The sequence below is a fragment of the Cygnus atratus genome, chromosome 1, assembly GCF_013377495.2.
Source record: "Cygnus atratus isolate AKBS03 ecotype Queensland, Australia chromosome 1, CAtr_DNAZoo_HiC_assembly, whole genome shotgun sequence".
Lineage (NCBI taxonomy): Eukaryota > Metazoa > Chordata > Aves > Anseriformes > Anatidae > Cygnus > Cygnus atratus.
This window is the reverse complement of record NC_066362.1, coordinates 207,869,605-207,920,598: the sequence shown is the minus strand read 5'-3', so window position 1 is coordinate 207,920,598 and position 50,994 is coordinate 207,869,605. Positions and strand designations below refer to the sequence as shown.

At 63.5% G+C, this 50,994-nt stretch overlaps 1 protein-coding gene across 1 annotated transcript; it reads right to left on the bottom strand.

Moving 5' to 3' along the window:
- Window positions 1–15,211: 15,211 nt before the first annotated feature.
- On the bottom strand, window positions 15,212–16,555 carry LOC126913510 (uncharacterized). The gene has a single exon (XM_050714118.1). The coding sequence runs from the start codon at window positions 16,553–16,555 to the stop codon at window positions 15,212–15,214; it is 1,344 nt and encodes a 447-aa protein (XP_050570075.1).
- Window positions 16,556–50,994: the final 34,439 nt, after the last annotated feature.

Sequence of the window (50,994 nt, the reverse complement as noted above, 5' to 3'; positions counted from 1 at the left end):
TCCTCTCCATCCTCTTCCCCACTGCTGCTCACCCAGCCCCGGGCTGGAGCTGGACGCTCCTGACGGCTCCTGCCTTCCCTGCGCAGCCATCCAGGGCGACAACGAGGTGCTGGTGCTGGTGGAGAGGCGGAGGTAAACGCGGAGCTGGTGGCGCAGCCCGGCTGGAGGGTGGGTGGGGATCCAGCCCCCTCCAGCAAAATATCCCCCCCTGCCCAAGCCCACCATGGTCCTGGGACTGCCTTCACCCTCGGGGTAGCCCGGTTTTGGGGGCTGTGGCCTGTGGGGTTTGGGAAGGGGGCGGCTGAGCCCCCGCTGAGGCCCGCGGCCGCCGGCAGGACGCTGTACATCCAGGGCGAGAGGAGGCTGGATTTCCTGGGCTGGTGCAACGCCATCCAGAAGGCTGCGGGCAAGCTCGGGGGACACCCTGTCAGAGCAGCAGCTGACCGAGGGGGACGTCCCCATGCTGGTGGACCGGGTGCATCGACTACATCACGCAGTGCGGTACGCGCCCTCGCTATACGGGGACGGGTGTGGGTCACCCCATCAGCGTGGCATGGCAAGGGGCAGCCTGAGACCCGTTTTCCTCCCTCCCTGAGCATCTGCTGCAGCTCCGTGGGAGGCTGGAGTGGGGCTTGGCTCCTGCCCACAGCTCCTCGGTGGCCGGGGAACACCTGCAGGGCGGGGAGCACCGCATCCCCTCGCGGGGGACCCTTTGATGGGCAGCCAGCGGGGTGGGCGGGTGGCCAAAAACGTGGTGGTCCCAAGGGCTCACCAGCCGGCTGCTCTAACCCAGGGCTGACGTCCGAGGGCATTTACCGCAAGAGCGGGCAGAACTCGAAGACCACCAACCTGCTGGAGATGCTGCGCCGCGACGCCCGCAGCGTGCGCCTGAAGGAGGGTGAGCACCACGTGGACGACGTCGCCAACACCCTCAAGCGCTTCTTCCGCGACCCTGGGCGATGGGCTCTTCACCCGGCGCTGGAGCCAGGACTGGCTGCGGGCCACGGGTGAGGGCGAGGGCAGCGGCGGTGCCGGGGTAGGGGCTTCAAGCCGTGGGGGAGCCTTCCCCGGGGGGTCCTGGTGCCGAAAAGCTGAGCCTGGCCCCCCCCCTGCTTGTTCCTCTCTTTGCACATCTGGGGTCCAGATGTTTCCCTTGGCCGGCACGGCGGGTGGCCGTGAGTCAGAGCCGCCGGGCGCCGAGCCCGGGGTGGGGAGAGGAATGCGCCCGCCGGCCCCGCACCCAGGTCTGGCCGGGGGACTCGCCCTTCGCTCCTGGATCCGGCCCCCAAGCACCGGGGCTGGAGGCACCCGGGTGCAAAACAGCCAAAAAAGCTGGGATGTGCCAGCCCCACCAGCTGTGTGGTGGATGGGAGGCCCCAAAGTGGGGTCTGGATAGGGGATGGGGAAGGTGGGGGTCTGCCTCCCAGCTTCACCGCCCCTTCATTGCTTGTACTTTTCCCCTTGCAGCGCTGGAGGATGAGGAGGGCGAAGATCGGGGAGTACCGGCGGCTCCTGGACACCCTCCCCACGGTGAACAGGGCCACACTGAAGGCGCTCATCAACCACCTCTTTCGGTACGGCGTGGGTCCCCAAAGCCCTGTGGGGCATCACCCCATCTGCTGTGGGGTTTTGGGGGGTTGTGGGGTGCAGGAGAATCCCCATCCCTCCGGTTCATCCCAAACAAGAGAAAGGACGGGGATTTGGGGACAAGCTGTGCCCGAAGCTGAGCACCACGTCCCGGTGCAGCTGAAGGGGGTCCCGGGGGGTGGGCACGGGGCAGGAATCATAATGGGGTGCCCCGCAGGGTCCAGCGCGCTTCTCGGGGGACAACCAGATGAACACGCACAACCTGGCCATCGTCTTCGGGCCCACGCTCTTCCAGACGGACGGGAAGGACTACAAGGCGGGCCGGGTGGGTGGAGGACCTCATCAGCCACTATGTGAAGATTTTCAATGTAGGTTTGAATGCACAAAAATTCAAGCCTACAAAGTTCTGCCCTGGGCGGGGGGGAGCTGCTGCAGGGCCCCCTGGCACCTGCCTGTGCCGACACACATGGATGCACCGAGGGTGGCTCCCCAGGGGATGGGGGCGGTGGGAGGAAGGTGGTCCTGCTCTTCCCACAAAGTCTCCTTGGTTTTGGTGGCACGTGGAGGGTGGGCTGTGAACCCCTGGGCTCCCCTCCTTGGCAGGTCAACGACCAAGAGTATGAAGAAGCAGCAGGACGAGGATCATGGCCATCATGAAGATGCGGGAGGCAGCATCCCAGCGGCACGCAGGTGGGGACCTTCCCGGGGCACCCTCTCTGTGCGGGGGCATTGCCCCCCTGACTGCTCAGCACCTTCTGCAGGCTCCCCCGGCCGGGGTATCCATGGCCAGGGTGCGGGGACACTGGGACACGTGCTGAAGGTCCTCGTGTCCCCTCTCATGTCCCTAGTGGTGGCTGTGCTGCTGGTGCCACCCTCCTTGGGGGGCTTATTTGGTGCCCCCAGATTAGGGGAGGATTTGAGGGCAGGCAGCCCCCTGCCTGCAGCAGCACATGGGGGGGCACATGGTGGGGGATAAAACCCATGCGTGGGGAGCCGTGGGTGAGAGCAATTTCCCACTGCCCTGCAGCAAGCCGGGGACTTCATCTGCACGGTGTACCTGGAGGAGAAGGAAGACGGAGGACAGAGCAGCAACGTCAAGGTGAGGGGGGCGGAGGAGGGCACAGTGGGGATGGGGACCCCCGTTGTGTGCCCAAAACCTCGGCTCTCAGCCGGCATCTCTGCAAGGAGGGTGGCACGGCACGGGGACAGGCGCAGGGCTGGCAACCGGCTGAGCGAGAGCTGTCCCCCTGTCCCGTGCAGATCCCGGCCACAATGACGGCCGAGGAGCTCACCTTCGAGATCCTGGACCGGAGGAAAATTGTCACGAAGGAGAAGGACTACTGGAGCTGCTTCGAAGTGAACGAGAGGGAGGAGGCAGGTCAGTGAGGCGCGGGATGGGGATGGGGATGGGGATGGGGGTGGGATGGGATGGGATGGGGATGGGATGGGAATGGGGATGGGGATGGGATGGGGATGGGGATGGGATGGGATGGGATGGGATGGGATGGGATGGGGATGGGATGGGGATGGGATGGGATGGGATGGGATGGGGATGGGATGGGGATGGGATGGGATGGGATGGGGATGGGATGGGGATGGGATGGGATGGGGATGTGGGGATGGGGATGGGGATTAGGATGGGGATGGGGATGGGGATTGGGATGGGGATGGGGATGGGGATGGATGGGATGGGGATGGATGAGGATGGGGGATGGGGATGGGGGATGGGATGGGATGGGATGGGATGGGATGGGATGGGAATGGGATGGGGATGGGATGGGGATTGGATGGGATAGGATGGGATGGGATGGGATGGGATGGGATGGGGATGGGATGGGGATGGGATCGGGATGGGGATGGGGATGGGGATGGAATGGGATGGGGATGGGATGGGATGGGATGGGAATGGGAATGGGGATGGGGAGGGGGAGGGGGATGGGGATGGGGATGGGGATGGGGATGGGATGGGGATGAGGATGGGGGATGGGGATGGGATGGGGATGAGGATGGGGATGGGGATGGGGATGGGATGGGATGGGATGGGATGGGATGGGGATGGGGATGGGGATGGGGATGGGGATGGGGATGGGGATGGGATGGGGATGGGATGGGGATGGGATGGGGATGGATGGGATGGGGATGGGATGGGGATGGGGATGGGGATGGGGATGGGGGATTGGGGATGGGATGGGATGGGGATGGGATGGGATGGGGGATGGGGATGGGGATGGGGATGGGGATGGGGATGGGATGGGATGGGATGGGGATGGGGATGGGGATGGGGATGGGGACTGGGGATGGGGATGGGGATGGGGATGGGATGGGGAGAGGGATGGGGATGGGATCGGAATGGGGATGGGATGGGGGTGCGATGGAGACAGGGACAGGGATGGGGATGGGGGTGGGATGGGATGGGATGGGGATGGGATGGGATGGGGATGGGGATGGGGGATGGGATGGGGATGGGATGGGAAGGGATGGATGGGATGGGGATGGGATGGATGGGATGGGGGGAGGGGGATGGGATCGGAATGGGGATGGGATGGGATGGGGGATGGGATGGAGACAGGGACGGGGATGGGGATGGGATGGGATGGGATGGGATGGGAATGGGGATGGGATGGGGATGGGATGGGGATGGGGATGGGGATGGGGATGGGATGGAATGGGATGGGATGGGATGGGGATGGATGGGGATGGGATGGGGATGGGATGATGGGGATGGGGATGGGGATGGGGATGGGGATGGGGATGGGGATGGGGATGGGATGGGATGGGATGGGATGGGATGGATGGGGATGGGGATGGGGTGGGGGATGGGGATGAGATGGGATGAGATGGGAATGGGATGGGATGGGGATGGGGATGGGGATGGGATGGGATGGGATGGGATGGGATGGATGGGATGGGATGGGGATGGGATGGGATGGGGATGGGGATGGGGATGGGATGGGATGGGGATGGGATGGGGATGGGGTGGGGATGGGGTGGGGATGGGGTGGGGAGATGGGGATGAGATGGGATGGGATGGGATGGGATGGGGATGGGATGGGGATGGGATGGGATGGGATGGGGAGGGGGATGGGGATGGGATGGGATGGGGATGGGATGGGGATGGGATGGGATGGGGAATGAGGATGGGGATGGGATGGGGATGGGAAGGGAATGGGGACGGGGATGGGGATGGAGATGGAGATGGAGATGGAGATGGAGATGGAGATGGGGATGGGATGGGGATGGGGAATGGGGATGGGGATGGTGATGGAGATGGAGATGGGGATGGGGATGGGGATGGGGATGGGATGGAGATGGGGATGGGATGGGGATGGAGATGGGGACGGTCCATGGGGACCATGGTGTGAGCAGGATGAGGCCCCAGCCCTGCCCACGGGGACCCAGCTGGAGCCCCTGCTGGTGGCTCAACATGCTGGTGGGGAAGCAGGTGATACCAAGGACCAGCCAGCCCTGAAACACAAGTGATCCTCGGGCTGTCGGGGGCTGGGGTTAGCCCCACATTGACCATTCATGCACTAACTTTTGTGAAATACTCTGTGTGCATGGAAGTGTGTGCATGAACAACCTCTGTGCATGTTTTGCCAGCACGTGTGCAGATTTCCCATCGCCTACAGCATCGTGTTTAGAAATCACATGCATTTTGCAATTGCAATACGTTGTTGTTTTTTTTTTTGCAATTTTGGGAAATTGCAAATTGCTCAGCGGCCACCTGCCCACCTGGCGCTCCCCGGGGACCCGTGTGCATGTCCCTGAGCCCTGCGTGTCCCCAACAGAGCGGCCCTTGCACTACTCCGAGAAAGTGCTGCCCATCCTGCACTGCCTGGGCACCGACAGCTACCTGGTGGTGAAGAAGCAGCTCTCCATGGAGAACATGCTCATCTACCTCGGTGAGGGCGGCAGGCAGTGGGACATGGGGGTGGGGAAGGGGGTCTGGGTCTGCCCGCACCCACCCTGGGGGCCTGACCCCCCTGGGGGGTGCTGGAGCTGCTCAGATGTGTGTGTCCCCCCCCAGCCAGCAGAGTGGGCGACTGCAAGCATGGCATGATGAAGTTTCGGGAGGAGAGGAACCTGCTGGGGCTCGGCCTCAGCACCGGCTTCCACGACCGCTACTTCATCCTCAACCACACCTGCCTGCGGCTCTACAAGGAAGTGCGGGTGAGCTTCCCTTCCCTTCCCTTCCCTTCCCTTCCCTTCCCTTCCCTTCCCTTCCCTTCCCTTCCCTTCCCTTCCCTTCCCTTCCCTTCCCTTCCCTTCCCCTTCCCTTCCCTTCCCTTCCCTTCCTTCCCTTCCCTTCCTTCCTTCCCTTCCCTTCCCTTCCCTTCCCTTCCCTTCCCCTTCCCTTCCCCTTCCCTTCCCTTCCTTCCCTTCCCTTCCCTCCCTTCCCTTCCCTTCCCTTCCTCGCCTTCCCTTCCCTTCCCTTCCCTTCCCTTCCCTTCCCTTCCCCTTCCCTTCCCTTCCCTTCCCTTCCCTTCCCTTCCCTTCCCTTCCCTTCCCCTTCCCTTCCCTTCCCTTCCCTTTCCCTTCCCTTCCCTTCCCTTCCCTTCCCTTCCCTTCCCTTCCCTTCCCTTCCTTCCCTTCCTTCCCTTTCCCTTCCCTTCCCCTCCCTCCCTCCCCTCCCCCTCCCCCTCCCCTCCCCTCCCCTCCCCCCTCCCCTCCCCTCCCCTCCCCTCCCCTCCATCCCCTCCCCTCCCCTCCCCTCCCCTCCCCTCCCCTCCCCAGCTGTGCCTGCTGCTGGGAGTCCCCTGGGGACGTGGGGCATCGTGCTGGCACCGTGCAGGGCTGGCGTCGTGCAGGCTGGTGCCAGCAGCGATCAAGCTGACCCCAGACCAGGAGCTTGGTGGGCATGAGCCAGTAGCCAGCCCCGTTAGTGCAAGGAGTCGGGGGGAGCCCCATTGCTCCCTTGTCCTTTGGGGATGCTCTCCAGTCCCCGCTGCCCTCTGCTCAGGGCCCCCCCAGCCCAGCACCACCCCAACGTGCCGCTGCCTTCGCCCCATCCCTGCCGAGGCCCGGCGTGCCTGGTGGGCAGCAGGGGGTCTCCATCCCGTCCCCCGTATGGGGTTTAACCCCGCTCCTCTGTTAAACAGAGCCTGAAGCAGCGGACCCCCGTGCTGGAGAACGTGAGTAGAGGGCCGAGCCGGGGCGTGCAGAGGAGCCCTGGCCCTCTGCCCTTACAAGGGTGCCGGGGCCCGGCCCCGATCCAATCCTGCAGCTCTCGGCATGTGCTGGGCGATGTGCACCCCTCCGTGCCCGGGCCCCGGCAATGCTGGGGGGTGGTTAACAAAACGGTGCGATGCCGTCCCTCCCCATTAGCCCTGGGTGGCCCCCAGCCTTGGGGACACACCGTCTGGCACCCCGTTATCCTCCGGTTCTGCTCCAGGAGCTGGGCACGGGGCTGGGGGGGGCAGCACGGAGGGGAAGGGATGGGCTCAAGCCACCATCCCACGGGCATTGGATCAGGCCCTTGTAAGTCACCCGCCTGTATGCTAAGGGGGGGACCCGAGGTTCCCCCCCTGTGCCACCCGCTGCCGGAGCATGGCTAGTGCCACCACGTGGGGCATGGCGAGAGAGAGCAGTGGCACCAGGAGGTCCGGGGGCAGCAGGGCACCGGGGGGGGGGGGCCTTACCCACGTCCCCCCCACCTTTGGGGGCTGCCCAGTGCAGGTGCAGCTCCATCAGCACCCAGAGGATGTGACGATGGGCAGGGTTTCCCTGGATGGTGTGCAGTGGGGACGGAGCTGGGGCTCCCTTCTGCACCCCAGGGGTGTGAGAGTGGTCTTGGGGAGGCACCTGCCTGCTGTGCCGTGCCGTGCCATGCTGTGCCATGCCATGCCGTGATGTGATGTGCTGCACTGCACCGTGCCACGCCGTATCATGCCATGCCGTGCTGTGCCATGCCGTGCCATGCCGTGCTGCACCACACTGTGCCACGCTGTGCCATGCCGTGCTGTGCTGCACCTTGCTTTTCCCTGCCGTGCCGTGCCGTGCCACGCTGTGCCATGCCAGTGCTGTGCTGCACCTTGCTTTTCCCTGCCGTGCCCACAGCGGGACATTTGCAGAGGTGGCAGCGCAGGGCCAGCACGCGGCCGTGCCTCATCGCAGGCTGCCATCTGCTGGGAAACGTCCCCATGGTGGCTCCCAGCTCCGAAGACAGCTAGTACCATGCCTGGGGACCTGCCTTCCCATGTCCCCTCTGCCTGGGGGCTCTGCCCTGGGAAATGCTGGGGCTGTGGCCTCTGCTCCACCCCGGGCTTTGCCCTCACCCTTGGCAAGCCCAGACCAGGACCGGAGCCTGACGCAGCGCTCTCTCCGCAGAGCCACAAGCCGGAGAAGGAGTGGCCCGTCAGGAACCTGAGGGTCTACCTGGGCATCAAGAAGAAGCTCCGGCCCCCCGACGTGGTGAGCGAGCACCGCCTGGCGCCCAGCTGCCAGGGACAGCCCCCTGGGGACGGGGACAGGGGCACTGTGGCTGCGGGGACGCGGCTCCTGGTGGCCCTGCCTCTTGCCACCAGGATGTCAGAGCAGCCTCGCAGGATGCGGGCTGCAGCCTGGGGCCAGCATGGGGACGGGGACCTCTCACCGTCCTTCCCTACCCTTGGTGGCACGGCAGGGAGGAGGTGACGGGTGGAGGCCAGAGTGTGCGTGTGCAAGTGTGCGTGAGTGTGTGTGTGCATGTAAGTGTGCCTCCATGCCACATACGCATGTGCATCCATGTCAGAGTATGTGTGCATCTGTGCATGTGTGTGTGCATGCATGCAAGTGTGCCTGTGAGCGTGTGCATCCATGTCAGTATGTGCATGCATACACGTGAGTGCATGCACACGAGTGTGCATGTGTGCATTTAAGTACATGTGCAGATGTGTACATGCGTGTGTGCACATGTGCGCGTGTATGTATGCATGTGTGTATGCATATCTGTTTGTAAGTGCCTGTGCATGTGTATGTGCACGTGTGTGCAAATGTGTGCCATGCATCTATGCACATACGTGTGTGTAAGTGACTATATGCATGTGCATGCATGTGAGTGTGCACACATGCGTGTAGTCATGGGAATGGTTGTAGGGATGGGATGGTTGTAGGGATGGGGTGGTTGTAGGGATGGGGTGGCTGTAGGGATGGGGTGGCTGTAGGGATGGGGATGGTTGTAGGGATGGGGATGGTTGTAGGGATGGGGATGGTTGTAGGGATGGGAGTGGTTGTAGGGATGGGGTGGTTGTAGGGATGGGGATGGTTGTAGGGATGGGGATGGTTGTAGGGATGGGGTGGTTGTAGGGATGGGGTGGTTGTAGGGATGGGATGGTTGTAGGGATGGGGTGGTTGTAGGGATGGGATGGTGTAGGGATGGGTGGTGTAGGGATGGGTTGTAGGGATGGGGATGGCTTGTAGGGATGGGGTGGTTGTGGGATGGGGTGGTTGTAGGGATGGGATGGGTTGTAGGGATGGGGTGGTTGTAGGGATGGATGGTTGTAGGGATGGGGATGGTTGTAGGGATGGGGATGGTTGTAGGGATGGGGTGGTTGTAGGGATGGGATGGTTGTAGGGAGGGGGTGGTTGTAGGGATGGGATGGTTGTAGGGATGGGGATGGTTGTAGGGATGGGATGGTTGTAGGGATGGGTGGTTGTAGGGATGGGATGGTTGTAGGGATGGGGATGGCTTGTAGGGATGGGTGGTTGTAGGGATGGGGATGGTTGTAGGATGGATGGTGTAGGATGGGGTGGTTGTAGGGATGGGGTGTTTGTAGGAGGGTGGCTGTAGTGATGGGGTGGTGTAGGGATGGATGGCTGTAGGGATGGGGTGGTTGTAGGGATGGGGTGGTTGTAGGGATGGGATGGTTGTAGGATGGGGGTGGTTGTAGGGATGGGGTGGTTGTAGGATGGGGGTGGCTGTAGGGATACTTTAAAACCTGATGTGCCCGGAGCTGCGGCAGGGAATTCGGGAGGCTGTTCCTCATGCTTTCACTTCTCCCCTTCCAGCTGGGGCTTTACTGTCTTCTACGAGAACGAGAAGCACGAGAAGCAGCAATGGTGAGGACAGGGGCGGGCAGGGGGATGCTAAAACCCCCGTGTTAGGACAGACGGACACCCTGCACTGGCCGCGGGGGCTGCAGATGGGGATTTCCACAAGCAGCGCCGTGCCCTGGCGCAGGCTGCATGCCGATGGGGTCGGATCCTGCCCCTGCCTGTCCCTAGCTCCTTCAGTCCCCAGGGTCTATATGGCCCCATGCAGAGCAGCAGCTCTCGGCCCCCTGTGTCCATCTCTGCCCCCCAGGGTGGCTCCAGCCCCTCTGAGCACCCCTGGGCTGCCTGCGCCTCACTCCTCACCCTGTGGGGGGTTTCCCCAGCAGACTCTGGGTGTCACCTGCTTGCTAAAGCCTGTGCCAGTAATTTGTCACCCGCTGCATTGCTGCTAAGCCCCTGACACCCACTGACACCCCCAGCCCGGGGCCAGACAGCTTCCTAGCACCTGGCTAAAAACGGGCTCTGCAGCAGCGCTTGGTCCCCATCCTCACCCCGAACCGTGCCGGGTGCCCCCAACCCCATAGGAGCACATCCCTGACACGGGTGGGTGCTGTCCCCGCAGGTACCTGTGCTGTGACACCCAGGCCGACCTGCGGGAGTGGTTCGCCACCTTCCTCCACGTGCAGGTAACGCCGAGCCCTGGGGGGGCACCGTGGGCGTAGGGACCCCCCCCCCCCCCCGCCCCGTTGGGTTCCCGCAGCCCCGGCGCTCACCCGGTGCCGTGCCCCGTCCCCAGCACGGCGGCGCCCTGTGGCCCCTCGGAGACCTGCAAGGTGCGGGCGTCGCGGACGCAGCAGGACGCCAGGTTGGGTAACATCTCCCTCATCCCGCTGCGCGGCAATGAGAGCGAGATGAGGAACAGTGTGGCTGCTTTCGCTACTGACCCGCTGACCGTGAGTGAGGCCGGGGCGCGGGGCCGCGGCCCCGCTGCATCACACGGGGGGGGGGGGGGGTTGGGAGCCCTTATGGAACAGCGTCACCCTACTGGGAGACACTGGGATGACTGGGGGTGGCTGTCCCTTCCCCGTGCCCTGTCCAGCCCCCGGGTTGGGGGGGGGGGGTGTTGTCCTGGGAGCTGGGGTGCCCCGAACCGTGTGATGCAGGGCGAGGGGCTGCTGCGGGACCGGTGATTTTCCCGGTAACGGGGCCACGTCTCCGGAACGCCCTTTGGTCACCAAGCAGCTCCCCTCCTGCTCTCTCCTGCCCGGGGGCTGCTGTGTGCCAGGGTCCCCCCCACGCCTGGGGTGTCCAAGCTCAGCCACAGGGCCCGTGGGAGCAGCACGGAGCTGCCCAGCACCCCGCGGGTCCTCGTTGCTGTTATAACCTGAGCGCCTGGCTGCGCCCCTGTGGACAACTGGGCGTCCTCTGCTGTGCCACCGAGGGTGCCCCGAGGGCATGGTTTGGCTGCCAGGGGTGCACCCCACCTCAGCCTGGCTCGGGTTTATAACTGGGAAGTGGGGCTGCTCTGCTGGGGATGCTCCCCGCGGGGCTTCGCTCCGGTCTGCGCTTTGTGGTGTTCGCCCACCCGCGGTCCCTGCCCCTGCCTCTGCACCCAGGGGCCATGAAGCAGGGGTTGGTGTGGTGCGGGGCGAGGGGCCAGCACCCCGGGGTGCCTGGCAATGGTGGGCTGCACCTGCTGGTGCCAGAGCACGCGGCTGTGTCCTGCCAGCAGGTTCAGAAATGGTTCGGGTCGCCCCCTGCCACCAAAGGAGGGGACGGGGACTTCGTGGGGGTGACACTGCCCTGCTGGCAGGCACGACTGCCCTGGTTTCCCCACGATGGAGCAGGGACAAACCCAGTGTGTCCCTTCTCCTGCTCCTCCAGCACCCAGGGCAGAGGGCAGGGGAGACCCCTGTTGCCCTTGCTCCCTGGTTTTCTCCCCCGAACATCCCCAGCTGCTGGTGATGCCTGAACATGCAGGCGGTGGGGAATTAACCGGGGTCTTTCTGCTCTCTCCCTGTCCCCAGCTCCTCCGAAACGTCTGAGCTGGAGGCCTGACACTGCAGGTGGGTGTCTGCTGCTGGTGGGGGGGCAGCCGCTGGCTCGGGGTGACCGCGGCACACGGGTTTGGGGACGGGGTGCGCAGAGGTGCACGCAGGAACGCGTGCTCTGCCTTGCACAAAGTGACGGGGGGGGGGGGGCACAAGCAGTGCCCCCACCCTGCTTCCCTGACCCTCTGCTTGTCCCCCAGGTTCATCTGCGAGTGGGGAAGCCCTCGGGGAGCCGACACCATGGCGGTGACCCGCGGGCAGCCGGGAGGGGACACGGCAGCAGCGGGGCAGTGGCCACGGACCCTGGGGGGAACCAGGCTGGGCCAGCCCGGCCACCCCCACCCCGGCTGCTGCTGCTGCTGCTCCGAGCCCCGGGCAGGGAGGCAGCGCCCGGCCGGGCACCCCGCAGCGGGGGGCTCGTCCTTCCCCTCCTTCTCCTCCCTCTGTTTTTAAATCCCTCCTATAAAACGATGCGTGGAGCCCTGGCCCTGCAGCTCCCCATCGCTCCTGGAGAGCCGGTGGCACAGCCCTGGGGTCCCCGGCCCCCCCCCCCCCCCCGTGCCGGGCAGGGCAGCAGGGTGGGTTTGGGGAGGGCTGTGTTTGGACGGCCCCCCCCCCCGGCTCCAGCCTCTTCTGTTCGCTGGGGGGCGCGGGGCAGCGGGGTGACGGGAGCTGCCCCCGTCCTGGCACCACATCTTGTTGATATTAAATATTTCGGGGGAAGCAGTGCAGAGGTGTCTGGATCTGTTTAGTGGGTGGTGGGGAGCACCCCTCACCCTGCAAGGGGCCGGGAGGGCCGGTGCCTGCTCCAGAGACACGGGGATGGGGCGATGCTGGTGCTCGGGTGTCTGCCCAGCACCTCCCACCGCCAGAGCGCACCCACCTCCCCACGGCACGTCCATGGGGGGACAAAGCCAGCCACCAGGCGAGGGGAGAAGGCAAAATCCCTTGGGGAAGGGGCTGGGGGGACACTGTCAGCATCGCGCCTGCTGTGCCAGCAAGGAATGGAGTGGCCCTGGGGATGTGCCCAGGGGTGGTGGCTTGTTCCTGGAATCGCCCTGGGGCAAGCTCTGGAGGGCAGCGAGCTGGATCTGGGTGCGCTCTGCTTTTAGGGAAAACTGCCTGTGGCTGCCATTCTTGCAGCACTTTAGGGGTTTGTAGCTCTTGTTTTGCTGAAATGCCTTCCGAATCTGTGCTTGGACTTTCCTACAGCCTTGGTAAACACAAAGCCAAAGGGCACCCCATGTCACGGCCACCAGAAAATGCCCCCCTGGTCCCTCCTGGGCTCTCTGGCTGCTGCATGAAGATGTGGGAATCAGTGGCTCCTCGGAGCCAGCCCTGCTATTTCCTCCCTAACTCTTGCAGCAGCCCCAAAACATGAGTCTGAGAAAAGCTCGGCTCCCAGGGTTTGCTGTGGCCAGGAAGATGTGCAGGGATGGGGACGGGGACATGGACAGGGCACTTCTGTGGCACCGAGCCCCGGAGCACAGGGACATCAGGGGTGGGAAGGGGGCACAGGAGCCAGCCGAGGGCTGGGCATGTCCGGGGCTTGTCCAACCCGGGGATGTTCCCAGCCTGGGTCACCCCTCGGGGACCCCTTCCCTTCGGAGTTTCCCAGTGGGGACGTGGCTCTTGGGGCTTGTGCGGCCCCAAGTTGGCACCAAATGGCACCAAACAGGCCCCTGCCTGTGCCAGCTGTCTCCAGGACAGCTCCCCCTCCTGCCCTGCGCCAGGAGCTCTTTGCCCCCAGACCAGCTGGGCTTCCATCAGAGGCTGTTTCCGACAGCTGGGCTTGGATTTCCCTGCACTGACCCCACACGGGGACCTCCACGTCGGAACTCAGCACCCAGGAGATGCAGATGGGTGTGATGCCTCCAGCGCAGGTGCCCAGAGCAGGCCAGGCCAGGAATCCCTGAGGTCCCTGAGGTCCCAGAGGAGCAGCACGGTGGGATGCAGGCTGGCACAAGCTGATTCAGGGAGCGTGCAGAGCTGTGCACCCACGGCCAGGAGCAGAGCTGCGGGTGCTGCACACACGGGATGAGCACGTGCACTTGGAGCCCGCCTGTGTGCTCGGTGTCTGCACAGCACCCGCTGTTTGCACGTGCATTTTTTTGGCACCCACACGTGCTCGAGGTCTGCAGCACGTGCTCAGTGCCTGCGAGACACACTCAGCATCTGCAAAGCTCACACGGCTGCGCGTGCACGTGGGTCTGGCTTTGCATGTGCACTCGGGGTCTGCGTGTGAACTTAGGCTGCACGTCTGCAGTGTGCTTGGTGGCTGCACACGCCTGGTGTCTGCATGCACGTGCACTCAGTTGGCATGCACACTCGTCTGCACACACGTGGGACGTTTGTAAGTGCATATTTGCATCTTACCATGAGTGTGCTCTGCTCGTGTGCTCGCTGCCTGCCTGTACACTCGGTTCCTGCACCGTGCGCTTGGTGCACCGTGCCCCTAAGGTCTGCACATGCGCTCTGTGCTGGTGGGGAGGCGAGCAATGCAGCACCCAAAGAGGGGAGCAGAGCCTCCGGGTAGCTCTGAGCTGGGCTTTTCACTCTGAGGACTGATTCTGGCCTTTGGGTCTGTGCTGGAGGCTGGCTGGTGCTGCAAGCAGAGCCTGAGAGCCACCACGGTCGTGGTTTGGGCTGGGGGCTGAACCACGCCAATACCATGGTTCCCATCAGGTGTGGGACCCACGAGGGTGGGATCTGGTTTTCCCTTTCATCTCCGTCCTGGTTCCCTGCCTGCACGTGGGCTCCACCGGTGACCTGGTGGGGACCTGACCTGGGAGGGCCTGGAGGACACAGGGGGGCTCTTGCCCCTTGCCCAGCCCCTCTGACCGTGAAGCTGGAGCTCTCGGGGCACCCGGGGTGGGTGCAGGGGGGACTGGGTGTGGTTGCAGCCCTTCTGCTGACCCGGCTTGGAGCTGGCCCCGCCGCAGAAGGAAGCCCAGCCAAGAGCTTGTCTCTGAGGAGCGGGATGGATGGCTCCTACCTACACCTCCCCTCTATATATAGAGCTGCGGAGGCGAGCGCCATGTGATACCTTGCACAGACAAGTGATTAATCGCAGAGTCATTTGCAAACAACTTAATAAATTCCCGACACCGCCGGCATGCCGGCACATGAGGGTGATTTCTGGGCCCTCCCCAGCCGCAGGCTGTGACCCGGCGCTGCTCCATGGCGTGCACAGAGCCCTCGGCACGCTCCAGGCTCGTGCTGCTATCACCAGTGGCCCTGGCACGGGCTGGGTCCCTGGGGTGCTGCTGTGCCACCCTCTGCCATACACCAGAGCAGGTAACGGCGGTGCCAGGAGCAGCAGTGACTTTGTGCACTGAGCATGGGGAGTCCGTAAATGCCAAGCAAGAGTCACTGCTGGAGGGACACCGTGCACCCACGGGGATATTGGGGGCTGCTGGTGGAAAGGGGCTGCTCAGAGGGTCTGAGCCTCTCTGCCTGCTGGCCCTGCACTGCTGGGGGATCGAGGTTCGGCCCCTCGGTGAGCAGGCAGAAAGCACAGAGCCGCTGTGGGTGTGTTTGAACACGAGTGTTTGCTTTTCCCAGCAATGCCACCCCCTCCTCCCTGCAGGTTGCATGATGGCTCAGCACCCTGTGCGAGCCCGTCCCTGTCCCCCCTGAAATAGCCCCGAGTGCCTCCCACCAGCCTGGGCTGGTGAGTGCTGCGCATGTGAGGGCTGGAGGGCTGGAGGTGCAAGGGCTGGAGGTGCAACGGCTGGAGGTGCAAGGGCTGGAGGTGTGAGGGCTGGAGGTGCAAGAGCTGGAAGTACAAGGGCTGGAGGTGCGAGGGCTGGAGGTGTGAGGGTTGGAGGTGTGAGATCTGGAGGTAAAAGGGCTGGAGGTGCGAGATCTGGAGTTACAATGGCTGGAGGTGCAAGGGCTGGAGGTGCAAGGGCTGGAGGTGCAACGGCTGGAGGTGTGAGGGCTGGAGGTGCAAGGGCTGGAGGTGCAATGGCTGGAGGTGCAAGGGCTGGAGATGTGAGGGCTGGAGGTGCAAGGGCTGGAGGTGTGAGGGCTGGAGGTGCAACGGCTGGAGGTGCAAGGGCTGGAGATGTGAGGGCTGGAGGTGTGAGGGCTGGAGATGCGAGGGCTGGAGATGTGAGGGCTGGAAGTGCAAGGTCTGGAGGTGTGAGGGCTGGAGGTGCAACGGCTGGAGGTGCAATGGCTGGAGGTGCAAGGGCTGGAGGTGCGAGGGCTGGAGGTGCAAGGGCTGGAGGTGCAATGGCTGGAGGTGCAAGGGCTGGAGATGTGAGGGCTGGAGGTGCAAGGGCTGGAGGTGTGAGGGCTGGAGGTGCAACGGCTGGAGGTGCAAGGGCTGGAGATGTGAGGGTTGGAGGTGTGAGGGCTGGAGATGCGAGGGCTGGAGATGTGAGGGCTGGAAGTGCAAGGTCTGGAGGTGTGAGGGCTGGAGGTGCAACGGCTGGAGGTGCAATGGCTGGAGGTGCAAGGGCTGGAGGTGCGAGGGCTGGAGGTGCGAGGGCTGAAGGTGTGAGGGCTGGAGGTGCAATGCCTGGAAGTGCGAGGGCTGGAGGTGCAAGGGCTGGAGATGTGAGGGCTGGAGGTGTGAGGGCTGGAGATGCGAGGGCTGGAGATGTGAGGGCTGGAAGTGCAAGGTCTGGAGGTGTGAGGGCTGGAGGTGCAACGGCTGGAGGTGCAATGGCTGGAGGTGGAAGGGCTGGAGGTGCGAGGGCTGGAGGTGCGAGGGCTGGAGGTGCGAGGGCTGGAGGTGCAAGGTCTGGAGGTGTGAGGGCTGGAGGTGCAACGGTTGGAGGTGCAATGGCTGGAGGTGCAAGGGCTGGAGGTGTGGGCAGTGGAGGTGTGAGGGCCGAAGGCACAAGGGCTCGAGGTGTGAGCAGGGGAGAGGAGGGGGCTGCCCTGCACGTGGGCGCTGGTGCCCAGCCGCAGGGGGAGGACGCTGCCACCCCCATGGCGGTGCCTGGGTGAGCGGCTCTGTGCTCGCAGCCGGGCTGGGTGTGCGGGGGGGGGGATCCATCGCCCGCGGTGCTGCTGTCGCTTGCCAAGTTATGTAAAGTGCCTGGCACCTCCCTGGCACGCAGCGAGCATGCAGCACCTCCGAGCTGGTCGGCCCTGAAGGCCCCTGGGGACTGGGGAGGCGTCGCGCAAATGCACCAAGGGCGGCCACCTCTGTGCCCCCTGACCTGCCCCTCGGGGGGCTCCCCATGTTCACACTCCTGGCCCTGGCAGAGAACTGAGAGGGATCGGGGCAGTGCAGGGAGCCCAGGTGCCCGCTGCGGTGCTGCAGCTGCCCCAGGACACCCGTGGGGGCCGTCCCCCTGCGCCCCCGTGCCAGCACAGCCATGCCCATGGCACTCACCAGCATGGGGACCTGCACCCTGTCCCCACATCCTGCCGAGCGGCTGCTTTTCTCCCCAACATGGTAATGAACTCCACGGATTATCAGCTCCCAGATTTAATAGAGGCACAGCCACACTCCAGCAGACTTTAAAACAGTCATTATTTCATCAGCAGCCCCATTAAACTGTCACGGGCTTTGCTGTGCGCTCTCTCATATATATATTTTTTTTCGTTCTCTCCCTCCCGCCTTTTATCCATCACCAGTTTTTTCACCCCAGCAGCACAGAGTGTGGGGCAGCTGCCTTCCTCCCCTGGAGCAGCACGGCCTCATCGGGACGCTGCTGCAGCCGAGGCGGGGGGGAAGGATGGAGGACTGCTTCCCCCCACGCCCGCCCTCGGTTTACCCATCAGTAAAATGGGCTCGGCGTGGGCTGCCCATTGGGGCTGCTCCATAGGGAGGAAGAAACTTTCTGCAAATGCAAACTCTAGCCCTATTTTCTGGGGTCCTCACCCCCCTGACCCCATGGAGAGGGGCAGCAGGGCTTCCAGCTGGCGGCAGTGGGAAGGGGAGAGGGGCATAAAGAGATGGGGCAGGGAGAGCCTCCCCTGTTTGCAACCTTTCCTCAATCCACGCGCTCCCCACCCCTTCCCACGCTCGCCTCCTCCCTCTCCATCAGCCGCCTACACGCTGCTCCTGGCGTAATAGGGAAAATAAAGGAAATTTCAAAAACTAAATGCGTGCCGAGCGGGCGTGGCGCTGGGGAGAAGGGGCTGCAGAGTTGGGGTGACCCCGCAAAATGCCTCTTCTGGGTTCACCTCTGTTACATGGGGTGCTGGCGGTGCTGGGGGCTTGGTGCTGAGCCCCCTGCACGGAGGTGCTGGGGTGGGCGTCAGGGGCTCTGCACCAGGCAGCCGGGGAGGACGGACAAGGACGTGCAGGGTGAGGAAGGATGCTGGGCGAGGAGACAAGCCCAAGGAGAGCCGGTGGCGGAGGTGGCAGAGGCAGCGATTAAACCTGGGAATTAAATTTTCTCCCCTGCAAAAACCATCCCAGGGCTACTCTGTGCTGAAGTCCCGTCCCAGGCCATGAACAGAGCGAGGCCAGTGCTGTGCCCTCGCAGGGGACGGTCACCAACCCTTGTCACCCCTGTGGCTCCCTAAGAGGTGATGCTGCTGCTCCACGCTGCCCTCGTTTCGGCACAGCCCCGGGTGCGCCCAGGGGGGCGGCAGCCGCGTGGGCACCGGGCTCCTCTTCGCCCACCCGCCTTTGTCGCGCTGTCTGCGAGGGGGAGCTCGCCTTGTCTCTCTCCATTAAGCTGACGGCAATTTACATTTATTTAAAAATAACAGAGCTTTCAATCTCCCCGCGGGCATCGCCTCCCGCCCCAGCCGCCTCGCAGCGACGCTGTCAGCACGGAGAGGTCCCCGATGTGTCCGCGCACGGGGCTGGGGCTGGCGCTGGCAATTTGGGTGACGTCTTGGCACAGCGGCATGGCACACACCGGTGCTGACCACGGGGCCCTGGCTGCTCTGATGGCCAGAGCTCCCCTGGCCAACGCAGGCTGAATCCTAACTGAGATGCCCCAGGCAGCCTGCCGGTGCCAGAAGGGCGAGCTGGTGGCCCAAGGTGGGTGGTGTGGGACGGGGACAGCGAAGGGCACCCCCCTGGAGCACCTGCAGCCCTCCTCGCTGCAGGCCAGCGCCACGCCAAGCCCTCCCTCTGTAGCAGAAAGCGGTGCCAGCGCTCTCCCGAGGGCAGAGGCTAGGAGAAGAAGTAAATCATAAAGCAAAACGAGGAAAGGGGAGAATCGTTTGCAAGAGAAGTACAAATGACAGACTGAAACTCGGGGCATAAATCATCTTCCCTCTCGACGCCAGCTCAGGAGAAGAAAGCGCCTGGGCTCCTGCTTGGCTGCTGCTCCCCCGGCTGCGGGGCAGTTCGGGGGGAATCGTACCCGGGAGCTGATGGGGGGCTTGGTGGGGACACCCCCACAGACACCCTGACCTGGGCACACAGACGTATACACACCCGTGTGTGCACACACGTGCACAATTTGTGAATTCCCACGTGGATGTCGGGTGCAGGATGCGCAGGCAGAACGCGTGCTCGTGCCCCTGCATCCAAAATGTGTGCGCACACTCGGGCACATGCACACACTCGGGCACGTGCACACAGGCGCACAGATAAACAAGCGCCCAGGTGTGCAGCAGCCCCGTGCACACGCAGGCTGGGAACGAACTCACGTTTCCATGTTTGTCACCGCCGGGATAAACTCAGCCTGCTTTGTTGCTTTTGACACAAAGAGGTGTCGCAAGTCACCGTCACACGGCGCCTCCCAGACCTTGAATCCAACGCGAAAGAAGGAGAGAAAAAGAGGAAAACCTAAAAAAGCTGTGGGACTTAATCATAAAAAAGAAAAAAAAAACCAGCTCTTTGAGGAGAATCACGTTAAATTGGCTATTTATCTGCGCAGCATCCCGCCGGGAGGTTTCCATGGCTACCTGCGAGCCCTCGCAGCCCGCTGCTGGGGCGGCGGCATGCCAGCCCCATGTGCCGCGTGTCCCCAGCGGGCCCACCGGTGCCAGACCCCGTGCTGCAGCACCTGTTGCTGCGGCACTTTGCAAACTTGCGTGGATTTAGCCTTGCATCGTGCAGGGGAGGAGGCGGCGGGTGCAGGGTGCTGGGGTGATTGGCCCCTGGGTGGGTTTGGGAAGATGCTGGGGTCGCCAGCCCCTGGGTGGGTTTGGGAAGATGCTGGGGTCGCCAGCCCCCGGGTGGCCAGGTGGGTGCGGGGAGCTGCCACAGGGTGCAACAAGGGGATGGAGGCTGGGATGGCCGCAGGAGGCAGCGGGGAGCATGGGGGGGGGCTCGGGCAGGGTGCAGAGCCCCCATGTGCTGGCACCGCTGCGGAGAGGCAGGGTCCGGTGTTGCGGTGGGGACCACGTTCCTCTTGGTCCAGGGGACACTGATGTCCCTGTCCCTGTGTCCAGACAGCCCTGATCACTTCGACACTGCCCTGCTGGGAAGGGAGAGCTGAGCACCAGCTTTCAGTGAGGGCAGCGAAGCTGATCCACAATCCGTGCAGGATCCTCCAAGGAATGCTTGGGGACACCAGGTCCCTTCTGTGCCCACAGGCAGCCCTGGTGGGCACTGAGTCCTCCCACCACTGCCGGAGATCTCAGCCCTGTTTTATCCCCACCACAAGAAGCCCCCAAGCACGGCAGGGAACAGGACTGTCACCGCAGGGTGACACCCTCACCACCACCCCCCAGCGAGGACTTTCCTCCCAGGCAGCCCGTCTGGCTGCTGCTGTCTCCCGTTCGGCTCCTTCCCATGGCAGCACCTGCTGGTTCTTCCAAACAGAGAAAAATAAAGGAGTAAAAAAAGCTTTGGTTTGCTTTCTGTTTGGCAAATGCAGATGGAGTGCCCTGAGCTTGGTTTCAGAGCCGTGCACCATCCTTCGGGGCCATTCCTGGCTGTTTTGGGGGCAGGCGTGGGAGCAATGCGGCAGGAGGGAACACTCTTGGATCCCGCAGAAGCCAAGCGCTGAGCCCTGCTGTTTGCAGCTGCGGATGCCCCAAACACCAGGTTTTATGCCTCAGTCCTTGCATGGCCCCAGAAAACCCATCCCAAACACCTGCGCAGCCCCTGGCCCGCGGGACCCCTCACCCCAGGGGCGCAGTGCCTGTCCCTGGTGCGGAGCGTGGGGGTCACCGATGCGCTTCCCCGGGCTTGTTCGGCGACACGGCGATTATCTGCAGCGCTGCGTGTAGCGCGGCGCCTCGTCACCGCCTGACAAAAGCCCCCGCCGCTGCCTGGCATTGATTTTGTGCAACCCATTACTGCCTTCCGCACAGCTAATCCCTGTCTGCTCCCCTCTGGGGGAGGCAGCCCGCGCGCAGAGGAGGCGGTTGGTAACGCTGCTAATTTCCACGTCCCCGCGTCTGGCTGGGTACACTGCTGATTTCTTTTGATTTTTTTTTTTTCCCCCTGTCTTGCTTCTTTCCCGTGGCCACTTGGGGCTTTTTAGCCCCCGTTTTCTCCCAGCGTGAGGATGGTGGAGAGGTGAGGAGGGTGCTGAGCACGATGAGCCAAGCACGAGGCCCCTGGGTGCTGCCAGCAGGGCACGGTGGCACCGGGGGTGCCGATGTCCCCCAGCAGAGGTGTCCCTGGGGACCAGGTCTGTGCAGGGTGGCTGTGCCGGGACTGTCCCACGAGTGTCCCAGGGCTGGGCACCACAACGTCCCTGGGGACGGATGCCACCACCCCTCAGCTCGTTCCCCACTGCCAGCACTGGCAGTGAAGTCTCGGCGCGATGAAGCCCGCGGGTCCCCGTCTGCGCCGCGCAGCTCGGCTGACAGATGTGACCAGGCAGGGGAAGCTGGGAGAGGCTTCAGGGCAGGCTCACTGACAAGCGCTGGATGTGGCCCCAGGAGATGGGACCAGCCACCCTTCTGCTGCTCCTGCCAGCTCCAGGCTGTGTTGGCGGGGGGATGCGGGGACCCAGCTGGAGCCAGCAGTGCTGTAAATCCATCCCCAACTCCATCTCTTCCCATCCCCACCTCTATCCCCATTCCAACCCCATCCCCATCCCCATTTCATCTCAACTCATCCCATCCCCATCCCAACCCCATCCCCATCTCATCCCATTCCCATCCTTATCCCCATTCCAACCCCATCCCCATCTCATCCCATCCTCATCCCCATTCCTATATCCATCTCATTCCATCCCCGTTCTATTCCCTTCCCATTCCCATCCCTTTGCCATACATTCTCCCATCAAATTCCCCTTTCCCAGCCGTTTCCCCCATTCCCACACCTATCCCCTTCCCCTTCCCCTTTCCCTTCCTGCCCCCATCCCCATCGTATCCCCATCCCCGTCCCCATTCCCACATGTGTGGGGACACCTTATACACCAGAATCCAGATTTTTTCCCCCAGGATGTGCCTGCTTCCTTCCTCCTACAACCAGGAGGACCCAGCCTTGGCTGCCCTTCTCCAGCCCCAAACCCAAGGCAGCTTTTGGGGTTCTCCAGCCCCTGCTGTGCCACGGTGCTGGTGTCTGGGGCGCTGTGCTGCAGCTGAAGCTCTAGAGCTGGCGATCTGTGCCGAGCCAGGCTGAGCCACCACTGGAAGCAGCTCTGGGTTGTCCCAGGTGTGGGGCCACCACCATGGCCACAAAGCCCCTGCACAGACCCCAGAAATGGGATCAGGGCAGGCGGTGTCAAATGCAATATCTGCTCCAGGTGGCCAAGCCAGCACCACATGCTCGGCTCTGATTTCGGCCCCTGTAGGACAGAGTGGCAGCAGAAAAGGGTAAAATTAAATTAAAAATAGGTGTGGGTGCTGGGGAGGCAGGAGGGGGGCGCTGACCGGAGCCCCACACCAAGTTTGCTGACCCCCCCAACACCCTGCCCTCACCAGCCGCGCGCTGTTCCCGCAGCTTGCCCTTCCCCACCACACTGCTTTAATTTCCCCTCCCTATCTGCTGCGAGCATCTTTTCATTAGCAGGAGCTGCAGGCTGCTGCGTGCCTCACATCAACACCCTGCCCACCAGAGGGGGGGATGGCAGACCACCGGCAGACCCCCGGGGCCACCCAAAGCCCCCCCCCCCCCCAAGTGGGACCCCCCAGCTGGGGCTGGAAGCACTGGGTGAGGACCAGGGGGGCTTTTCCCTGCCCACTCGTGGCAGATTCCCCCCACCTGCTGGCGCGGGAAATCATCTTCCCGATCATTGAGGATTTCTTTCCACTTTATTTATTTATTTTTTTTTGAGAACAGCTTGTACCGACCTTGTGATGAAAACAACGCGCCAGTTCCTCTGGGTGTTGTTTTCTGTTCTTTTTCTGTTCCCATGATAAATGTCACCAAAAATGGGAAAGCTTTTCTTCATTTCATCATTTTCTTCCCTCCCTGAAAGACTTCTTGGGTTTCTGGGTGCGCTGGGAAAAACAGCGGAAAAATCGGATGAGGGAAAAGAAAAGGGTTGCTGAAGTGGGACTTTCTTTCAGAAATTTCTGCCGGCAGGACAAGAACAGTGCTCCTTTCGGTGGGAATACAGATGGTGATGGCACGATGCGTTTTGAGGGAAAAGTGCAATTTTTCCCTGCTGGAAGCGAGCTCCGATGGGGACGTCCCCGAGCAGCGGGACACCCCCCAAGCCTGACCGTGCTGTGGCCACGTCCCCATCCCTGTGGGGGCCGCATCCAGCAGCGAGCACGGGGTGTCTGGTGGTTGGGGCTGAGAGAGGGGTTGATGGGCATGGCCCGAAGCCGAGGTGCCTGGGCTGGAGCGAGCTGCCAGGCACCATCCTCCCCCGCCCTTACACCCTGGTGCCCCCCAGGCCCATCTGAGCACACTGGGGGCTCGGCAGGGGATGCAGTTCTGCACAGCACCAAAATCCGTGGAAGCAAATGGAGATACATGGAGGAGAGGTCCCCAGACACCAGCCCCATGCCTGTGGGTCACCTCCCAGCCCCTCGCCGCAGGCATTCAACCCCCAGCACAAGAGCATGGAGAGGTAAAAAAAGGGCCCCCCACCTCCTCCCCGCTCCCCTGCAGGCTTCATTTGGGATGTATGCACACCCAGGGGAGCTCAAGAGACAGGCGTAAGGGAAACCAGGGGGCTGGAAACCCCAGGGGCAATCCCCTGCACCCGCGCTCCTCCGGGGGGAGAAGGAGGCTTTGAGGAGCAAATTGCTCTCTCCAGGACTGCGGCTCCAAGCCGCGGTGGTGCCGAGCCCTTTGTGAGGAAGGTATCTGCAGAGCAAATTGCTTTGTATCAGCAAATACATCTACATTAGCGGTGGAATTGGTATCCTGTACAATGAGCACTCGAGGACAATGCGCAGCTATTCAGAACTCAAAAAATTCAATACCGTAGCTAAGGAGGCTCTGCGGAAGTTGAAAGCAAGGCTTGTTTGATATGCACGGCACAAATATTGGTACGAGGGCATGTAGCTGTAGCGGTGCCTTCGGAACACCAGCAGCGCTTGGGCTTCTTGACAACAAATGAAGATATACGGCTCGTGGCAGCGCCGGGAGCACGGGCTGCCATCCGCTTGGCCAAAGGGGTTTTTGCCACATCTAGCACGGAATCATGCGGAGGATCAGGAGCGGTTTGTGCAGGGGCCCCTGTGCCCCCCAGGGACCCTTTGCCTCCAGCCCAGCTCCCCCAGCGCGAGGCAGGAGCTTGGGGCAGGGCGCAGGAGGGAGCCAGCAGCTGCTGCAGTGCTGGGGCATGGTGCTAGGGGGAAAGGACCATCCTCCACATCTGGGACCTTCTTCAGAACCACAGGGGATGGTGGGCTGGGAAGGGACCCCCGGAGGAGATCTGGTCCAGCCCCTGCCCCAGCAGGGCCTCGTGGAGCCACTCGCCCAGCCCCACGTCCCGGTGGCTGCTGGAGACCCCACGGAGGAGCCCCCACAAGTTCTTGGGGGCAGTTTTTTTGTGTGAAGTCGTGTGACCCCGGTGTCACCTGGGTGGGCTCAGGGAAATGCGTGGAGGTGGGGGAAAAGGTCTCAGAGCTGGCCGAGTGTCCAGAGGATCAGGGAGCAACCAGCTGGGGAGACACCCAGGCAGCTCCAGGCTGTTGTAACCCCAGGCTGCAGGCTGCAGACAAGCGCAGCAGGGTGCTGATTTAGGTAATTCAGACAAAGGAGGTAAATGCAGAAATTTCACAGCTGAGAGCGGTTGGCACAGCAGCTGGGATCCCTACGGCACAAGGAAGTTCCCCGTATTCGATGCAGGACACAAATTTCCACAGGAGAACTCGAAGGAACTCATCTCAGAGCCGGTGACTTCTTGCACCCCTGGGTGCTCGAGGTTGGCGGCTGCTTTGCTGCTACTGCTGCTCCCAAGGCATCCCGAAGCACATCTGCGTGGGCCCTTGAGGATCAGAAGGGGCTGTGATAATGGTGATGAGACCCTAAAGTGGGCTGGGGGCTGCAAGCAGCACAAGGAGCAGTTTAGGTGGGTTCTCCCAGAGAGCAGGAGAGCATCAAGAGAGCAAGTCTTATGAGGAGAGGCTGGGGGAGCTGGGCTTGTCCGTCCTGCACAAGCAGCAGTGTCAGGGGTCCAGCAAAGCCTGGACCGCACGCAGGATGGAGCCAGGCTCTCCACAAGTGCGTGGCAGGAGGATGAGCAGGACCAGCTGGAGACAGCGACGTTCGGACTGGGTATATGGAGAAGCTCTTCCACCGTCGAGTGGCCCAAAGGGGCTGCGTTGCCTCCATCCTTGGAGATGGATGGGATGAAGCCCTGAGCTGCCTGGCCGGCCCCATCACTGCCCCTGCTCTCAGCAGGACTGGGCTGGAGACCTGAAGGTGCTCAGCACCTCTCGGCAGCACCTTTGCTTTTTCACCCTTTGCCATGCCAGAGGAAGCGATGAGGCAGGGAGCGATTTGCACCAGGAGGGTGCGCGGTCCTCGAGCGCACCACGGTGATGGGTGCCGCATCCTTCGGTGCCCCAGACCTGCAGCAACCCCCTACAGCTTGTGGTTGGCGGGATGTGGCCGTGCAAAAATCCCTGCTGGTGTAGGACTCGGAGAGAGGAGGCAGGAGCTGGGCTGGCTGCAGGCAGCCACGACACACACAGATGGGAGCGAGCGGCGGTGCCTGCACGGGCACCTCCAAAATGTGCGCGGGGAGAGAGGCAGTGTGAACGCACCCATGGCGGCTCTTACGCATGCAGAGCCTCGTGTTTGTGCCAGGAGGGCAGGAACCTGGGAATGCTTGCAAACGCCAAGGGAGTTTATTGTCGGAATCCTTGCCTGCCCCTCCTGTGCCCAAAGGCAGTGCTTTGGGAGGCGCGGGCTGGTAGGCGCCGTATCAACACCGTCTGAGAGGAGCAGGGACGCGGGGACGTGTGCGGTGGGAGAGAAGCTCCAGAGGATGCAGAGGTGATACCAGAGAGATCCGAGCACTGCGAGTCTCCTTCACGGTGGTGGGGAGCAGCAGCAGAGGTCAAGACCTCTTTGCTTGAGTCTGGTAGAGAAACCTGCTAAAAAAAACCTCCTTAAAACGCGGCTTGGACATTTGGCGACAAAGCTTGGTGATTCAGGATCCTCTGCCTTCAGCATCCTGTTTTTGTGGCATCCATCAGACATTCACATCCTCCTGAGGTCTGCGCGATGTCTCTGGCCTTGGCTGGGAGCCTGGAGCCCTCCCATGCTCATAAACACCCAGATCCCCCCAGTCCTTGGGGCTGGAGCATGGGTCCAGCCCTCCCCTACACTGCTGGGTGCTTCCAGACGAGAGAGCGAGCAGGGAATTAGCTGGAAGTGACTGGGAAAAAAAAAAAAAAAAAGAACATTTCTAATGGAATGCATCAAAATATTTTAGAAGAAGTGGAAGCGTTTCATCAGGCTATTTAAATTTCTCAGCGTTTCTGAAACTCCAGGGGCTGCTGAGAGGAGGAGATACGTCTCCTAGCGAGTGAGCCTGGGAGCTCGCGCTGCCGTTTGCAGAAGGACTATCGTAAGCTGCTTGGATACCGGGCTAAGTTTTCTCTAGAGGAGAAAATAGTACAGACCTACATGTAGCAGAGAAAAACGCAGCTTTTAAGCACAGGGAATCACATTTGGGTAGGAGAGGCAGCCGGCACTACACTGGCTGCACGGAGGGGCTGAGGGGGTGAGGAGCAGGCTGGGCACACCTCGGTGGGCACGGGCTGGTGCCAAGGTCCCTGCCACACAGCTGGGTCAGGAGGCTCCACGTCTTCCCCACCCAAAGCTGCTCTCATCTTGTGAGCTGCTTCTGGCGGGGGGTACTGGTGCCAGGCGTTTATTCCACTTGGGAATAAGACAGGCGGGGGATAAACAACCATGGGAACCGGCTGTTCCGGGGAAGAGGGGACTCCCCGTGGATGTCTTCTTGCCAAGGCGATGCGGGAAGGCCAGCTCTGACATGCAGGGGTCAGCAGGCTCGGCGCCACGCTGCTGGCTGCTGGTGCAGGGGGTCGCACGCTGCACCCGCGCTGCTTCATCCCTGCCACTGCTGCAGGGCTCACGGACACGGCATGCCGCATCTTCCAGGGCAGCCTGACTCTAGAAAGTTCCCAAGAAGTAACAGCAAAAAGCAAGGAAGTGCCATTCCTCCTGCCTCATCCACACCTCCACCAGAGCCCAGAAATGGAGACAAATTGAAAGGCGCTGTAGCCTGGCTGCATTAATAACAGCGCTAAGTGCAAGCGTGCAGTGACAGCCTGCTGAACTGGCCTGCGCCGAAATGAGAGCCATCGAGCAGTCGTTTTCCCCCAAGATCCAGGCTGGTGGGAGGAAATCAAATAACAACAACATGGAAAAAAAATGAGCGGGAGTGACAAATGAAATCAGCAGGTCGGAGGACGGCCATGAGAGCCAGCAGCACGAGGAGGGGCAGGAGCTCGCGCGCTCCTGCCGAAGGGAGATTTGTTGCCCGAAGAATCTGGGGCATCCGCAGCACATGTGCGGGCAGCAGTGTGCTGTCAGGCGTGTGATCTTTACGCCGTGGTGCCAGAACTGCCAGGGCTCAGGCAGCAGCCAGAGGATGCCCCAGCACTGAGTCACAGCTGGGGAATCCAGCCGGGCAGGTACGGCCCTGGGTACACCCCGCTGCTTGCGCCGTGGCTTTGTCCCGCCTTGAGCAGGCACCGGCCACAGTGCGGGGAGAAGATGGGAAAGTGGCGATGGTTCCCAGCCCCTGGGGCTCACAGCAGGGCCCCCCTAAAGGAGCGTGGGATGTGCTCCAAAATCCTCTGTGAGCTCGGGCAGAGAATGAAAACCTGGGGCTGGTTGTTGAACCCGTAGCTTGGAATGGAAGGAGATAAGGATGAGGTTAAAGCGAAGGGATGGTCCTTAAAATAATGACACATCAGCACTGGCTCCGCTCCTGGGATAAAATTTGGGCAAGTCATCATGGGTCTGGACCTCAGTTTCCCCCTCCGGACAATGCAGGCAGTGAATCTTGTCTAATTTATACAGTACACTGCTTGCTTCTCCAGACCACGGGGATATTAATCCTTGTGAATTTGACAGGAACTGAAGTGATTTGAGTGCTAATCTCTTAATATCTATTGCTGTTCCTAGTCCCAGCTGAGCAGTTCATGGTGGAGCCTGGAACTGTCAGCGGTTTCACTGAAGCTTTTATTTTACAGCACACTCCTCCCCACTCCTCACAGGAAGAGACCCTGGAGGAACAGAGATCCACAGGGCTAGTGATGAGCGGCAGGAGCAGGTCCTTTTCTGAGAAAAAATCCCATGACAAGAAGCAGAGCCCCTAGGCTTGGGGCTGTGGGACAGCACCGATGTGCACGGCACTCAGGACGGGGAGGATGTGCCCATACCCGCAGGGATGCTGCTGAGCCTGCGGAGCTGGGGGATGCTCCTGGGTTCGCCTGGGTGGCACGAAGCTGGTTGTTCTGGGCCACACATGAAGCCCATTGCTTCTCTTTGCTGGTGGCCAAGAGCAGATGCCATAGGGAGGGAGGTGTAAGAGCAGGGCAAGGATATCTGAAACTTTCCTGAGCACTCTCCTGCCCAACCATTTGGTGCTCAGGGATCATAGAATCATGGGATCACAGAATGGCTGATGTTGGCAGGGACCTCTGGGTCCCTCTGTTCCAACTCCTGCCCCAGCAGGGCCCCGTGGAGCCGCTCACCCAGCCCCACGTCCCGACGGCTGCTGGAGACCCCGCGGAGGAGCCCCCAGTCCCTCTCTGGGCAGCCAAGTACCGGTCACCCGAGGTACTGATGGTTGCTGTACCATCGTGTGCTCCAAAATGCTGCCCTTAAGCCATGTGAACTTTTAGTATCCATCACATCCTGAGGCAAGAAGCTCTGCTCCTCACCTGATACTCTCCTCCTGCTCTTTGACAGGGACCTGGCTCCTGTTGGCTTCACCTGCTGTCTCTAGTGCTTGCATTGGAAGGAGCCGAAATGTTTAAATAAATGTTAAAGTCCAGGCTGCACTTGCTCCCTCATGCCCTCCCTGGAGCCAGGAGCTGTGGGGTTTTGCAGCAGGCAGAGCCTGCTCTGACCCCGATTCAGTATAGGATGCCCTTCCCTGGGGTCCCTCCTCGGAGCACAGCACCGGGTGCTGCTGCAGATCAGCCCTGACTGGAGAACGCTGCAGCGACCTGTGCCCTTCCCACCTCTGGCACCCCCCACCCTGGGTGACCACACACCCTGACAGCTCCGCAGCACAGCAAGGACCAGGGCAGGAGACCCCGGTGTGGCTGTGGGGGACAGCCCTGCTTGATGCACCGAGGGACAACACGGCAGCACCTCCAGCCCAGCCAAGACAGGTTCTGGTGGTGCTTGGGGCTGTGTGCTCAGCAAGGCTCCCGGAGGGGAGCTGTGCTAATTCAGGAGGTGATGGCACGGGCACGGAGCAGTGCTGCAGGCACCTGGGAAGCTCTGGCTCTGCTACTGCAACCCAGCCTGGGAGTGGGCCAAGGCCCAGGGCAGGTCCAGGCTGGGGACCCACCCAGCTGGGGTGGCCGAGGGCTCCAGGCTCCATCCTCTCCTGGCTCCAGGTCCAATTTCCCCATCTGAGCACCGCGGAGCCCGGCCAACGCAGCACTCAGCATCCTGCAGCCCGGATGGTCTGGACAGGGACGCGCCTGCAGGACCAGCGCTTTGCCCTGGTGCTGCTGGAGCAGGAACCTGCCTGTGGGACCGGCGATGTCTCTTGACGCTGCCCAACATCCCCGGGCCACAAACCTGCCCGCAGGACCGACGCTGCCCAGAGCTGCTCTCTGCGGCCAGCACCCCGAGGCCAGGACCTTGCCGATGGCTCTGGCGCTGCCCAGAGCTGCCCCATTCCCCCAGGGGAATCGGGGGATGGCGGCGCGGCGGGGGAGCGGGCAGGGTCTCCGCGCTCCCCACCAGACAAAGGCGGCGGCCGCAGGGAGCGGCGCGGCGCTGCGGGCGCGGCCGGGCGCGGCGTGCGGCGGCCGGGCGCGGGGGGCAGGTGCGGAGCCCATCGGGCCCTCCGCCGGAGCGCCTCGGCCCCCGCCCAGCCCCGCGGAGCCGCAGCGGAGCCGTCAATCAGCGCCCCCCCCTCCCCTTTCTCCCCCCCCCTCCCTTTTTCTCGCCCCCCCCCCTTTCCCCCCCCGCACGCCTCGGCGCGCTGCATCGGGCTCGGTGACAGCAGCGGGCTGGAGGCAGCCTCGCCGAGCGGCTCCGCTCCCAGCCAGCGCCGAGCAGGGCGCAGCGGAGGCTTCTCGCTGCTCGCAGCCGCCGGCAGCCCCCGCCGAGCCCCCGCCGCCCGCCTGGCAGGGCTGCCGAAGCATGCGGAGCCATGGGGCAGGGCTGCGGACACTCCATCCTCTGCCGGAGCCAGCCGTACCAGGCGGCCGCGTCTGACCTGTGAGTCCCCTCCCGTTGCCACCGGGGATGGGGGGACCGCGCCGGGAGGGGGGGGGGATGCTCCCGGAGGGGGGGGGATGCTCCGGGAGCGGTCCTCCGGGGGGCTGCGGGGCGAGGGAGCGGGAGATGCGTGGGGAGAGGGGAGGCAGGAAAAAAGTTCCCGCTGCATGACAGCTGGAGGGAAGGGGGCACGGTGGGGCCCTGACCCCCCTGTTGCCCCGCTGGTGATCGCCCAGGGCAGGTCACTGCTGGTGGGGACTGAAGGGCTGCGTGCTGGAGGGCCGCCGTGCTCAGCATCCCTACGTTTCGCGAGCCATGCTCATCCCACCATGTTTTCATGTGGGGTGGAAGGCTGTGGGCCCTGCGGTGGCCCTAGGGGGGGCATGGCCAGGCACCGGGTGCCTTGGTGAAGTGTGGGTCAGGCCTCTGAATAGTGGTTCCCACAGCTTCACGCAGGGCAGGGCAGCCACCCCCGCACACCCACCCACGCAACAGGTCCGGGGGTCCGGGTGTTGCTGCACCTGCCTGCATACAGCGGGGTGGGGAAGGGGCTCCGAGGCTCACCGGGGCTCCTGCTCCACCAGCACAGGCACCAGGGGCTCTGCGCACGAGCGCGGGGTGACCTTGCTCAGGGATGACAGTGCTCCCTGGAAGCGGTGAAGGGTGATGCTCTGGAGAGCCCACGTGGGAAGCGGGGCTGAGCTGGCTAACGGGAAGCATGCGGTGCCTGAATTCCCAGCACCCGGGGCTCTGCTGGGGGATGGCGGAGACCCCCGGTGCTGCGTGCGTGTGTGCAGCGCTCACGAGGCTCCACAGCTGCTGGCTAGCAGGCTGTGCACAGGCGGTTTGCAGTACGTGGGTGCTCTGCCTCCGAGTGCCTGGATATCTTGGGTGCTCCCCGTCCTTTACCCCTGGGGCAGCTGCTGCACAGCCCTTCGGATCCCACCCTGCCAGAGGGGTGGGCTGAGCCGGCGGGGAAGGGATGCAGGCAGAGGGGGAGAGGAGGAAGGCGGCTCGGTGCTTGCATTCCTTTGTCTGGCAGTGCCAGCTCCACGTGCTCAGACAGCGGCCGAGCTGCCTGGCTTGGCAGCGCAGCCTGGGAGCAGCCTCCGAGCTGCGTGGGGATGAGCCTGGGAGCACCCTGAGCTCCCCTTGGGTGTGTTCACAGATCCCCTAATGCCAGAGCACTGGGGCGCAGGGGAAGGCTGCTCCTGCTCCAGCACAGAGCCCTTCCATCCCTGCACCATGCAGATTTCACACCTTCACGGAGGTGACCTTCAGGTAAGTTTGTCTCTCTCTGTAGAAAATACCCTACAGCATCTCCTCTACCTACAGCGCCACGCATGGTGGGGCTTAGACACACCTTGCCTTACGCCAGGGCACAAAGAGCTGCCGTGGGTGCTGGCCCCGTCTCCTGCCCTGGCAGCCTCCTTCCCCCGACCCTCCTGGCTTGCTTTCTGGCGCCGAGTGCTTTGTTCCCCGCAGAGACACTTTTATGCTGCCATCAGGACATGTGCCTGTGTCCTTTCCTTTAAGCAAAACACACAAAGGTCTTGAAATGCCATGCTATCCCCATGTTTCCTCTGGCTGGAGCGCCTCTTGTGACTTGCAGCTGCTGCTTAATGACCTTTAAGGCAGGTGGATGCTGCTGAAACTTCGTGCAGCCGGACTGGCCGGGCCCGCGGAGCCGCCGGGGTGAACCGAGAAACTTCCCCCTTTACCCAGGGTGTAGCCTCACCTTCTGCCTAGAAGATGTCTGACCATGTTCCTGCACACCCCGGGGGCTGTGCAGAGGTGGAAAAGCTTCCCAAGTGCTGTTCTCCGGCAACCTGCTCTAGGGAACCTGCTTTGGCAGGGAGGATGGACCCGATGATCTCTTGAGGTCCCTTCCAACCCCTACAATTCTGTGATTCTCTCGTCCCCACGTGTGCGGTGCAGCCCCGTCAATAAGTTCTGATTTATTTTGCAGGTGGCAGCCAGTCAAGTGCCATTTTGTGTTATCCAGGTCACGTTTTAACCCATTTCCTCCTTTCTTTCCCCCGGCGGGAAGCGTGCTCCTGGGCGGGCAGCTCCTGACCCGGTTAGCGGCGCGTGCTGGATGCGAGGGTGCCCGGGGCGGGTGCTGTTGGCACGCCTCGCAAGCACGGCCAGCCGTGGAGAGCAGGATCTGAACCCTCTGCGCGGTTGCAAACTGCCCTCTCCCCTCTTCCACCAGGATCCCATTTGCATGTTAAAGCAGGGCGCAGCGTGGGGGGGGCCCGCGGGAAGCATTGCGGATAGCCCTGCTCCGGGAGGGATGAGCTGGGAACCAGAGCTGGGATTAAATCCGAGAGGAGAATGCAAAGTGGCCTTGTCAGCAGTGCCCTGCTCCTCGTGTCCCCGCTGCATGCAGCATGAGCAGGAGGCGAGCAGGCACGCACGAGGAGGGCAGCCCCGGCTGCGTGTGCCGGGACGGAGAGCAGGGCCAGCTGGACACGGTGCTGGAGTGTCCGAGTGAGGCCAAGGGCAGGATCTGGCAGCAGCTGGGGCTGGAGGAGAAACTGCCAAGCTCTGCGGGCTGAAAACGTGCTGGTGGAGGAGATAAGGCACTGAGGGTTGGTGCAGGGAAGGTCCGGGCTTGGTGGGGGCTGTGGTAGTTGTGGGTCTTGGGAAGCCCTTGGGAATCACTGGAGCAAAGGTCCTGGGGGCCTGCGAGGGGACAAAGGTGTTTCCTGCGCATCTTTGTGCCTTAGTGTTTACTCCAGGTAAACGTCACATCCTGACCGCCTGCCTCCATCGATGCTCGTGCAAGCGACGCGCGATGCGCCTGCCCCCCCACATCTCTGATGCACGGAGCTGGGAGCGGCTCCATCCTGGGGGTGCCCAGGGGAGCAGCAGGAGGGGCTGTTACGCCTCGCTTTGCTCCCAGAGCGTGGCCAGAAGGGCCTCAGAGACATGGCTTGCTCTGGTGACATTATGCTGCCCCGTGGAAAGGGGCCGAGCCGCCTTTTGGGGCTCTCCAAGCACCCGCACAGAGCGAGGGCAGGCTGACGAACACACCGGGGGCGGCCCCAAACCTGTGCCTTGGCAGCCTGTGACTATTCCCAGCCCGTCTTGCAGGTTTGAAGCACTGTGCAAGGCTGGATCTGGCCCCACAAGGGGAATGAGGTGGATCCAGGAGCAGACGGGCCCCGGCCCGTGGGGGTGCCTGGCAGCGGAGCTGGGGCAGGAGGCACGTCAGCATCACCCCGACGCTTCAGCACACAGCCCCGGAGAGGCAGGAGGGTGACCGGGAGAGGTTGGGATCCACCCGAGAGTCCTCCTGGCTCCACTGTGCCCTGCTGAGCTCTGCCTGGGGACACCAGACTTGGTGCTACCCACGCACGTTGCAGTTCAGGGAGGATTTTAGTGTGATGCAGGCTTTGCATCCGACTGTGCTGCTCGTCCACAGGGCAGGGGAGCAGGCTTCGGCCATGCCTTGCTGGCAGCGAGGTATCTGGGTTATGCTGGATCCACGCAGATCCAGGAGGGGGAAGGAAGCCGTGAAAACACAATACCAGTGCCTCAGGCTCCGGGCAGCCTGGCTGGGGGGACTTTCCCCCATTGCAGCCCCCCCGTCTGCTGCAGGCCTTTGCAGAGCAGAAGCAAGGGGAGGCTCTGTGCGTGTGGAAGGAGAGGAGAGAGGGAGTGCTGGAGCAGCGGGGTGCCCGGGGATGTCCCCTTTTGGCACGGGATGCATGGACCTGCAGCAGGATGGGGCTCCCGGGGTGGCTGGGAGCCTCCTCTTCACCTCCCCCTGAGCATCCTCAGCATCAAGCCTCCATCCAGCCTCCCCCCGAGCATCCTCGGAGCCGCCAGCGGTGCTCAAGTGCTGGGAATTCACCTCCGGTGCTCGCCGGCTGCCGGCCAGCTGCTGGCGCAGACGCAGGCAATCAGAGCAGACCCTGCTCTGCCTCGCAGGCTGGCATCAGCCCCTTGTGCCCCACGCGTCCCCCTGCAAGATGTGGGCCCGGAGGAGATAACAGCTGGCTGAGCTGCGCCGCCGGCTCCAGGGGCAGAGGACGAGCATCGATCCGGGGCAGGAATCCAGCTCTTGCAGCTCCTGGCTGGGGGATGCTGGATCTCCCCGGGGCAGCGCTGCACGCAGCGGCCCTTTCTGGGAACCCCTCCTGCCTTCGCCCAGCCCTCCGCGCTCTCCTCCCCAGCCTGGTACTCGATTTCGCTTTTGTCTCCTTCCCCGCTCCCACGTGGCTCGCCGAGAGCTGCGCTGGGCCGCAGCCAGCGGCGCAGGCCGGGCAGCACGGGGCTGCCTGGGACTTTCTGCCCGTCCATCCCTCCCCTGCCAGGGCTGAGCTGCCCTACTTAATGGTCGGGCTGGTCTCCGGGGCGGGGGGGCGAGGGGGTGGGCGAGCCCAGGGATGCTTTGTCTGCGCGGCTGCTCCGTCAGCAGGCAGCAGCGGGAGGGCTGCGGGCAGGGGGAGGCCGGGGAGGGCGCAGGCGTGCGGCTCCCCCCGCAGCCGCAGCGGTGGGGGTAAATCCTGCTGGGGGGGCTGGACCCCGGGTCGGTGGCGATGCTTCACGGCTTCCCAGCTGGCAGGCGCTCTCGGTGAGCGGTGCACGGCGCTGCGGCACCCTTGGGCCGTGGCGAGGTCTCCCCAGAGCCCTGTCACCCGTGTGAGAGTCCTCAGGGACTGGTCTGCAGCCTGCTGTAGATCCTGAGTGCTCCTGGGGACTCCTGGGGGGGTTTCTCCCTGCCACCCAGCTCCTGCAGCCCCCGCGGGCCCTGCCTCCGGGACCAGTTTGGGAAAACCACCGGGTGGGAAGGCTGCAAACCTTCCCTTTGCAGGCAGCGCTTTTGGGTGGGCTCAGGCCTTCCGAGCGCTTGGCAATTTGTGTTTTCCCGAACAAATGGAGTAGAAAAAGGAGGTGGTTTCGGATGGATTCATCTCCTGCAGGAACTGTTACTACCTGCTGTTTGGTTCTTCGGTTTGGGAGTGGGTCCCATCGGCCTGGCACTGGTGTTTCAGGGGGCTGAGGGTGGCTTTGCAGAGCACTTTGAGGCCACCAAACCCCTACTTATGCCAGAAGCAGAGGAGGGCAAAGGCACCTGAGAAGGAAAAAAGCAAACAACAGCCTGGAAGCGGCAGCCTGGAAGCGATGCCTGAGCCAGAAAGCCTCCCCTGGCTTCTGATCGCTTCCCTGAGCCAGCCAGCCCCTTCCCAGTTAGTTATTAGCTTGCACGTTTCAGCTGGGTGACTCAGAAGACAGTGAGGAGCTATTTATAATGAGCGTTTGAAAGGCTAAGCCTCTTTCAGGGCTTTTTCCCCCCTCTTCCCTTGAGCTGTCGCAGGGCAAAGTCGCCCGTGCTCCCTCTCGCCCTGGCCCAGCGTGCCCATGGCCATGCAGCAGGAGGGAAGCTGCTGCTCCGAGGTGGTGACAACTCATCCCGTACGTGTGAGCAGCTCCCCAGGCGCCTCGCTGTCCCGGTGTTACGGACAGCGAAATTCAGAGATGGGGCAGGGAAGTGCAGTTTTGGGGTTGCTGCACCCCGAGCAGGGTGGCGATGCTGCTGCTCCTCCGCCTCCTGCAGACCCAGGGCCAGCGGGACACAACCCGTGCCCATTTCTCCGCATGGAAAACCTCCGTGCAAACCCCTCCTCGCAGGCAGGGCTCCCCACAGCTCACCCCGTTGCACAGATGGGGACTAGGTGCTGTGTCCCACAGCCTCTCAGGGAGCTTCTCCCTGGGACCTGAGCCCTTCCTGGCCTGGATGCCACCCAGCTGGGCGAGCCCGAGGCTGGCTCTGAGAGCACGAAGCCCTGGCGAGCGCTCAGATTTATCAGCCTGGTGAGGATGTCACGCTGGTGGAGCCAGCGGGTGTTTGGAGACGGCTCCAGGAGCTGGGTTTTGCTGATCCAAAGCAGGAGCCCCAAGCAGGAGGGACCACGGGGTGGGTGCTGTGCGTGGGGAGCACGCGGGGATGCCGCGGGTTCCTGCTTTCCCCCAGAATTAATAAAATGAGCCAGGGTCTGAGCTCTCCTCTCTGCACGGCGATGTGCTGGAGCTCGGCACTCGCTCAGCCCGCTGTTGTCCCGTTTGGAGCAGGATAAGTGCTGATAGCACAGCGTGGCTGAGGCAGCGTCCTTCCCACGTGCAACAAGGAGGCAGAATTTGGGCAGCCTTTAAAAAAGAAATCGCCGCCGAGCAAGGCGATGGGCAGAGGTGTTGGCACCAGTGAGATCTTTAATCTGGCTCGAGCCGAGTGACGACACGTGCCCTGATGGTTTTGTTATCAGCAGCCCCGGGCACAAAATCTCTGCCCACGAACTGGGTGCGCTCTGGGCAGGCTGGGTCCGGCCAGGAGATGGAGGTGCTTGGTGCTCCCGCGGAGCTCGGGCACCCCAGGGCTCGAGCCGTCCTTTGGGGGCACCTCGGGTTTCTGATCGGGAGGGACATCAGGGCCGTGTGCTGCTCGGGGCTGACGCAGAGCCAGCAAAACACTGGTGGAGGAAGCACCCGAAATTTCAGGGGCTGTTTAAGCCCGGTGAGGAGGGCGAGCGCCTCGCTGGGCCACGTCCCCGCGGTGTCTGGAGAGGGGAGGGAAGGCAGTGAACGCAGGCAGAGGCAGGGCCTGGCTCCCAGGGCTGGAGGTGCCCCATTTGGGTGGGGAGGGCTTGCCGTGGAGGAGCAGCATGACCTTTCGTAATTCAATTCTTGCTCTTTTATTTCCCCCGGTTACCTCCAGCGCTCTGCTTTGTCGGAGGCTTGAGTTCCCATAGCAGAGCACTGCGACGTTTGAATCGCAGGGATTTTTTTTTTTACCAGCTGGCTGCTGCAGGTCGAGCATCCCCCGAAATAAACACAAGGCCCCTTTGGGTGCTGGTTTCCTCTGGCCGAATTGAGGCTGTGGCGCGGAGACAGCCGCAGCCACCCCAAGCGCTCGCTCCTGCAGGTGCTGGGGGGTGAGGGCGCTGGGGCTGCGCCCTGCTCGCCGCACCCAGACAAACGGGGGGCTCCCCACCTGCCCCACAGCTCGGGGGCTGAGCCAGCCCCTCCAAACGTGGGGCTGTGGGGAGGAGAAGGGGGGCCTCTGCTCCCGTGGATGGCGTGGGAGGCTGGGGCGAGCACGGAGGGTCTGCGCGGAGGTGGGGTCCTGGCAGCCCCGTGGGGCGCGCGGCGCTGCTGGGGACCCTTCCCCGCCGAGCTGGCACGGCGCTGTGACAGCAGGTCCGTGGGCTGGCGAGCCTGCAGCTCCGAAATAAGTGCAAAGTCAGCCTTGCTCATGCGTTGCTGTGCATCAGAGCTGGGGAGCGGGGTGCTGGAGCTGGAGCTCAGCGCGCGGGGAGCGGCGGCGGGTGCTGGGCACGCAGCGTGGGCAGGGGGCACCTCCCTCCGATCCCTCCCACACTTTGAGGTCTGCTGGTGCTCGGCAGGGGCAGGAGACGTGGTCCTGCCTCGGATGGGTTGGATCCTGCCCCGCACCCCCTGGTCAGTGGCACCCGGGCTGGGAGCAGGGAGCCAGCAGCACACCATGGGGCGAAGCCGCTAATTTATTTAACGTGACCCATCGCTTCATGAGACCCATCTTTAACCGCCGGACCAGCTCCAGTGCTTATCTTAATGAGAGCAGCTGTTGGCTGCTTGGTGCTGAGTGGGGTTTGTGGCCGAAGAGCTGGTGCCAGGGGCTCTGTGGGGGCTTTGGGCACGTCCATGGGGGTTCACAACATCTCCTCGCCGTGGCCAAGCTGCCCCCTGACCTTCACGTCTGCTGCAGGTCTGGTGTCCCCCCGGCAGGGCCGGCCATGGGGCTGGGGCCAGCTGCCCCCAGCACCCCGCCGCTGCCCCCATCACCCCCCCAGAGCCTGCCCCCAGCAGACAGCGATGCAGGGAGATGTCTGCTCGTCGCACCGCAGGCTCGCGCAGACGGCAGCCGCCACACCACGTATTAAGGACAAGATCTGCTCTCGCCCTCCGGGCATTGCGGCTGCGGTGCTCACGGCAGGGGCTCAGCACCCCCTGCTCCGGGTCTGCTGGGCGGCCTCATCCTGCAGGATGGATGGTGGGGCTTGGTGGGGGGCTTGGTGCCCCGTGCCCACCCGGTGAGGGTGGCAGCAGGCCCAGAGGAGCTCGGTGATGGTGGCACGAAGAGGGCTGGATGAGGTGCTTGCAGCAGGGCTCTGGGGGGATGGAGATTGCACGCACACATGTGCACAAGTGCACACGCACACAAACACACCTGTGTGCACACGCCAGCCCCTTCCCTGCTGGTTTTTGCCACCAGTGCCTGTCCCAGCCCCATTACTCATGTCCCTGCTCCCGGCCGAGCCACGGCTGCTGCCAGGAGGTGGCACCGGCCCTGGCCCCCGCGGCCCCCTCCCAGGAAAAGCTGCGACTTTGCAAGTTAAAAACCCTGGGCTCAGCTCAGTGAGATGCTGCTTTTAAGCAAATGGGTGTCAGAAGCAGCTCTCGTTTTAACAAGCCTCAGAGGCATGAGAGACTTTTAGCCGTGTCCTTCCCCTTCCCATTCCTGATGTTCCAGATACCGGCTGGCTCTGGCTAACAGGAATATTTTGTATTTGCACCGTGCGTTTCCTCCTCCAGGGTCTGGTGCATTTATTTCGTTGTCGTTGGGATGGGGCTAATTTCGGAGGGGAAGCCAGCCCGGTGTGCATCGTAGGAGCACGTGGAGGCTTCAGCTGGAGTCGTGGCGTGGGGCTGCCGGGAGGATTTGGGCACCAGAGGAGGTGGTCGCGGGATGGGCAGGGGGCAGAGGCAGGACACGGGGCTCCTGCTCCTCCCCAAAAAGCACCGGGATCCTGCTGGAATTGGGATGGAAGGACTGGGGGAATGGGAATGGAATTGGAGTGGAAATTGGAATTGGAATTGGAATGGGAAAACTGGGGGCTCGGACCCGCTGCAGGGGAAGCAAAAACGCAGGGCCAGAGCGGCACTGGGAAGGGAGAGGAGGCAGAAGGAAGCGCCACCTCCGGCTCCTCTTTTTTTCCCGGTTATCAACTAAACCTCCTAATTGAATGATGAGTTGGCAAAGTCTGTAACGCTGCATTTATTCAAGGACAACTCCCAGGAGAGCCAGGGGTAACCGTGCGTTTCCTCTCCGCCCCGCCGCGCCTCCTGCCTGCTGCCGAGGATCTCGGTGTCAGCGCCCTGGCGCTGTGCTCAGATCCTCGGGGTGCTCGTGCCCCTTCCTGCTGCTCCCTGCTCTGGTCCCGGTGGGCAAAGCTCTGCATTTCCACCGTCCCCCCTTGGGGACAGCCGGTGGGATCTCAGGGCTTCCCCCATCAGCCAGGACCTGGCATCTCCGAGGTGCGGCGAGCTGAGAATTTGGCGGCTTCAGGATGCGGTCGGGCCACATTCCTGGGGCTCCTTGGAGTGCCGGATGCGTGCCCGCTCCCCAGCTGCTCCGTGGGCGTGCAGCGCTGCTGGGACAGCACCGAGGAAGTGCGCCTGCCGTGCAAACACCGCTCAGTGCACCCAGCCGGAGCGGCGGCACTCGGGACACAAGGCGTTTGCTGAGCAAACAGAGCGCACCGGGAAGCCCGGAGTGCCACCTTTCCCCTCCTCTCCCATGCTCCTGCCAGCTGCCGCGGCCCCGCAGCATCCTGCAGCACCTGCCCATTAATATTCATGCTGCAATTACCCACAGGGTAAAACGTCGGATCCAAATGAACCACCCGAGCTGTGTGGTGGCTCCGCTCGTCCTGCCCGTGGGGCCGCTCGATCCTGGGGCGCAGGGCACGGCGCAGGGCACCCGACGTCTCCACAGCCCCTAACGCCCACTCCTTGCCCTGCGTTTCCATGGTGAAATCCTTCGGTTTGGGGCTTGCTGCCTGCAGTAAACAGGCAATTTTCTGTCGCTGTTTGGGGCCGGGCAGGATGAGCCACGGAGCGCCAGGGGTCAGCACTGGAGGTTTGCTCTGTGCCACCCAAACCCTTTCTGCCCATGGGGTCTGCGCTCCCCATGCCCCCGCGGCTTTGCTCCTGTCCTCCCCTGTCACCCGTTTCCCACAGACAGGGCTTTATCGAGGCTGGGGCAGATTACATCTCCCGTGCTGCCTTCGTCTAGAAATGAGTTATCAGCTGCTGGGGCTGTCTGGCCGGCGTGGCAGCGCTAAGGCTGTCGTGTCCGTTCGGGTCCCACTTATCCCTTTCATCACATTTTTCCCTGCCAGATATGCTCCCAAGCTACCCCTGCCCACCAAGCCGGGACCCCAAGCCTGTCCCCCCACGACTCAGTCATACCCGGGGGGCTTTCTCCACCCCGCTGCCCCCTCCCCTGCTCCAGGGACCTCTTGCATCCATGGCAGGAGGGAATGCAGCTGCTGGGGACTTGGAACACGGGACATGGGGACAGGGGACATGGGACACAGGACATGCTGTGCAGGGATGCACCCATCAGGACCACTCCTCCGCCCTCACCACTCACCCCGAGCATCCTCTCCAGTGACCCCAGCTCGCTCCTGCGCCCTGCCACGGGCCACCCAGCGCCGAGGTCACCGCTGTCACCGGAGCCACCCCTAGCCGACAGCCTGCCCCGCCGGGGACCTCGGTGGCAGAGGGATGAGGCTTCGCCTTGCAGGGGGCACGTGCAGCCCTCCGGGTTTCCAGATCGCTGGGAGCTTGTGTACTTGTGGGCCGCTAAGTGCTGTAATTACAGATGTGCTTTAATTAGCATAATTGCGTTTCTGCACAAATAAAACATTTGGCGGCGTAATTCCTAGCCTGCAGCTCTGAGAGCAGAGCAGAGGGGAGCGGGGCCACCCCCGGTCCCACCAGGTTCGGGGGGGGGGAGGCTGGCACGGAGAGCAGCTGGGGGCGGGGGGCTGGTGCCTGGACACCCCCTGGGTTTGCTGGAACATGGCACTGGGTTTGCTGGGGCACTGTACTGGGTTTGCTGGGATGTCGCACTGGGCTTGCTGGGACATGGCACTGGGTTCGCTGGGATATGGCACTGGGTTTGCTGGGATACGGCACTGGGTTTCCTGGGGCACCGTACTGGTTTTACTGGGAGGTAGCACTGGGTTTTCTGGGACACGGCACTGGGTTTGCTCCTTCATCACCCTCGGGATCCCAAAAAGGATGCACGAGCAGATGGCAGTGGGAATCCAGCCCATATGCACACGATGTTGGGTCATCCGTGCCCCCTGTCCCCCTGCGGGCAGCCCCTGTCCCTGTCCCACCACCGGGCAGCGTCACGGCCACCTCGTCCCGAGCACCTCGTCTCCTTGTGCCTCGGGACTGAGCCGAAAGGAAATGAGCCCCAGCATCATCTGGCGAAGGGCTGGGAAAGCAGCTAATTACCGCGCGACTGCAGGCTTTGCTAAATGCCCTTTTCGTCGAAATAAAATAATAAAAGAAAAAAAAAAGGGGAAGAAAGAAAAAATTCCATTTTTCTCGAGCTGAAAATGAAAGTGATTATGTAACAAGCAATAAATTACTTAAAAAGAATGACTCATTAGAGCAAATACAGAAAAGTCACCGCATATTTTTAGCTCGAACGCCCTGTACCCTGCGGTAACCCCGTGGGGGTGCCGGGGGGCGCAGGCTGCCCCCTCCCCTCGCCCCTCGCCAGGGCTGGGGCTGCTGCTGCCCCCCCCAGGGGTTTTGCCCCATGGTGGCCGTGATGGGGCCGGGGGACTGCGCTTTGTGCCCCCTCAGCCGTTCCCCTGGGGCTGGTTGAACACGAGCCCCTCGCCGAGCCCCAGCGCGCCGCTCCCTGCCCGGAGAGCCTGATGAATTAATTTGGAAATGGAAGCGATGAACAAATTAATTGGAGGAGAAAAAAAGGAGAGCGAGAGAGCGATCCAGTTTTAATCCAGGTTAAATTGGCGAGTGAAGGCGTCGTTAACGAAGGAGAGATAACGAGGGGAATTGGAGCAGGCAGGTGCGGGGCTGCCAGCTCAGCTCCTGCCAGGCGGGAGGGTGGCAGCAGGTGCCCAGCTGGGGACACGGGACACCAGCGGAGCGCGTCCCTTAATGGAGATCCCTGGGGACACCAGGGCAGGAGACAGAGCCGGGGGTCACCCGTGGATAGGGGGGGCCCTGAGAGCTGCCACCACCCCTTTGCTGCCCCTTGGCCTGTGCACAGCATCCTCGTGCCCTGCTGTGTCGAGGAGGAGGAGGAGAAGATTTCACCCCGGAAGGTGTCCAAAAGAGCTGGGTCCCTCTTGTGCCCCTTTTTTTGAGGTGCCCCTCCTTGGGTGGAATTGGGGGCCTTTTTGAAGAGGGTACGGCAGCCAAATCTGATGTGTGCGTGCTGGCAGCTGGCGAGCTGCTGCAGGACACGGGCACAGAGCTGCTCCGGCAACGCACCGGGCTGGGGGGGGCTGCAAGGGGTGCAGGGCAAACCCAGGTCAGGCTCAGAGCATCACTGGGTCGAGCTCAGAGCTCCCCCAGGTTGGGGCTTGGAGCACCCCAGGTCATGCTCGGAGCACTCGATACTCAGGGGATTTACAGATCAAGTCTGCCTTGAGCCACCCCCAAGTCCCACGGCCGTGCGTGTGAGCTCACCTGGTGCCAGCAGTGAGACCTCAGCTCCGCTGTCACTTGGGGGCCACCCCCGGCCCCACGAGGGGCTGGATGGTGCTGGGTGGCACAAATCCCCTCTTGCAGCCGCAGCCCGGCCAGCACGGAGGTGAACGAGGCACAACTCGTCCCGCTGCCCGCGGATGTTGCCTATTACTCTTTTATTTAATCCAGCACTAAATGAACGTCCTCCGCGCGCCCGGGGTCTTCCTTATTGCTGCCCGGCCACCTGCAGTGGCTGCTGGCGCAGTCATTAACGCGCTAACGATTTGCGTAAGTACCTCTGGACGAGCACTGCCCGCCCGGCTCGGGTGCTTCATTTGTTCTTCGCCTGTAATGTAGCAGAAGAGAAATTTACAGTGATAAAAAGGGGGGGGGGGGGGGGGGGAAGTCCCCGATAAAGCAAAATGGTACAAAGCCTGCGGAGCTGCGAGGCTGCCCGCCGGTGCCCCCACCCCTGCAGCCCCCGAGGGATGGGGATGTCCCAAAAGCGGGACTGTGGCCGTGGAGGTGAGGCCAAGCCATGGCCAAGGCTGGGCTGGAGATGTCCAGAAGCACCAGGGTCTGCACGTCCTCGGGGTGACAGCGTGGGGACACACTGTGTCCCTGCGTGGGGGCTCGGGTGCGCTGAGCGGTGAGGACAGGGTGGCGCGGCAGGGCCAGTGCCATCGCCGCGTCCACAGGGGGGATGCCGGGGGCTTGTCACCTGCCTTGCTGTCACAGTGGGAGCTCTGGAGGGAAGTGGCAGGGACAGGGCTGGCCCTCTGGACACATGCTGTCCCCCAGGCACAAGCTGTCCCCTTGGGTGCATGCTGTCCCCTGGATGCACGCTGTCCCTGGATGAATGCTGGACGCACACTGTCCCCTGCATGCACGCTGTCCCTGCATGCACACTGTCCCCTGCATGCACGCTGTCCCTGCATGCACGCTGTCCCTGCATGCACACTGTCCCCTGCATGCACGCTGTCCCTGCATGCACGCTGTCCCTGCATGCACGCTGTCCCTGCATGCACACTGTCCCCTGCATGCACGCTGTCCCTGCATGCACGCTGTCCCTGCATGCACACTGTCCCCTGCATGCACGCTGTCCCTGCATGCACGCTGTCCCCTGGACACACGCTGTCCCTCCGGACACACGCAGTCTCCCAGGCACGTGCTGTGTCCCGGGTGCCTGCTGTCCCCCAGACACGTGCTGTCCCTTGAGGCACACGCTGTCTCTCCCGATCCGTGCTCTCTCCAGGCACACGCTGTCCCCAAAACACATGCTGTCCCTCTGGACACGTCCAGCTCTCCCCCGAGACACACGCTGTCCCTTCAGACATGCGCTGTCTCGCTGGACACGTCCCGTCCCTTGAGACATGCAGCACCTTAAGGCACCCGCTGTCCCCAGATGTGCAGTGCCCACCAGGACACACGTTGTCCGTCCAGGCACCTCCTGTCCCTCGGGATGCCTGCTGTCCCCCAGCGTGTCCCTCCCCAGACACACGTTCCTCCAGATGCATGCTGTCCCTCTGGGCACGATCTGTCCCCCTGTCCGTTGCTGTCCCTGCGGATGTCACCTGTCCCTCGTCCCTCCGAGCCTGCAGCAGGCGCGTGCCCTGGTCCCTGCGTGCAGGACACAACGTGGGCTGCGTGTGACAGCAGGGCTGAGCCTCCGGGTGCAAAACCCTTTGCAGAGCAGGCTCAGGAAGCTGGCAGCAGCCATGGCCGGGGCTGGCTGGCACCCACGGGGCCCCAGGGCTCAGTGCCACCGCCGGGTGCTCGCCGCTGAGCCCTCGGTGCAGCAAACAAACCCTGCTGCACCCAGACCTTCCCCGAGGCCCCCTCGGGACAGAGCAAGGAGGACACCAGCCCCAGCTCCCAGCCGAGCCCCCTCCAACAGCCCCTGGCCTGCAGGTGCCGTGCGCGGGGGCGAAGCACGCCAAGCACCACGGCGCTTTGGGGCAGGGGGGCCGCAGCGTCCCCCCCCCGCTGCCCGCGCCGCCGGCTCCCAGCGGTCTCCATAGAGATCCTGGCAGAGCTTCATCACTTATTCATCGCCGGGCCCTTCCTTTTCCAGCTAAGAGCACGGAGATAGCAGTAACGGCAGCAACGGGGACAACAAGCCCGTGCCTGCGGCCCCTGGACGTGCCACCAGTGTTTTGGGGCCACGGCAGCTCCTGCCACCAGCTCTGGCATGGGGCAGGGCACCGGGACATCCCCTCCTGGCTCTGGGTTTGTACCCGGTGGGGTAGGGATGGGGTGAGCCCGGGGACCCGTCTCATTGCTCGGGGTAAGGCAGCTGCCCCCAGACCCTGCTGGTGATGACGGAGCCCGCTGCGGGCAGATGCAGGGGATCAGCGCGGTGCTGAGCTGCCACGGGGCGGCACGGGTGCAGGCACAGGGCTGCGAGAGGTGCAGGGGTGCATGGGGGGCAAATACGAGACTGCGCAGGGTGCACACACAGACACAGACCCAGTGCACACAAATAGACACCCCCTCACCCTCCCACACACATATATTCCCCCCCCCCGTGCACGCCCACCCCCACACATCATTGTGCACGTGCCCCCCCCCAAGCGTGCACGCCCACCCCCTGTGCACGTACACACCCCACGCGTGCAAACACACCCATCCACCCACGCCCCTGTGCATGCACGCTCTGCACGCACGGACAGCCCTGCTAACGCATCCATGTGCACCCCCTGCATGCACAGCACCATCCGTGCAGCCCCACGTGCAGACACACACCCGTGCATCCCCGTGTGCACCCCATGCATGCACACGTGCACACCCCCATGCGTGCAAACACACGCCACATGCAGCTCCCCCCGTGCATGCCCCCCGATGTGCACACACACAGACGTGCAAGCCCACAGGTAACACACAACCTGCGCACACGCAGGCTCACAGCTCTGCATGCCCACTTGTGCGCACACACACACAACACACAGCCTGGGAGGGGGCTGCAGGAGCAGCTCCCAACACAGCCCTGGCACTGGGTTCCTGCCCCGCTCTTCCTCCCAGCCCTGCTGCAGGTCTTCCTCACACCTGCACACGCGCTCCCTGCGGGCAGCCCGCAGCCACGTGGCAAGGCCAAACCTGTCCTTCCCGACCCCAAAAACCAGGGCAGGGCACCCCGGGGCAGCTGCTGCCAGGCTGCCAGGCACATTTATCAACACAGGCTGAGGAAGAGGAGCATCGCCTCCTTCCTCTGCGAGCAGCGAATGCGGCTTTGATTTGTGGCCGTGCCAAAACCCCGAGCAGGGGAGGCGCCGCTGGGGAGGGGTGGCAGGGCTGGGGTCTCCATCGTCCCCTGCCACATACCTGAGGGATGCAAGGAGGGCGTCCGGATGCTTGCACCATTGCTGCACCCCCTCCTGCCTCCCCGAGGGCACCGCTTGCCCCTCGGGGCCACCCCTGTCCCTGTGCCTGGCCGTGCCTCGGTGCCTGCTGCGTGCACGTCCCTGGGTTAATGAGGCTGTGCTGATCCACCACGACGTGCAGCCCCACCAGCACAGCTGGTGCCAGCCACTCTCCCCCCCGCCCCGGCCCCGTGCATGGCAGCGTGGCACCCAGCGCCCCCAGTTCGCCCAGTAGCAGCCGGGGGCGCAGCCCTGGGGGAGGTTTTGCCTAAATGCGACCTGCAAAAGGGGCTGGGTGTGGGGTGAAACACGTTGTAGGGCTGCTCCCTGGGCTTGGTGCTGCTTCTTAGCCCTCACAAATCACTCGGCTTCGACGCCTCGCTGCCAGCACTCTCCGAGGGAAGCGCCCGGCTGCGGGTCCCGAGCCCCGAGGGGATTTCTCCCGGGTGGGAGCAGCGCCTTGGTGCCCCGTAAGGGTTAACATTTCCTAGCCCAGCGAACTTTGCTCCCTCCCATGCAATTAAATACCCTCTGGCTGGAGCTGCCTGTCGATGCCTGGCGGGTTTCCAGCCCCGCCGAGTCCCTGAAGACACGGGCCCCGACCGATTGATCGAGCCCGGGCTGGGAGCAGGGAAAAACACACCAAAATGCGCCGACCACGGCCGGGAAGCACTCTGCTTAGATTTACTCCCCAGAGCCCACTGGGGCAGGGGCACGGTGCTGCCACATCCCCGTCTGGCATCTCCCTCCGCAAGGTTGTGTAAACCAGCGAGCTGCTGCTGATTGCACGGGGTCATTAACGAGCGGGTGCTCTGTGGCATTAAGGCGCTGCTTATCTGCAAGCAGCCCGTGCACACCTGCGGTCCCACAGCCCTGCTCCCCACGCTGTGGGGCGGACGGGGGGGGGGGGGCCGGGGCCAGCCCACACTGCGCCCTTGTGTGGCCCCAGCAATGGCCCCTCTGTCCCCGGGGCAGCTGTGCCAGGCCCACGTCCCGCGCGAGCGACCGCGTGCCTTGCTTGGCACGGCCCCTGCCGTGCACCCGGCTCTTCCCGGGGACAATTGGGCCCCCGCCTGCCGGCCCCACGGGACATCTGCTGCGTGCACGGAGCACAGGACCTGAATCTGAGCTTGCAGGATCCATCCAGGCTGAGCAGAGCTGGTGGGCTGAGAGGATGCTTGGTCCCCGCAGCGTGGTGTCCCCGGAGCTGGGGACCGCGGGGCTGTGCCACGGGGACCTGGGGGTGCTGAGGGTCCCGTGGTGGCCTGGGCAGGGTGTGGGGCACATCGGCTGCCCCACGGTGAGGTGCTGCCCCATGGGCTGGCTGTGGGGCAGAACTGAGTGGGGTGAGCACCCAGCCCCAGCCTCCCCGGCACTTGAAGCTGGCAATTTGGTGCTGCGCGGCTCCGGCTGGAAATAGCCCTCGCCCCCCCGCCGCCTCCCTCAGCCCCGCCGGGGTGCCACGCCGTGGCTGCGCTGGTGCCCTGCTGCTGCCTGCTTCATTAAGGCCAGCAGCTGACGAATCTCCCCGCGCCTCGTCTTGCTGGGATCTCTAATTATAGCACAGCCCTGGGGTGACTCACCGGGAGCAGCCCCCGGCCCCGGCTCTGTCCTTTCCCCCAGCCCCAGGGGTCCCAGCGCTAAGCCAGCAGCTCAGCATCCCACCGTCCCTTTGCCCAGCAGGGTGAGCAGGGATTTCAGCCCTGGGGGTGGTTGTGAGGTGTATTTCCACCCCTTGCACGTGGATGTGCACAGCCTGGTGATGGGAAGCGCCGCTTTCCAGCCCAAACGCCCGCAGCCGAGCGCTGCTGCAGGGGGCTCAGGTCGGTCCCGCTCGTGCAGAGGGCTGTGCCAGCGGGGACAGGGCAGGGCTGGTGCACGGCCCCGGGTGCAAAACCCCCTGGCCAGGTGGGTGCTGCATCCCCTCCAGGGACCCTCTCGGCTGGGATATTTCCTCCAGCAGCAGCCCTTGGGGACGAGGTAGGGCTGGGGGTCCCATCCTGCCCGGCACAGGGGTGCTCGCCCCCAGGCTCCGGGGCAGTTGGCAGCCACGTCTGCGGCTCCAGAGCTGTTTGCAGCATCTGTCTCCAAGCATGAGCTCGCATCTCGGCGGCACTTATCCCCATTGCCATAGAAACACACCCTCACTGCGGGCTGCGAGCCGCGGGGATCGAGCCCACAGCCTCCGACACCGGTGCTCGGGGGCTCCTGGCTGCGGGGCGAGGTGGGGAAACTGAGGCTGGAGGGGAGGAAAAGCCTCCCCAAAGGGTTCCTCCGGAGGCTGGGAGGGCTGAGGAGCTCGCAAGCGTCTGACCTCTCGCCCTCTCTCCTTTTCATCCGCCGGCAGTGGGAGGAGAAAAAAAAAAAAACTGAGATCGAAAACCCACAGAGGGGATTTGAGCAGATCTAAGGGTGCCAGCGAGGCGTGGGGCAGGCAGTGGGGCGCGGGGGCGAGGCAGCCTGCTGCCCACGGGGCTTTGACGGGAGGCCAAGGCCCTAGAGAGAGAAAAGCTCCTGATGTCCCCAAGGGGGCGAGGAGCTGAGCCCAGAGAGATGTCATTGCTCAGGGTGAGGTGCCTGTCACTGTGTGCCATCACTGGGTGGTGTGCCATCACCACGAGCCATCACCGGGTGAGGTGCCATCTCCATGTCCTGTCACCGTGTAGGGTGCCATCACCATGTGCCATCACCGTGTAGGGTGCCATCACCATGTGCAGTCACCAGGCGAGGTGCTGTCACCATGTGCCATCACTGGGTGGTGTGCCATCATCGTGTGCCACCACCAGGTGAGATGCCATCACCGTGTGCCATCACTGGGTGGTGTGCCATCTCCATATGCCATACCAGGTGGGGTGCCCATCACCATGTGCCATCACCGTGTAGGGTTTCATCTCGGTGTCCCACCACTGGGTGAGGTGCCCATCTCTGTGTGCCACCACCGGGTGAGGTGCCATCACCGTGTGCCATCACTGGGTGGTGTGCCATCGCTATGTGCCATACCAGGTGAGGTGCCATCACAGTGTGCCATCACCGTGTGTGGTTTCATCTCTGTGTGCCATCACTGGGTGAGGTGCCATCACCATTTGCCATTACCTGGTGAGGTGCCATTGCCACGTGCCACCCCCAGGTGAGGTGCCATCACCATGTGCCATATCACTCGAGGTGCCATCCCCACGTGCCACCCCCAGGTGAGGCACCCACCTCCCTACATCCAGGGCTGTGGCACCCCCTCGGTCCCAGGGTGCTGCCAGACATCGCCAAGGGCCGAGGACTTGCGGGCAGAGCCGGGAGCTCTTGTCACCCCCCCCCCGCCCGGGCCAGGAGGGTCCCTGCCCGGCCGCTTCGCCCCCTGCGCGCCCCGGGGACGGCGGGGGCGTCCTTCGGGCTGGCCCGGGCGGCTCTGGCCACTAGATGGCCCTGCGGCTCCGCCGGGCCCCCCCGAGCCCCCCCGCCCGGCACCGCCCGGGGGCTGCGGGGTGCGAGGAGCAGGGAATGGGGGACAGGGAATGGGGGGCAGGGAATGGGGGGCTGGGAATGGGGAGCTGCGAGTGGGGAGCTGGGAATGGGAGCTGGAAATGGGGACAGGGAATGGGGGGCTGGGAATGGGGACAGGGAATGGGGACAGGGAATGGGGAGCAGGGAATGGGGACAGGGAATGGGGGGCAGGGAATGGGGAGCAGGGAATGGGGAGCAGGGAATGGGGACAGGGAATGGGGAGCTGGGAATGGGGGGCAGGGAATGGGAACAGGGAATGGGGGGCAGGGAATGGGGAGCAGGGAATGGGAACAGGGAATGGGGACAGCGAATGGGGAGCTGGGCATGGGGAGCAGGGAATGGGAGCTGGGAATGGGGACAGGGAATGGGGGGCTGGGAATGGGGAGCTGGGAATGGGAGGCAGGGAATGGGGACAGGGAATGGGGAGCTGGGAATGGGGGGCAGGGAATGGGGACAGGGAATGGGGTGCAGCTTGCAGGGTGCAGCGTGCAGGGTGCAGGGTGCCACATGCTCTGCAGGGTCAGGGTGCAGCATGAAGGGAGCGGGGTGCGGGGTGTGCAGTGCAGGACGCAGCTCGTGGGGTGCAGAACGCACCGTGTGGGGTGCAGGCGGCATCATGGGGGGTGCAGGATGCAATTTGTGGGGTGCAGGAGGCATCGTGCAGGGTGCAGGGCGCAGCACACGGGGGACACAGGGGGCTGTCACCTCGCGTTGGCAGCAGCTGGAGCCGGAGCAGTGTCCCTGCAGAGGGGAAGGGCTCATGAGGAATGGTGATTTGGGGGCTGTTGGGGCCCTGCAGCCAAAACATCCCGGGCTGGAAGTCAGAGCTGCAGCCGTGGCTCAGCCCTCGGCCCCGGGGCTGCGCGGACACCCCGTGCTCACCCGTGTGCACCTGCCTGGGCTCTGCTTTTGGTGCAGGAGACACAGAGGGGAACGGGAATTCCTCTGTAGGATGTGCTGGGGGCATGAAGTGAGTAGGGGAGAGCCCGGAGAGAGCCCCAGTGATGTGCAGCAAGGGGGGGGGGGAGGTGGGAACCCCCCAGCAGGGGCTCTTGGTGCTGCTGCCATTTGGGTTGGGGTCCATGCCGGTGATGCCTGGGGTGGGCTGAGGGGGTGGTTGGGCTTGGGCATGGAAACCAGCCCCGTGGAGCTCCTGCCTTTGTTGGGGAGCTGGGAAAGGCAGCACCACCCCGCAGCCCCTTCGCCAGAGGAGGATGAGGAGGGGGCCCGAGGCCAGGCTGCAGCCCCCGGTGCCCCTCGAGGGGCGCAGACGGGGATGGGGCACGCCGTGGAGGAACCCGCGCTGCCACGTGCGCTCCCCACCTGAGCCTGCCCTTCG

Excerpts from the sequence above, each read along its gene's own strand:
- LOC126913510 (XM_050714118.1), bottom strand. The coding sequence starts at position 16,555 with ATGGGGGTGGCAGCGTCCTCCCCCTGCGGCTGGGCACCAGCGCCCACG.